The following is a 72089-nucleotide window of genomic DNA, read 5'->3' on the forward strand; positions in this document are numbered from 1 at the left end:
TTTAAGGCTACAATTAGTTCTAGTGTTTGAAAGAGAAGCTCTGTAATCGAGACAGGACATTTTAATAATCCTGGTTATAAACATTTAATACATCATCTTTAGGGACTCACAAACACATTGTAATTAACTTTTACAACTGAAATAAATCAGATTGCATTAGCATATTGCAAAGGAAAAAATCATTTGCATGATTGAAAACAGCTTCAGAAAATTATGTATAACTGGCTTTGTGCAAACATCAGTACAACTTTGTCCAGGTTTCTTGTATGGGGATTATTTTTAACAAGCACAGTTTAGGATTCTCCAACTAAGTATAACTTTTTCCATAAGAGGGAATATCCTGGTTCTGAAGAAGCAGCAAAAGTCATTCTGTGATCAGTAGGTCTATGTCCAATATTGGGGGAATATTCAAATAAAAATTAATGTGGATTTGGTCTATAGCTAATCTGCGCTCTGGGCAAATACTTCAGTCAAGAGAAAAAAATTACTCTATTGTCAAAATATTAACAAGGATGTAAAACAGTGGTTCTTGATTTAAAGAGTTAAATAATACAAGAATTTTAAATTGTGTATTACTCTTGTTTCAAGGGCTAAGGTCATTAGCACAGAGAGATGCTGCCATCGGATTCATAAATATTCCCGTGCTCAACCCCCAGACCCCTCATGAAAGCAGTCCTTCTTCAGTGGTTAATCTGTGATCAATAAAATGGCAGTTGGTATATTCCCTTTGGAAAAAAGAAAATGAAGTAAGTTCTTATTAAATATTGGCTATTATTTTTACCACAGAGATGTCAGGTCAAATGGTCAGTTGGATGCATTATTTAGATCCTTTGTCTCAGGGCGTTCATTCTGTCAACTGACGAGCTTCCAGGTTGTTAAAAATACAGATTCTATAACATGTTCTTGGGTTTTGATATATAGAAAATACTTGATTCTCTATCAGTAACTAAGTGACACTGTGTTTTATGTCTCAACTCTTCCATCTGTAACATGAGGATGAGAATGTACAAAAGGGTTATTCTGTGGATTCAATAAGATGATGCATAGCATTTCTCTTAGAGTAGCATGTGGGACATAGTAAGTGCTCAACAAATATTCATGATTAGCACTGCAATTATTTCTGTGGACTACCCTTAGTCAATGTCCAAAAGGAGAAAACTCAGTTCAGTATTGCCTGGGCATCAGTCACCTTCATACACAGAATTTTTCTATAACTCCTCCCAAAGACATGATTTGGCTCCCACCCCTCCATGCATTAATTCATTTTATATTGTACTTTTACTATGAATGAAACATCATCATGTCTGCAAGAGGGACAATTCTGAAACTTCAGCACAGAAGCCAGAGTAGACAAAGCAAAAACTAGGAATCAATCCAATTATCAGGAGCCTTGGAAAACTATGAAATTTGAGTGAGGGGTGCAGCCAAGTCCAGATTCCAGGAGCCCTGCAAAGCATTTCTCATTCCTGTATCCTGCCCCTGATTAGCCCTTTCCTCCAAAAATGAATGAATGAAGAAGGAAGGTAAATTCCTCCCAAATAAAACAAAATTCGTCACTTATGGGTCAACCTTTGGTAAAAAGAAAGAAAGACTAAGAGAGAGTGGGGACACTCTATACTTGGTTTGGATGAGGGTATTATCCCCTGGGCACTCTGAGAATGGAGCTTTAACCTGCTATATGAGATTAATAATAACACCTCAATAAGGGCCACATGTTATTTGAGGAATTTGGCTCCTACTGGAAATCTGGAGAACACTGAAAGGCAGGTTAAATCTGGTCATTGTGAAACCAAATGTTAAAGAGAACTATTGAGACTGAATTTTACAAAAGGGTTTTTGTGATTCCCCTTCAAAGTAGGTATTTCTAGTAAAATTCTATTTAGTCTTGATTCAAGAAATGTACAATGAGTGAGTTAAAATATGATTCACTCTTGAAAGTTTCTCTTCGTTTGGTTCTTTTTTTTTTTTTTGAAGGAACAAAAGGGGGTGCATATTCTGTCCAACTTGGGGTGGTGAGAAAGTACTCTGACTCTGTATGGGGGATTTCGAGTTTCTCCTAAGGCTATATTTATTGACTTAAATGAGCAGTATTTTAATTAACAGAAGACATGGAGCCTATTGCATAATTAACTAGACATTTAACTAAAATCAATAATCTAATTGCCACACCTACATAGGGGATAACGTTCATCCTATTGAAAACAGTTCACTTATAGCTACATGTTAACAAGATGATCAGTGGTTTGCTTTAGAGACTAATCCAATCTGTAAAGTGATAATTTATTGAACAATCAATTAATCTTTTAGTGCTGCAAATATAAACAAGCAATGAAAAGTCACTGTGTGTATGTTTATGAAAGGTCAGATTTAGCGCTGCCATGGAGAGAGTTCTTTTTCATCCACACTAAGATATTTAAGAAATGCACAAAATTTTATATTAACAAAATTCTGTTGGACATGGGGAGTGAGTAACATGCAAAGCATTGGTCAAGGCAGAAATCACCAAGTTAGATCTGTATTCTGTCTTTACAATGGATTTCTAATCTAAATTGTGTTTCCCTTTTAACAGCTGCATCAAACAGTGCCAAAATGATCTGGTAAGTCGAGCAATATATAGATTCTGGCCTTTTAACAAACAGTGGGAAGAATGTTTCAAATCTAGGAGAATGAATTATTACATTTGTCTAAAAATATGAGTCAAGCTAAAAGAGCTTTAAGGTTGAGGTTGAATTAAGTATCCCACAATCTGCACACTCATCCAGTTTATCTTAGTCATTTCACCCTGCACAATTAGATATGAGGTTTCCCAAGACTTAAGGCACTTCCTGTTTTATAAACATTCTTAGGGTATTTCGTTTCTTAAAGCAATCTCATAGTTTAGAATGAACTGAATTTACCTTCAGTTTTGAGTATCATTTAAATTCTCACATGACAAGGCAGTCCAACTCAGAAGAAGAGTCAACACTGTGATAACTAGGATATTGGCCTATAACTAGGTAGGAGAGAAACAATTTAAGTATCCACACACACAAACACACACACACACAAAAACATATTCTAAGACAGCCTCAGAAGATATTTACAAAGTTCCTAAGTTGGGCCAATGGATGGAAAAACCAGGTTGGCCAATCTGATTATCTGAACAGATGTTCTTGGTTTTAAGCCAGGTTCTTAACTGCAGGTTAAAGCCCAGTAGTTCTCCTGTGGTTCTAGAACAAGGGGTTCATGGAATTGGATGGACATGAGTTGCATCTTCAGTAGTTTCTAACTGAAATATCATATTCCTTTTCATTATGAACATGGGTTTTATTACTATATCACAACAGTGTTAGGGATACAGTATTATATCTATGATTTCTCACCAAAGATATTGTAGATATCTTATGTCATATGTCATGCCCATGTTATACTCTATGCCCATATCACATTGAGTGAATCACAGTTATGTCACAATATCATGTGTCCACAGCATATCTGATATGGTGGAGCATGACACCTGTCACTAGATCATGCTACTTACTATTTTAGTAAACCCATTTGTTGTGGCACCATGACTGGATTGTGATGATTGTGGTTTGACATTTATATTTATTTTATATTAATTCACTTAAAATCTTTTTTTTTCCCCTAAGACAGATTCATAGGCTTTTTCAGACCTCCAAAGAAACTCATGGATTTTTCTGGAAAGGCTCCTGCCTTGGAGCTTGGAGTACAAGGGATGCACATAGCACGCGGCTGCCTCTCCCACACAGGATAGACATTACCCGCAGGTTACAGAGCTTCTCCTGGTCACGGGCTTGGCATAGAAGCCTTCTTTTCAACACACCCATAAACTCTTAAGGCTACTATTACCAACCAGTGACTTCTCTGTTATTCACGCTTATGGGAACCTCCTGAAATTTTCTACTGATCGTGATGATAACATCTGTCATCTATTGAGTACCAGGTACTGGACATCTGTTTTCTCACTGAAACTCACTACAGCCCCATGACTTGGTGCCATTTTATAGAGGAGAAAAGTAGCTTGGAAGTTGGAAGACCATTTTTCCAAAACCTACTTCTAACATACACCAACAAATGCATTTTTTCAAGAAACAATAAGATCAAGTGTGCTCATGGGCCACTGTTGTAGCCAAGAGATGCTGATATAAAGCAAATTTCTTAGGTTTCTGTAGTTGATGTCCCTTAGCAGCCAAGCCCCCACAAAGTAACACACGTCTGAAAAAGGGATGAACATCACCCCTAAACCATGTTATAGTGTCATAAGCCAACACTACTTCAAAGAATACTATTAAACAAAAATAAAATTAAGAGGGAGAGCTAAGGCTGAGTTTGAGTGGAGGAATGTTCTCTTCAGGGTTGTTTCACTCAGCGCTATCCCCTTGAGTGGAAAAGGTGTCAGGATGTCTCAAGTCCCTCCTTTTAACTTGAATTCTGATGCCAGTGGTGAGGTGACAAGGAGGTAAGTCTTCAAGTGCCTCACCGTTGTGTATGGGAACCATAAAACTGCTACTTCACTTAAAGGTAAAGTCATAATTAGAATGAGTATCGCCATATGTCAAATGTTTTTCTAAGGAACTTACCTGCGTTAAGCCACTTCCTTCTCAAAATAGCTTTGAGAACTAAGCACTACTGTTATTTTCCCTGTGGTACTCCTGAGGAAACTAAGGCAGAGAGAGATGAGGTTCATTTTCCAAGACACAAAGCCTGTCGGGGCAGATTTATTATGCTGAGCACCTCCTACCAGCGAAAATAAGCCAAACATCTGGGTTTTAAAATTTCAGTAATGTCAGTCTTTGGAGAGCCTGCTGGAGATGACTATTCATTTTTCTCTCAGGTATCATAGGTCACCTATTTTTGACTGTATTGCTTCTATTAGCCAATTTATGATTATGGTGATGATGATGATGATAATTTTGTATCTTAAGATTATTCAATAGAATGTCTTAGTCAGGGGAAAACACTACTTTTTGAAGTCAGCAATGGTCAACAGTTCAGAAGGATCCTAGAAAGCCTAAAGTCAGGGTATATGTTAGACAAAGCAGCACCATATATTGTGTGTGTTGGAACAGAAAACTAATTCTAGACAAAAGTGGAGTGGGGCCCCTCCTCCTGAGCCCTCAGTGTTAACTTCATCGTGGATGGGTCAGGCACAGGCAGATAAGGACTGGCAGGATTTGCCAAACCAAGCCAGAGCAAATGCCAATTAACAGCAAATCTGAAGTAAGACTTTAGAAGAACCGATGCTTTGAAGCAGGACAAGGCAAACACATCTGCACGTGAGAGGTCTGAGCTAACAGTCCAGATGAGATTTTGGAATCAGGGAGCTTCACTTCATAAACCCATACACCTGCCCATGAGAGCTGAGCGCTTGACAGATCCTCAAATTTTTCTGTTAATGATACCCACTACCCCTACTTTCTTTACTTTGAATTTTCCTTAACACATACTCTTTAGAATCACCGCATCTTCTTTAGAGAGAGATTGCCCTATCTTCATGTTGTTAAAGAAGTTGCTTTAACAACATGAAGGGGACAGAGGTGGCTTCCTAATATCAGAACGAAGTGGGAAGGTTCCGGAAGGTAAGAACCATAAAGATGGCTTTTATTGTTTTTTCTCCTTTTATAGGGACTTTTTTTATGGTGACAAATGTCACTGATAGTTCTTTTAAGGTAGTTTTCATTTCATCCCTCAAGCTGCCCTGGGTAGTTTGTTTCTAATAGTTTGCTCATTATCAATTCTTTCTGGCCTTACCTTGTCCTGAAGACTATTCTCTTAATGTCTTTAACCCTTTCTACATTTGTTTTCTCTTCTCTGTGCCTTCCTTTCATTTCATTGGATTTTAACCAGCCATACACAAGCCTCCCAGCTAATCTTTCCAAATTAGCACAGCTCCTTCTCTGGAGGGTCTCATTAGATGTACAGCTGAGATTTATCAGATCTCATTTGCCTAATATGGAGCCTAACTTTGGGCACCTGGCCCTTCCAGTAGGGGGTAAGGGAGAACAGGAACAGGTCTTTTGTCACTGCTATGCAGACTCCCTAATTTGCTCCGCCTAATAAAATTACAAATGAATACAGCTTTATTCACATTGCCTTTATAGGTTATAATAACCTTGGCACCCTATAACCTCCTGCTAGCTGAATTAATCAGATCATATTAATATTTCTTCTTACTTTCTTTTAACTGGTTCTTCTCTTAATTAAAGGGGCCAAAGACGTAAACAGGGTAGGTGACTAGAAACATGGCGTCAGGTTATAAACAAGGCTCATTAAAAAGATGGATGTGCAGGCAGACTGCAAAAATTGCTTACTTCGCAAGTGTACATTTTGTAATTTCCTGAACTAATGCCACATCCCACCCCCTCCCTTTTTCACATGTATAAAAGATGATAATTTTTGAATGCTGGGGTGGGAATGGCAAACCGAGAAACCCATTCATCAACTCGAATAAGGTCTTTCGCATTAGAAGGCTCTGTGATCCTTTTCCACAAGCCCCCAAATGCAAATAGATTTTGAAAGTGAAGGGATTGAGAAAAAAAACAACAACAACAACAACAGGAACTGATTTTAAAAGGAAAAAAAAGGTAAAGAACTTTTAAGAGAAGCCATTCAACATATTAAACCACGGTTAAACTGAAAATGAGGGATTTGTTCAAGGACTACTAAATCTTTGTACTTACACCTGTTTGAAAAGCCAAAAGAGGGCACACGTGTTTGCCAGAACAGAGAGGGCATCAGAGAGCTTAATCTTTGTGGAGGAGGGTGATGATCCTCAAAGTGATCAATGGAGGCATCAAGCCTGCACGAAGTTAGGAAAACACAATAGTGACAGAAATGGTGTGATTTAGGAAATTTAACCGAGGTGACTTTTCTGTTGTTACAAATACTTTGCTTCACTTATAGAGTGATATGCGATGCTTCTACTCACTACTGATGAGGCAATATGCGTAGGGAGATGGGGCATATATTTATTTGTAGTATTTATACATGTGTTATATAAAATAAATGTTATACAGTGCAAATCTTTATAACACATTGCTTTCACTTGTAAACACACCACACAGATGTTACTTCCATTCTGCTTCTCCTTTTTAAGAGTTTCACTCATATTCATTTAAGCAAGTCTGAAGGTGCCTGCATCTTTCTACCTCCAGCAGTTAGTGGGAGAGCCCAGCCCCCGACTGCCCTGTCCTTCCTTCTCCCTTCTCAACAAGAGAGCACTTCACTGACAGGATGATGCACAGCACAAGCAGTGAGTCCTGGAGTCTTCATGAATAAATTAGAGGTGAAAGTTTAACTGATCCTCTTGCATCATTATGGAGGGACCTCATCCTAATTTACTTGCATGCTCAGAGTAGGAGAGAAAGTGTGAGGGGATGGTGGAAAAGGTCAAAATCTGTGTTCAGTGGAGGCTTTCTTCAACACATCCTAACCTAAGGCCAATTGTGACTGAGGACTCTTATTAACATCAAGAAACCAGAGAGGGAATTTTTGTTTTTTCCTTTACCATTGTTGCTTTTTAAAGGAACTGCTGCAGGTGTGGCCAGTAATTCTTAGTTCAAGAAAGTCCATGCAAGTTGTGTGTGTGTGTGTGTGTGTGTGTGTGTGTGCGCGCGCGTTAAAGGCAGGTAAAAATGGAGACTGAAAAATCTGTCGTTAAGATATTATTTTTCTCAATGGAGCTCAAACTGTGAAAATGGCTTTTTTCTCAAAGTACTTTTAGGATACGCCTCAATGAGTGACCTATTACTATGTTCTCCACGAATGCATTTTTAGTACCAGCCAGACATGCCATGAGATGGGGCCTGTGGTCGAAATATTAGATTTTCCCACATAGGATCCGACCAGTGGGCTAATGGTTTTGGAATCCTGCCTCTGGCACTGGCCATTACCTGATGCTTCAGAAGCCAGGAATGAATTTGCATGACCCCAGCCCCTGAGATATCCCCTGTGGAGAAATAGGAAATTGGCAACTGGGATCATTTCACAGATGCACTGAAACACTCTCATTCCTCGAAATCTTTGGCTCCAGCTCAGCGCCTGCTAAGTTCACCTGCAAATTCTATCGAAGCTGTTCCCATTTGCAAATTGCTCATTTTCTAAAGAAAGGAAGAGACCTTGTGCAGTCCTACTCTCACTTGCCTTTGGCAATTCAAAAGGTTGCCTGATAAGATTGGGGTTGAAGGCACAAACTTGTCAGGGCATGGCTGAAACAAGAAGGAATAACACTTTTAAAGGCGGGTCAATGAAGGAAATTAAATCATTTCGATCCACTGTATTTTTTTTTTCTTAAATGACAGTTTAATATTCAGTTGTAAAATAGCTGAGGAAAAATATAAATGAAAACAAGTTTGTTAGTTTTGTGATTCTGCTATTTTAAAATGTAAGGCTTTACACCGCAAAATGTCTTTTTTAATTGTTTTCATTATATAAAGCAATTTTATCATTTCATTATACCTTTTCCTAAAGAGGAAGACTCAAATCTAGTTCGTGACCCAAAACATCAACATTTTTATGTGGAGCTTTTTAATTTTGCTGAAGTTTTTCATAATTGTCATATCTGTTTCAAACATAAATAAAACTCAAGCATAATATACTATTTTCACACCAGTTCCATGTGATTCTGCTTTTTTTAGCCATTCTAATTTAGCATTAACTATACATCCTCTGGGTGATGGGGAATCCTTATTTTACATTATAATTTTTGCTATAATGACTACAGTTTTAAGCTATTTATCATGACCCACCATGAAAAATTTTGACAACTTCCTGACTAGCTTTTGGGTGCATTCTAGACTATTTTTAGTAAATGGAAGCACCGATTCTTCAGACTCCCTCGGTTAGCTGTGTATATTTGTTGAATGTTAATTTTTTTCCGCCTCTTTTGATCATTGTTTTGAAATAGCTTCTTCTCTCATTCCCTCTCACCATTTGTCATTAGAGTGTAATTTCATGACCCTTTCCTCTACTTGCAACTTCCTCTAAACAAAAGGACACAGTAAATAAACATAGGAGATAAGACAAGACCATGTCTTCCCTTACGCTCCCCTGGTATCTCTTGAGTGGCAGAACCACTTTAGTCCTTCAAATATGGCACTGAATTAGTGTCCATGCTGAGGCAGGGGTGTTGGGGTACATGATAATAAACCCCAAATGGAGGCCCAAGTTTAATATGTGTATAGATTTATATTTGTCTAGTACTTTGGCAGACCTATCTTACTGACTATCCTGATGAAGGTTGCAAGTAATTGTGTACGAGTTTCTGTGAAAGATAAATGACCTTTCTTCCCAAGGACATTTAGCCAGGCCTAAATCCTGAGAGAGAGAGAGAGAGAGAGAGAGTGAGAGAGTGTGTGTGTGTGTGTGTGTGTGTGTGTGTGTGTGTGTGACTGTTTGTTGAAGGCCTGACAAGGCATTTTGATCATTTCCTCATTTCGAGGCTTACCCTCAGCTTGCACATGGCCCCTCACTGAAATGTTATTATTCTGTCGTGAGGCCTCCTTCAACCAGGATGTTACTTCATTTCCACCTTTTGTCTCAGTCTGAATGTGAATGATGCTCTTTCAGCAATATACAGCCGCTTAAACTCCCTGCTGCTGCCTTACATAAATATACAACACCCGTCTCGCCCTATAACTCACTTTAGGCCTGGAAAAATAGTGACTTCCTTTATTGGTCAGATTCTCTCGCAATTCCCAACAGCTGTATGTTCTCACCTCTGAGGATCCTTATCTTCAAGTTTCCATTTGTGTCAGCACTATTCCAGTGGATTGCCAATAAAAATGATTCCCATTTTTATAACCCCTGAGAACATTGGAGCCAGCTTTCCCGAGAAACTGATCCACAATCCCTCCATAAACACACAAACAAAACCTCTGTACAACTTAACCCAAAATGGGTATTTTGTCTTTAGGAGAGAAGTCCTTAAAGCTGAGTCGAGGAGTCAGTAAAATGTGAAACTCTAAACAATTCATTACATCCAAGACAGACTGTGTTTATTTTTTTCCTTGAGAGAACAATTTGGAAGGCGTTGGAAGACGTGGTGTGCAACTAATAAAATACAGTGTGTCAGTGGATGCATTTAATACCCCTACAGGTAAAGTGTGTCTAAAAGGAAAACCACAGTCACATTATGTTACTTTATCGTCATTAATAAATGAGTTTGGGGCCTATGCAGGGTCTCCTTGGTGATGCAGGGGTTAAGTCTTGATACTATTAAGCTATCAGCAGCCACTGCAGCATGCGTTCAATCCCCAGACAGGGAGTGACCCACAGGGTACAGCAGACCTCTCCTCTCTGGTTACGCTCCCTCAGTAGTGGATTTTGATAGATTCGCCTGTCCTGCTTCCCAGTCTGTGATTCCTCTCATGCCCCTCCCCCTTCACAGTCAAATTCTTGGAAACATCAATAAATGTCATAAATCTTTAAAAAAAAAAAAAATGTGTTGCTGGATGGAAAGTAATTTTAGGATGGGCGGGGCCTTTTGATTGTATTTGTTATTGGAATTGACTCAGGGAAGAAACAAGAAAGTGAAACTTTCTCTGCCACTGGGAAGTGGCACATTAGTGAAAGGACTTATTTATAGATGGCAGTGAGTGGTGACTTGAACTGAGTCCCTGCTGCTGGGATTTGGAGTAACTGGCTTTATCCAGCTGCCGCATCTCTCAAGAAGGGGTCAAGGAGCTGCCCTTCAAGGGATGTTGAAGGGGGAAACCTAACTGGAGAAAGACCCCAGATGCTCTCCAAACGAGCGGTCTCAGCTAGTGTTCACACTGAAGGTATGGTTACCGCAGGCGATGTTTAAATGAGAATGTTCTGGGAGAGGAGGGGGCAGGACTTGAGGAAGTGCCGGGTGTGCACATGGGCATCCGCGCGCGTCAAGCCCACAGACAGAGCCGCACGTGAGGGTATGGGTGTGTCCAAGCGACACTTACATACACAAATCACCTCAGGGAAAGAATCTGTCTGCAGGATGTCAGTGACACTCTCCATTTTACAACCTCAGATGCCTGGTAGGAGGGAGGGAGATGGTGCTGACCTCTTCTGGGCAGGCGTCCAAGCTCGGTACCCAGCCCGAAGTAACCACTGATCCTTCTGAAAAACGGTTTCCTTTTTCTGCTCCCTCTGTTCAGCATCCCTACCCGCCCCTCCCCCGACACCCCCCAAAGCATGAATGGTTATTTGGGAACAGTCGCCTGACTTCGTTCACACCTTAATGAAACCTGCCCCAGAGACACCTTCCAGATGAACTCTTACCTTTCGGCCTTGCTCTGGGTGATGCCTGTGAAACAGGTGCGCGCGCTCTCCCCGCCAACTCTCTTGGCTACAAGTACAGGATGGCGTTTTCATAAATTCACCTGGACGCTCTCCTGTTGAGAACAAATCTCCCGAACTGTCCTCTGAGTGGACGGCATTGGAAGCCCCGCCCAAGGCACCGAGGGCGGCCCGGAACCTTCCGCAGCCTGTTACTTCCAACAATTCTGCTAGGTCGTACATCTTCTCAGGGGTCAAACGTTCCTTTGTCAGCGGGACATTGTTCTGCATTTCCCCACAAAGCTGTGCATCAGGAGCGGCTGAAGTTTCTGAGGACTATAAAACATGCCGGTTCACATTGTAACATAAGCTCTTTTTATAAGTGTGCCCTGAGCATTAGCAATTGTTATTAGGCCCAGCTGGGCCCTCGTGAGGTGTGAAGTGAAGCTCTGCTCCTTGGCTGGGGTACACAGGTCACAATTAGTGCCAGGGTCTCTTTGTTAAGTTTGTGGTAGGAGCTGGACTGAGAATAACCATTTGCTTTCTCTCCATGCCATCCCCCACAAAATGGTGACGAAGATCAAAATCTATTGTTTGTGGTGCTGAAGCTGTTCTGAGAAGACCCCATGGCCGGCTTGACTGAGATTACTGAGCCAGAGAGAACCGAACAGGAAAAATCAGACGAGGAAATGTAGCGAGAGCGACCCAACCCAGGACTGGGAAGGGAGGGATGCCTGGGGACTTCAAAGAGAAAACCGGGTCCTCACTAGCTTCAGACTGCAAGCCTGAGATCGTCCAAATCGTCTTCAAATTGTTCTTGTTTCATTTGTTTCTTCTCCATTCAATTGTTCCTCTTCTAGACCTTTAACTTTTAAAATGGATTCAAGAAGAAATATTTACAAATGATGTAACATTTTCTAATCCATGTTCCATCCCCTGGTTTGTTGTCAGATGTTATGAAGAAAATAGTCCTGATCTGATGCCACAGAGGCAGGGCCCGGGCCAAGCTGATCTGCATTCCTGAGAAAGGTGATCAGTCTATTAGTTTCAGGAAAAAAGAGCAAAACCAAACAGAAATAGGTGGGTGATTTACCCGATGCAGTACACATTGAGGAAGGCGGCCTAATTCCTTCCTGACCCTTGCAGGAAATCAGTTTATGCCCTGAAGCATGAAATTTGATTGTAATTATTTTAGCTTGCTCGGCTACATATGTTATTGATGATCTTTCCTAAAAATCACCAGCCTTTTAGAAATCCTGCCACAGTACTTGACTCGACGACCTGTAAGGTATACATAATAGAAAATAAACCATGCAGGGTTTCTCTATTGATTGTTCCCTAGAAACTCACTCTTCCTACAGAGCAAATCGCCAGTGTTATCCGGCAGTGGTATGTAAAACAAGGTTATATTTACAAATGTCTAAATATTTATAAAAGGTGCAGAGTCCGCATGAGTAAACTGCCTGGGACTGTCGAGCCCAGAGAAAACCTGAAAGTCAAGTAGACACTTTGTCCTCAACTTATGAATTGAAAGTTGGTTTTATTTACTTTTTTTTTTTTTTTGCAAATATAGTGAAGTGATGAGTTGGAACGATATTCAGGACAGATAGTTTTCCAAGCGTTGTGTGGAGAATAGGCCTTCTGAAGAAGAAGCTAAATAGTCATCGACATCTATCCAAGTCGTTGGATCACTTCTTGATTCCATACTTTGCTTTCCTGCTGAATGAAAGACTGCAAAGATGAAAGACAGCAATAATTAATGGATCAAATATACCAAGTCATACACGATTAGTTCTTCCAGAGACCCTGTCTCTTCCTGAATCCCAAATTTGAGATGCGGGGTACTTATGGCATTGCTTACCACATTAATCACCTTCTCCCACAACATCTTAAGAAGAGTAAAGACTTTGCCTGGACAGCAGAGAAAGTCCTTTTTCATAATACAAGAAATCCACATCAGAATATACACATATACACACACACACACACACACACACATATATATGTGTATGTATATATATATATATAATGTTATATCTGTTATATATAACAGATATTATATATCTGTTATTTTGCTCTTCAAAGACTGTCACCTTCCATTCTGAGCAAGAAAACCTAATTGAAATAGAATAAATCTTGACTAAAGCTTGAATCTCCACCCAAAGGTCTTGCTGAAACGACTTCGACTCAGAATGTGGCATGATTTCAGGTACCTATAATTTTTTCTCTTTAGTTTCTGTCTCCAAATATGCAGTGCGACTCATGTGGTGTGTGCCTGGCTACCCCTGTGTGAATGAGCATGAGCACTGTCCCCGGAGAGCTTCCCTTTAACATGTGTGAACACTGTTTTAACAGCTAGCAGAGTGAGGGGTCTGGCATATCCCTTAACAGGCAAGAAGAAGAAGTAGGGGAAGGAGAGTTTTGAGGGAGTGCTGAATGCCCACAGAAATGGGACCCCTGACTCCCGAATGTGAATGGGACAGAAGAGGTTCTCTAGGAGGAACGTCCAGAATGAGATTTGGAAGTCCATTAGAAACAAGGCAGCACGGAAGAGGGCTGGAAAAACCCATTTCACACAAAAAGAATCTCCTTTTCTCAGTGAAATGATTTGAGTTTGCTTGGAGGTCTCAGTTCTTCATTCAAAGGCAAAGTCTTCGTCAGTACATTCAGGGTACTGTGTAGGCCAGAAACCTGCTCAGTGGTTGCCACAGGGACACCTCTAATCTCAGGTTATCCCTGAGCTCTTTTTGATGCCATTGTGATTTTTCTCCAGATTTTACTCCAGGGCACTGATGTGGCTCTAATAAAGCATTTGAAAGGCCCCCAGGCAAGGACCATGCTACCCTAAAGGTACAACTCAAGCCAGACTAATTTCAGGGCAAAAGAGGTTAGCATACAAAGAGATATACCAAAGATTTTACAAGATATCACAACATACCGTGGGGAGGATGAAAGAGAAGTGGCAGATGACAGAGAAAGAGGGAATCTCTTCTAAAGGTCTTTCCTGTAAAGTTAATAAAAGAAAGAGACAGCAAGTGCTCAAAGGAATGACAGCAAGTAAATAATGGCTGGAAATCAGAGAAAGCACACATGCCTTTACCTGGGAAGATGCTCTACTTTCTTCCCTCCTCCACCATTCCTACCTGGTTAAATGTTGCAAGTTCTCACACCTCCTCTTAGGAGATAATTTCCCCGTGCAGTCTTAGTTCTGCAAAGTCAACATGGCTTATGAAAATCAAGTTGTATTCTGTATATTTAATACATCATCTCTAAGGATAATCATTCTGGAATCTGAACTTGTTTCTGTTATCTAGCTCGGCTTGACAATGATTTATGAACCAGAAAACAAGACAGCTTCATTTTCATAAAGCAAACGGAACCTTCTGGACCAGAAGGAGCTGTGAAACTTGTTTTGACTAGCAAACTGAAACAAACATGACATAAAAGTCAATACAACCATACCACTGGGCTCTCATTTTGCAGAATAACTTTTTCCCCCCAATCCAGCAGGATGACAGTTGAAATGTTGCATTATCCAATAGCAATTTTTATCTTCACTAATTACCAGCCTGGTATAATCATGAAGGATACTGAAAAATGGGGGAAAAACACATGACAATCATCTCCTAGACATGTCAGTCTCAGAGAGGGTGAGCTCAGAAAGTGTTTTAAAGGAAATATTTGACTGTTTCTATTAAAAACTCTTTCTTTGATGTTTTTAACTTAAGGAGATGACAGTATTATTTGCCTGATGTGGCTATAATTTACTTTAGTAAATGTTACTTATCGTGAGAATTTTCAGAATAATTTAATGTACACAAACTACACTAGGAAAAATATTTTGCCTCTATACAGAACATATATGTTGTTATGGTAATATAAGCTTTACCCACTCAGATGGGTGACAGGGAAGAGCATTTATCAGACTGTTTAGAGGACAAATGACAGCCACTCAAACCTGAGATCAGCCACTAAGTGAGGGCAAGTCTTATGTTCTCTGCGTATCAGTTTTTTCCTCTGTGAGAAGGCAATGATTTACAATAGCATGAGCCATACTGGGTTGTTGAGTGATTAAATGAGATGCTGTGTTTTGTTTGCCTTTCATTGTTCTCATTGAGTTGTTTGCCAAACATGGAAAGTCAGCCACATTCTATTATCTCCTTTTGTAAAATAGTCAAAGGTAAAAACTACTCAAATGCTATCCACTATTTTGCCACACAAGCATATAATTTCTTTAGTCTCCTAAAATTATTCAACAATGGCGACCTTAAAGTTACATCAAGAACACATCTGGGGGAAATGGAATGATAGTGGCTTAAGTGCCTGATTCAGTCTTTGAAAATTGTCTGAAAAGGAGACAGGGACATAAAACAGTTGGCATTTTAATGGAGTGCATTTGGCTAACTTCAACCTCTAAATAATTGACTTAAAATCATAATCTGCACACATATTGTTAACTACTAAGCATATATGAAAATTATTACTTAGAAGACACAAGATCTCATATAATAGTCATGTATATTAAATCATTGCTATCTCGTTTTGATTTAAATGTGATAGACTAAGCTCTTTTTCACAGAAAAGTAAGAGAATTTTTGACATATAAGGAGGACAGGAAAGCTCTCTGCACGAAGAGGGGTGCAAGGAAGTAACCCTACATTCTATTTCTATTCATGAAATTAAGTATAAAAATTTAGATGCTTATTTTTGCCCACATTTAAGACTACTCCATGGTTGTGTAGCGTTTTTGTTTGAGGTGAAACTAAAGGAAGGGATGGGGGTGTATCTGTGGAGTAGCCCTGCCCGGTCCTCTTGTTACGTACATTTTGTGTGTATGTGTGTGTGTGTATCTATCTATCTACATACATATATATATATATATATATGTGTGTGTGTGTGTGTGTGCATATATGTATACACACACATACATATGTTGCTATTTATATTCAAAAGGGGGATGCATTTTACAGGTGTATTTTAAATAAGTGATGTGTTTGAAAATTCCCTATACCTGCCTTCCAATGCTAGAAAATATCACATCACCAGGGCAATAAGCAAACTCACAAACACATTCCTTAGCCCTCCCATTCACCCTATATCATGCTCCTAAACATTGTGTTAGTCATGTTATCTTTCTTTCAAGTTCTTTACCTTCAGCAGAATCTATAATCAGTATGAGATTTAATATATATATATATATATATATTTTAATTTTTAAAGATTTATTTATTTCTGTATACAGAATTGGGGTACAGGCCAGAGGTGCAGGGGCAGTGACAGAGACAGAGTAGGGAGCAGAACAGGAAGATTAACAAAGTATGCTGCTGAGGGGAGCAGCGGGCGGGTCAGGAGAGGTCTGCCGTGCCATCTGAGTCACCACTGGGGCAGAGGGGGATCGAACTCATGCTGAAGTGGCCTTAGCTTCTTAGTGCTGTGCTTTAACCTGCTGCACCACCAGGGAGGGCCTGTTTTAAAAAACAAAAAGTGTATGTGGGATCATATATGTGTGTGTGTGTATGTGTGTGTGTGTGTGTACATATATATGTATATGTGTGTGTGTGTATATATATATTTCTTCTCTGATTTTTCTTCTTGTACTTGACATTTCATTTTTGAGACTCACGGATGGTCTTACACAGACCTCTTTATCCCATTTTTCTAGTACATGTACCTTTTGCTCGAACAGACCATTTGCTTTTTCATTCTAGAATATCTGGGTGGTTCTAGTTTTAGGCAGATATGTATCTATATCTAGAAGTCAAAGGACTGTTAGAAAGTACACACTGTTCTGAATTACTTATAATGTTATATTGTCCACAATGGTAACATCGATTTATTTTCCACTCAGCAGTGGATGAAGTGCTCTGTCATCCTTCATTTTTCCAAGTCAGAACAATGATCACATCATTGTAAAACTATTTAGACTAAGGACACCATATCATTGAGGTGATAGTGATTATATAACCAGTTGTCTTAGAATCTTTGAGTAATGTTTAACTGAAATGTTCTTAGGAAATTAACTCCACATTGGTGTTTTCTACAAAGCACTAAAAGCATTCAATATGTTTGTCCAGGGCTTGGTCTAGAACATTCTAAACAAATAAAATGGCATGCTGATTCTGGACCTCCTAAGCTGAAGATTGGGGAGATAAATTATAAATTGAGACGTGTGATAAGGGGCCACCATTTCTACCTGTGTGCCTCACTTGGACACAGGGAGGGACTATGACTCGGCTCTTGCAGGGGACAGTCAAGGTCAGGAGAGCTTAGACAGTGGCATTTTGATTTGCTGTTTCTTATTATAATGATTGAGGAAGGCCAGAGTGATGATGCTAACATTTCCTTGTATCTTTGAATGTGATACAATAGTGTAGAGAAGCTGTGTGTGTTTAGATATAAGCATGATTGTATCTCAATCCTTAGTCAATGATTTTGACTAATTAGTGTCTTATACATCTTTAGTCAAAAGATATTTTCTTGGATAAGATGAAATATTGTAAGCTCGGTATATTTACAGACTTAAAAAATTCTAATTCTTCTAGCAATAGATAGATTACCTGATTTTATGTGATTGGTGGGCAATAGTTACATATCAACAGATATTAAAAATGTACTATGATAACTAGGCTGTGAGAATAGAAGCATTTTAATAGAACAATTTCTCAGCAAACCGAATTAATGGTTTTCCTTTGGATGAAGAAGCATAAAATACTTTAAAAAGGTGAGATTAGGTCATCATGTGGTGACCAAATTCCACTGAAACATATGTGATATAATAATTACCTTTCTAAGAAATATCAGCTTTAGTTACAATATAATTCATCAGAGACAGTCATTATGTCAACTATAAAAATAGACAAAAATATGGGTTTGACCCTGCCTTATTTTCTTGTTCAGGTAAGTACAGGCATGGTTCAAAGTATGAATCATAATATTTTTACCTAAATTAGGCAAATACAATGGACATGTAGAATTTAGAAGAATATTTCTAAATAACCAAAAACAAAAACAAACCAAAAAAAACCTTGTTAAATTGACAAAATTGACCCAAACATTTCCACTGTCTAAAATATGCCTTAGGATAATTGAACAACCAAGGAAAATAAAGATTGAATATGGAGATGGAGTGATAAAGGCATAAATTATTTTGGGGTTGTATATTCTCAGAATCACTATTATAGGTGGTTAATGGTATTGTAGATTCCTTCAATTAACTTGATAGCAAATACTTTGGATTAGTAAGTGGTATTTTGAAATGGTCTGTGTGTGGCCTTGCTGTCAATGCACAAACATGTATGTAAGCTGCTGAAGGAAGGTGTGGACTAAAGTAATCACAGGTGTCATGATTCCTCTCATCCGGGGCTGTTGGATTCTTGTGAGTAGCCCATGTTGATGGTCATTGGCTATAAGAACAGAAATCTTAATATGAGATGGAGGAAATTACTGACTAATTTACTTACTCTTCCAACCAATATTTACTGACTCCCTCTGATGTGCTGGGCCCCAAACAAGATGCATGCTTTTAATTAGAAGAAAAGGGCTCCTCAGACATTTTGATTTATAATTTGAGATAGTAATGTTGGGACACATATCCATTCACCAACTGACTGCACAGATTGGGTAATGTAGAGTAATAACCTGATGTTCATACTTCCTGCATAAAAATTCTGCATTCTGTCCTCAGTTCTAGCACAGAACTGAATGGTGTATTGGTCTTCAACCTTCTCTTAAGTCATCTAGCAATCTGTGCTTTACTGGTGATAATAAAATTCTGACTCTGTGTGTGTCCATTCTTAATTTTGGTATAAATGTAATGGTATTGTTCACCATAATCAAAGTTTTATGATCAAGGTCATATACGAGTTAAGAATAAACACAGCCCCCATTAGGCTACATGTTCTGTTTCAACATGAGATCAAAATCAAGCTTATCATTTTATTACATCCACAAAGCAATGTATGTTTATTTTTGAAATTTAAAACACTTAAACAACTCTTGCTCTGTGGAATTCTGGGTTTACATTAGCTTTGTAGATAGCCATACGTAAGCCAATACACACATCACTGAAAGGAAGAGAAAGCCTTACGGGATTTCTGTCTTTCAAAATAAATGTGGGTGCCATTGAAATGCACCAAGAACTACAGAATGTATTGCAACTTATGCTCCTCTACAAAAAAAGGAGACATCTGATCCAGACCTTGCCTGCTTGGAACATGCTTTAATTTCTAGTTCTGGCTGCTGCCTCTCCCCCACCCTTTGCTATTTGCATGGGGACCCCACAGATCTTTGAGCAAGGAGAACAGAGTGGACAACCTCCTGGCACAAAACATAACTGAAGTGAACAGGCAGCAAGATTACCCAGAAAACCATTCATTATCTGTTTCCAATATCCTCTAAAAGGGTTGCCCACCCCTAACTACATATTTATACATATTTACTTGATAATCAATAAAGAAAAATGGCTGCATTATTTTGATTAAAATATCAACTCTATGTGTTACTATAAAATCACATTTAAGGAGCCCGAAAGGGGGAGATAGCAGTTCACGCTCTCCCTTCCAGTCTATGATATATGATATTTTCAGGCTGTGAGGAGAGCAGACACATTAAGAAAATAGTGCTAATGATATTAAAGTACTTTACAAGGCTTGTTACTAAGAGCTGACAAACCTGTCAAGTGTATAATGTAGGAGGCTATAGTAACGTTCTCAGAAAACCATACCTCCACCCCATTTCACTGCAATCTCCTAATAATGGAGCTGCTATAAATTCTAGCCAGCAATGGGAGAGAGCCATGGCTTCTCACCCCAATGTGAGGACATGATAAATATAAAAGAAAATGGCTGTCAGTTTTGGCGCCCGAACCTTATTACAAAGTCTTAATCTTACTGGCCTCAGCACCTTTTATCACCGCCTTGTTATGAGCTGATGGCTTTTTTATTTGCTGGGAGATGGAGGATGTGTCATTTGATATGTCCTTTTATGTAGCCACTGCTCTGTCCTCTCATGAAAAAAAAAAAAAACATTTTCTATGTTTATTACAGTAAGCGATTAAATGCAAGACGCTGGCTGTTGGCTCAGGTACTGTGCGCTTAGGATTTAAGGGGGTCTAGATTTAAATACATCATGAGCAATATTTATGGTGAATGAGACTCAAATAGGAAATTAATTTTTTTCCACACCGGAGATAGAGCACTTGCAATATTCATGATTGTTTGTCCTTGCTATTATTGTTATTGGAATTGGTCATTCTTGGTCCCAAGGTCAGCCGGAAATCCCAGCTCTCGCTTTTCTTCTCTCTCTAAACATCCAGCTCTGAGGAAAGAGGCCTTGTAAACACACTCTGGCTCCAACCCGGCTCAGCTTCAATCAGCTTGAACCTGAAGATGAGATAAATTGCAATTATCTAAATATTAGTCTGAAAATCTCACAGCTCACTTCCCATCTTCTTCATTGATGGCAAATGAGAGTCTACACTTCAGCAGTAAGCTGGACGCGTCCAGAACCCCAGTCGCCGAGAGCACAGCAGAGTCTCGGCATCAGGTCCTTAACGCAAGCTGCCATTGACGACTGGCTCCACGTTGTGGTAGGAGTTGCTATCACTGGGTCTTATCTTCCATCTGTGTCCATAAAACGAGTCCCTACCATCAGAGTTCTAGCCTGAGCACCAGCGAGGGACCAGACTCCAGAGGGATCCACCAATATCATGCACAGGGGGATGTGCGGTCACAGGCCTGTGCTCTTCTTCACTCAGGCTTTTGCTTTCCCAAGTCAAAGGTCAAGGGTCCGCAGAGATTTATCCCTTTATTTCTGGTCGGAAATTGTCAAGTTGGCTGCTTGAGCTCACCTCACTCCCATGTCCAGGCCAGTATCTATGGGAAGCTAGCAAAACGGGTATAGAAGATTCTGTTATCGGATCCAGATCCCCTGCACCGACAGCCTCCCCAGCAAATGATTGACTAAGTTCCTGACTTAAGGGATTGTTCACTGTCCTAAAGGGACAGAATTAGCCCCAGCATTGACTTGCTAGAGAAACAACATTCTTTCCTGATCTGTTAAATCATGAGATGTAACGGCCTCAGCCCATTTTGTGCTGGGACCTAGTACCTAGCCACAGAGATGGAAAATGCCATTTTTCTTTGAAAGAATGAAGGTATCTGAGGACTTTCCAAATATACCCGATGGAAGAGTCGAGGTCTTCTTGAGTCTCTTCAGCACTTTGATCTTTCCCTTGTAATTCTCTCTAGAAGGAGTAGTTATGCTGCAAATGCAGCTTTGACATGAGTGGGCCCTGAAACGCCCCTTCCCCTGATTATTGCTGAAATAAGCCATTCATGATTTGCCGCCCTAGAAGGAAAAAGCTGATGAAAAACCTAAGACATCGGAGAAGGCAAATTGCATGCCCAGAAATTTAATTAAAAAGGAAATGATCCTCCCTGTAGTAAAGGCTAGCAGTCCCCTTCACAGGCCTCCTCATCTTCTTTCCCTGCCCTCCTCACTCCAAAAGGTAAGTACAAAAAGCACCACATATGCATATGACCAGAAAGGACAAACAGTTGGAAGCAATCTGATGCTATGGGCAACTTGGAAGAGGCAAAAGTGGTAACTCACTGTCTCTTCTCGGCTGATCTCACTGTGGCCCCACCCCACTGTGGGCCATGACAGCTCCCGAGGCCACACCAGCAATGAGTGTGGGTCTCTGCTGTCTGAATCACACTGACAATTTATAAGATGATCACGTGTGCATTTTTTTCATGGCATCCTCATAAACACCCTGTAATATAAAACAGAGCAAACAAGAATATCCTCATATATTGAACACAGAGGTTGAGGCTAGTGTCAGATAAAATTCAGAATGCATGATTCAATTTCAATTTCAAATAAATGATGTTTTTTAGTGTCAAGTATATCCCAAATACCGCAGGAGACATTTTACATCCTAAAACAGTGATCTGTTGTTTATCTTAAATTAAAATTGCACTGGACAGCCTGGAATTTGTGTGGCTAAATAAATAAAGCCCGAGCTTCCACAAATAATTTTCCAGTTCATAAAAGTAATACATGACAGAGTTGCTATTGGACACTGTAAGAACCGCCAACTATACAATTCATATATATGTAATCATATGTGTGTGTGTGTGTATACACATATGTGTGAGTGTAATTTTATCTTGTCAACCTGAGAATGTTCTCTCCATTTCCAGACAAAGGAACTGAGGTGCCCGGAGAGTAACTCACATAAAGTCATACAGCTGAGGGCACAGGACACTACCAAGCCCAGCTCCAAGTCAGCCCACACTCTGTAGTCCCCACTATTCTCCCACATCTGGCACTTACAAAGTCCTATTTGCATGTTTTTAGCGACTGCTTTGTGACTCTGAGACCAGAAGTTGCAAAGTGCATAAAGGCGCTGGAAGAAAGTTACCCACAACTATCCAGTGGACTGGAGTGTCAGCTTCCCTCAGCCAGGTGGTTTACAGAACACACACTAAGGGCGTGTTCAGAAAGCTGCCTGTGCCCCATCCCCAGGAAGTCGACATCATCTTGTGAAGTCTCCTTACACCAAAGAACTAAAGCACCACCGAAGGGCTCCTTGGAGCATGTGGGTAGTTCTAACTCAGGGCAGGGCAGTTCTAACTCAGGGGAGCTGGCTGACTCTGCAGCAAAGCCAGAGAAGCCCAAAAGGGCTTCAGTGAGACACTGTCACATGAAAAATCAAACAAAGCCCCCGAATCGACGGAAATAGTTGTGTCAAAACTTCCAGCAATGGCTAGGGACTATAAGTCAGAAGAAAAAGAAGTGTCAGTATTTTTGCATCTGTTCAACATCAGCGTGCAGAGATGGATCTGGAAGCTTTTTTTTTTTTTTTTTTCCCTACTGAGCTTTATATTTTGTACCCCATAAATTGGAAACAAAACACTACAGGATCTTTGGCTACCCAGACATCAGACACATGAATCACACTGCTAAGTAGCTGTCAATGTCATTGAGTGTTGGACGCATTGGTTCTGAGTCCAAGCCTTGAAGGCTCCAACACACTTCCCAACACAGCACATTCATTCAACCATCAATACACTGTCTTGCTGGGCTCCCGATCCATTTTCCTTCTTTGAAAAATGTCACTGTCTTGATTAATTTTCTCTTCCTTTCCTGTTTAAATACAGTTGGGAAATAACTCTCCCCAAGAACCAACTGCCCATATTCTTGACCACTAGCAGGCCCCTCAGATGTTCTCCCAACCCCCCACCCCACCCCACCCAAGCATCAGATGCTTCGGTCACCTGCTGTTACTCTCTGGCCACCACGTGACTAGCCTGTGGTCCCTCATTAACAAAGGGAGGAGCATTGAGCACAGCACCATGTGGTCTGTGTCAGCTATTTCCATGAAGAAGGATCACTGCCTCCTCCCAACCCCAACGCCCACAGTATCTATGAACTCACACTAAATATCCACTGAGAACATGCCCATCTATAGAAACAGCTTTAAATTCCACGGTTCTCACTCAATAGGACACATCTCCCTCCCCCCCAACCCCTCCTGTGCTGACACTGTCCCTGTGAGGCTGGAAGCCAGATGCACCATCAGAAGGGGGGTCGAAACCACAGGCTCACACGCCAGAGCAAGGAAGAGAGCATAGGGCAGAGCTGTGGGAAGGGAGAGCAGGCACTGGTATCCTAAGTTTCCTCCTAGACTGTTAGCCAAAAGAGGAAGCTTATTTGATAAATTAAAGATGCTACTGAAGAGAGAGTTCCTAAGGCCAGCTCAATATCTGGGAACTGGGGTGCGATCCAGTCAGAGTCTGCACATATCATTGTCTCAGGGATACCACATGAATCTTGGGGTGGTGACAGTAAGAGAAAGGGGTCATCGTTTGCTTTCCAGTGCTACTTGTATAGACATATCTCTGTGCCTCTGGCAGGGGTGCACAAAGGTGACAGGTGGGACAGTCAGTGGCAGGGGAGGCACTGGGGGTAGGTGGCCATGTGACCCTAATGCAGAAGTCATTGGGGGCACAGCCTGGACCCAGGGCTGGAAAAGGAAGTCATGGTGAGTCAGAGGAGTGAGCTACTCCGTGAGAGATGACAGAAGGTTGATAGGGTGACTGGTGTCACTGAGAAGGCTGAATGAGGTGTACACAGGGTGTTCCCACAAAGGGTGGCCCTCTCATTGTGCCGCCAACAAGGGCAGCTACCCAGCTCTGCTTAGTCTTGCTTAATCTTCCTCACTGGCTCACCTCTGTCATGCCTTGAACCTTACTCGCTGGCTACTCCTTAGAAGTCCCAAGGAATTTGGTCTAGCCTTGTTTGCTTTATCATCTATGACTTCACTGTTGACCCTATAGCAAATGATGGCAACCCAAATGGGCGAAGCAATCCAAACTTGGTAGTGGATAGTTCCTGGAGCTCAGAAGTTCCAAAGTTTTCAAAAAATAAATTCAATGTGTTGGCAGAATTGATTCTGAACTGAGAGAGGAAAATCTGTTTCTTTGTCTTTTTAGTTTCTCGAGGCCCCAAGCATCCCTTTGCACATATTCCTTCCTCTCCAAGACAAAATGGTGGGTTGAATTCTCACAGCACCTTACTCTGACCTTTTATTTGTCTCGCTTCCATGAGGAATCACATTGGGTCTGCTCAAAAGTCCCAGGGTATTCAGTAGCGGTTAATACCACCTGGCATCTACACCCACGTCACCGATAGAAGTCCACACAGTAGGTTGTGAACATCCCTGGGGGCCATGGTTCTGCTCACCACAGGCCTCATGAGCTCAGAGTTCAGGCAAGAGAAGAGAGGTGCTCCTGTCCAACTTGGATGACAGGTTTTCCCCCCTTTGGTCTGGGGGGGCAGCAGTTTCTCTGACTGGCAACACCATCCACATCAAGTAAACATCCACATCTATGAAGAAGGTAGTTGTTTAACAGAAAGAGGAAGAAGTAGCGTTCACTCCACAGCTGTCCTGTTCCTATTGGTCCAGGTCCAGGACAACTGCCAGCCACGTCGTGAAGGAAGCCATGTTTTCAAAAACTAGTAAGGGGGCAAGCAACTGAAGATTTTTTCTAGAGGTCACAGGAACAAGATGACAGAATGAAAGGAATTTACCGTAACACCCTGGAGACGTGAATTGGTAAGTTCCTCGAGTATGTAGTCTCAGGTCTGTGCTACACTGCCATTTTTTTTTTTTATTAAAAAGTTTATTTTTACATCATTTTGCACATTTTTTTTTCATCTCAATTGTAATCCCCACGGGTTTCCCATCACCAAATCACCCCTGTGCCACCACCATAGTCCCGTGCATTTCCCTCCCTTCCCCCCCCCCCGTTTTTGGTCCCATTCCCCACTCCACCCCCACAGAATGTCTCTGGTCTATGGCTGTTCATTATTTTTGTTATTTTCTCACCTGGTCCATTATACTCCTGCTATGATTAACTGTTTGGAGGTTCCTCAAACTGCTAAACATGGAGCTTCCCTATGACCCAGCAATCCCACTCCTAGGTATCTACCCAAAAGACACAAAAACACTGATTGAAAAAGATACTTGTACCCCCATGTTTATTGCTGCTTTATTTACAATTGGAAAAACATGGAAGCAGCCCAAATGCCCAAAAGTAGATGACTGGATTAGAAAGATGTGGTACATATATACAATGGAACAATACTCAGCAACCAAAAAAGAGAAACACATGTCTTTTGCAGCAACTTGGATGGAGCTGGAAAAGATCATGCTTAGTGAGATAAGCCAGAAAGAGAAAGAAAAATACACTGCCATTTTTAAGCTGTCAAATAACAACTGTCATACCACGCCCTAAGTCTTACTGTCGGGAGAGATTTTGGGAAGGGAAGCAGAGAGAAGGGGATGTCCTTCGACGTGTTTGGGTGAGAAGAAAACTAGCAAAGGACACATCTCCTGAATTCTGAGAAGGGATGCCCGGGCCCCATGTGTGACATTTCTGTCACTGCTTCTGGTGGGGTCTGGGGTTTGCCTTGTGGTGTCACCAAAAAAACGAAGCACAATCTGGCCAGTACTGGTTTGGAAATTATTTGAGGAAATAGCCCTGTTGTGTTACGAATGGAATTATTTAGTATTTTATGGCAGAGAGGAGTATATCAGAGCTGGACATTCAATAGAGGAAGAACAATACAGGTGAAATGCTTAGTACAAATTTAGGATGAATTTCCAAATGGTATTTTAAAAGTATGTGACACAATTAGGGATGAAGCTGACATTGAGGATGGCAGTGTTCTTGATTGCATGTGGAAATCTAGGAGTTAGCACACCCACCTGACCTATTGTACTTAACCTTTCTGTACCGGTTTTCCAAATGCTTCCTCATACATTAATTCATTCATTTCTTATAACAATCTTTTGAAGTAAGCAGAGAAATTATTAGTGAACCTCAGTTACAGATATGTCACTTCTTCATTCTATGGGCAAATTGTCAGTGAGACTTTTTCTAATTCACTCTAACATAGACTCCTTCTCTCCCTTGACCCTCCCTCCCTCCTTTTCTTTCCTTCCTTTATCCTTTCTTCTTCCACCTTTCATTGTTTTCTTCCCTCTCTTTTTCTTCTTTCTCTTCTTACTTTCTTGATTATATTATTTCATTCTCCTTTTCTAAAGTCTACTTCTTCACTAAATTGTAAATAGAAAGGCATCTTCACTGCCTCCCATAATTCGTATTTCAGCACACCATAGTGAGAACTGAATTCATGGTCATTGCATTAATGTTCAACAGTCACTCGTGAGTGACTGGAAAAATGATGCAACATGAAATAGCAGGGACATTTTAATGCCTAGATGTAAGTACACTATGCAACAACTATCAGCAGCCTTAAATGAAATATAAAGAAAATAGAAGGGTTAGAAAGGTAGATAGATAGAGAGATAGATAGAAAGATAGATGAGTAATAACTAAAGCATACATTAGATTAAATTAAGAAATAAAAAAGATGACAATGCATATAAGCATTTGCCTCATCTCAGCAAACACCAAGAAAACAGACAAACATCCGGCATGTCCAGTCAAGGATAAAATAATAATACAGCAAAACAGTGCTAGACTTAAGGAATAAAAGCCTGTATAGAACAAGTAAAAATCTGTAAATTCGGTAGTACAGAAATTATAAAAATATTAGTTTCCTAGGCTAGGCAATTAGAAAATAGCATGTTTTAGCAAGAAAAAGAAACCTCAACCATAGCAATGGTCCATAAGAAAGTATCAAGCTGATTAGCTATCATCCCCTAAAAGTGAATCTAGGACTTCGATGATGAATTCTATAAAAACTTTATGTAATGTATAAATATATAACTATAATAAACATGTCATTTAATAGCACTTCACAAGATGGCTCTAAGAGAACATACACAAAGATAAAAAATTTAAAAAATTAGAACATTAATGAAAACTTACTCTCTGTATAAATTATACATAATATAAGATTATAGCTACAAAAATATAAATATAAACACAAGGATATTTTTATATTACAGATTCCAAAGAACAAAAATATGTGGACATCTTTCTAACTCTTGATCTGATGCTACTATAATCTTGACAACAAAACTGTATGAATATCATGCATATGCTTCTTCATTAAAAAATAATCTGTAACAAAATATCTATTATGTACTGATGCAACCCCAGAAATGAGTTAAATAAATCATGACCAAATAGCATATCTCAGAAATGCAAAGATGGTGCAACATCAATTAAAGTATTCATGTAAATCATTACAATAAGCAAAAGTAGAAATCAAATGAACATTTATATTTTGTAAAAACAATAACCATAATAAATAATAACTTTTATTGAGTGTCCTGCCCCAAGCACTATTTGAAGCTCTTTAACACCCACAAACTCAATTCATCTTTAAAATTATCTAATGTAACAAATTATATTACTTCTACCTCTTTTCACATGAGAAATAGAGGCACAGGATAGTCAAGTGTCAGAGCAGGGTGAGATGCACACAACTCTGATTCCACATTGCTGGCTGAAACAGAGCACGAAGAAGCCTCTATAAGAGGACATTTGTGATGTGAGTGACAAATTAGCTAATGATGACAACAGCACTGCATAACCTCAAATTTAAAAACAAGTCTCAATCTGAAATATGTTCTTCTGGAAATGTTTGGTTCCTATCATCCTTAATGCTGGAATAATAGAATAATACCTACTGAAACTTATAAAAAAGACAGGGAAACTGATGGTCATGGCTGTGGTTTTGCACTATATTATTGATCCTAGCTAATGTAATAAAATGAGGAAACATGACAGAAATAAATGCTAACATGGAAGGGACAAAAGAACTATAATTTAGAGACACTACATCTATCTGGAAATTTTAAGGTTAGAATAGAAAGAATTAGTAATAAGAATAACGCAATTTGCAAGATGCCAGATATAACATCTTGCTTTTTTTTAGCAAGAATAATAGTTAGAAAATATGATAGAAATAAAATATACCATTCGTGAAAGTAATAAAGCCAGAATATACCTACTAATTATACTAGCTAAAAATAAAAAAACAATGTGAAAAAAATAATACAAAAAAATCCCACTAATATAAAATATCTAATTAAATGTCAAATAGAAAAATTCAATATTTTAAATGTATATCTATGTCCCTAATTATATTTTATATATACAAAATCCAGCACCATATTTAAAAGCAGTTGATGAAATGAGTCTCAGAAAATATATACAAAGATAGTCAAGAAAATTTTGAAAACAAGAAAGTTAATGGAAACGTGTCCTATTAGATTACAAGACACACTACAACTTATAATAATAATTAACTTTAACTCCTGTAGTATTCTCAAAGCAATAGAGATATATATCAATGGAAGAGAACATGCAGATACAAACTTATATGTATATGATAATATATATGTGATAAAATTTGCATTTTAAATAAATGGGAAAACATGCACTGAATAAGTTTCAAATTGATTAGCCATTTCAGAAAAAACCATCAAGGAAATACTCTTCTTCACAGCAGAAAAAAAAAAAAAACAACAAAGTATTATATACATTTGAAACTATAAATATATTAATATGAAATGCTGACATTTAAATAATCTTCAAGTGTACATAATCAGAAACCTTAGCTGATAAGCATATTGACAACATAAATATAACACATTTGGGAGTTAAAAAAAAAAATCCCATAAACAAAGAGCAAGTTTCAGCCTGGGACAAAAGCCATTCTTAAGAGGGAAGTTAATAGCAGTAAATACATACTGCTGTAACAAAAAAGAAATATAGTAAATAAACAACATAACTTTATGTTTCAAGAAATTAGAACAAAAGTAAAACTAGTGAAAATAAAAGTTCAGTTTTACTAAAAAATAAACAAAATTAATATACCTTTAACTGGATTAAGCAAGAAAAAGGAATGCACAGACACAATTATAAGTGAAAGAGGAGATATTACAAGAAGGTCCCACAAAAATACAAAGGATCATGCAAGTATGCTTAGAGCAATTATATGCTAAGAAATCAGATAACAAGAACAAAATGAAAATTTCCTAGAATTATACATGCTACTAGATTGAACCATTAAGAATCATGATAAAATATAAAATCTTAACAGACCTATAATGATTATGGAGACAAAAGCTGTAATCAAAAATCTCCTATCAGTTTTCTACCTCCTTTGAGGTAGGGAAGTTCAAGATCAGCAAGTTTCAAGGATGAATTCTACCAAAAATTTAAAGAAGGAAGGTCAACCCTTAATCACTTCCAAAAAATTGAAGAGGAGGGAACACTTTCAAATTCATCTTATGAGACAAGCACTAATCCTATTCTAAAATGAGATAAGGGCATTATAAGAAAATGAAGTATAGGCCAATATCTTTAATGAATATAGATGAGAAAATGCTCAATAACATTGTAGCAAACAGAAATCAACAGTGGATTACAAGGATAATATACCATGACTGCAGGATTTCTCCCCCCAGGATCAAGCCAGGAGTGTTCAAAGTATGCAAATTAATATACCACATTAATAAAATAAAGATAAAAATCCTATAGTCCTCCCAATTAAGGGAGACAGAGGGATTTGACAAAATTTAACACCCTCTCATAAGAATAGCTCTTAAAAATTAATTTTGATGGAAAATACTTTAGCATAAAAAATGGCATATATGACTAACCCATGGCTAACATCATACTCAATGAGAAAAGCTTTTAGCTGTTCTGTTTGGACACCTTGAAGCACTGGATCTCTGTCAGCAGCATTCCTATTCAAGGAACACTGGAAGTCCAAGCCAGAACAGCTAATAAAAAGAAATACAAGGAATCCAAATTGCAAACAAAGTAGTATAATTGACTCTCTTTGCAGGTGACATGATCTTATGTGTAAATGTCTCTAAGGACTCCATAAAAAAATAATTAACAAACATGTTGAATAAGGCTGAAAGACATAAAGTCAACATATAAAAATTAGTTGCATTTTTGTACAATAACAATGAAATATCTAAACACAACTTTTGCAAAACCTCATATATAATAGCATCAAAAACAATTAATTACATAGAAGTAATTTTAATCAAGGAGGTGAAAAGTATATTTACTGAGAACTATATGATACTGGTGAAATAAATTGAAAAAGACACAAAATGAAATGAAAATGAAAAGATAATCCACAATCATAGATTGAAGACATTATTACTGTTAAATAAACAGTATTCACAGCCAACCGTACTTAATGCAATCCCTATCAAAATGCCAATGGTATCTTTCACAAAAATAGAACAAAAAATCCTAAAATTCATATATCAACATGAAATACAATAGTCAAAGTAATTTTTTAAATGTAGAGCCAAGCCAGAGTTATCCTGATTTCAAACTATATTACAAAGCAACAGTAATCAAAACAGCATTCTACTGATGCGAAAAATAAATCAAAAATGTCAATATAATGCAAAACAGACAAGTTGAATAGAACAGAAAGCCAAGTATATGGCACTAATATTTGCCACAGGAATCAAAAACTATAAGGAAAAGATTAACTTCTCAACAAATGGTGCTATGAAAACTGGATATTCACTTTTTCATATATTTTGATCTGTGCAAAATAATGACATTCACTCACAATGACATTTTTACATATTTCACAAACATTAACTTGAAGTTGATTACAGATTTAAATGCAATACTTAAACTGTAAAATTTATAGAAAAAAAATAGGGAAAAATTCCTTGGCATTTGTTTTGACATATAAACAACAAAGGCAAAAATAAACAAGTGGGGTTATGTCAAACCAAAAAAATAAAAAAAAAAAAAACAACTATAAAAGGACAAGCAACCTACAGAATGGAAACAAATATTTACAAACCATATTATCATATCATTAAAAGGTTAAAATCCAATATGTATAAGGAACACATACAACTTAATAACAAGAAAGTCAGCTAATGCAATTTAAATATAAATGAAAAGATATTTAACATCATGAATCATCATAGGATTGCAAATCAAAAACTACAAAGAAATAAAAATACAAGAGATAACAAATTTTAGAAAGAATATGATAAAAAGGGACCCTGGTACACTCTTGGTGGAGAGTAAATTGGAACAACCACGATGCACAATAGTGTGGAAGATTCTCAAAAAATGGAAATAGAATTGCCATATACAGCCAGTCAGAAGAAGTGGTTGAAATAGGCAGGGCTGATGGAGCCACTCGGTAGCATCCGGATTCCTGAAATCACAGGATAGATGACAAGACCCTGACAATACCCATATCATCTTAGGAAGTCATAGTGGCCAGGCAGCTATGCACCAAGTAACTTTTCCTTGGAGCAATGATGGTGTATCTTAAAAAGGGAAGGAAGGACAAGGGTAAAACAAGTATATAAGACAGGAACACACTGAAAATCAAATCTTCCCAGTGAAAGTTCATAGGAGAGAGATTTGTAGACTTTGGATGTGTCCACCACCTGATGACAAGGTCCGAGAATGGGCAACGCACCAGACACCATACAAAGAACTAGTTTGATTCATTTTAAGAAAATCCATCATTTCAGGATGTTTACTGCTAATATTACTCACATACAAAAGCAAGAACATTAAAAAGATGACAATGGTGTGTAGAAGAGTTAACATTCAAAAAGTAGGAGTAATAATAGAAACATGAGATCAAGAGTAAAACTTTTCACAGGGATGATGATCCCTGGATGTTATGTGGGATCCCTCTGAGACAGGGTCTGTGCTTCTGGCCCGGGGAAACTCCCACAGATGACTGGCCTGCTCATTGCACCAGAGAGGTAACCAGAGTCACAGGGGTGTTTATCCGTGAGCGACAGTCGTGGGATTTAAAGCCAACTGTGTCTGGATCACATTGTAGGTTCACAAACACTAGGACATACCCCCTCTATCAATTATGACTCAGGGAGAAGTTGCAAATGATGAGAAATACCCTTGGCATTTTATTTCCAATGATAAAAAATCATTTCTTCAAGGAACAGGGCCAGCACTTAATCAGTATTTGCAACATGCTATCAAGCTCATTTTCACATTGGTATTATCTATTTGACAACCAGGGATAAAAGTGATATTCTCTGAAAACGAGGCCACCATCCAGTTAAAATAAAAATGTCTGATGTAAGGAATGCTTTAATTTAATTTAAGTCTCAGAAAACAGCTTGCCCAAAAATGACTTTTGCAAGTCACGTACAGTATTTCAATCTGTCATTTTGTATTGACCTTCACCGGCCAGAAATATATTGCGCTGGACCTGTGAAGCTTATGAGAATGATATTAAAGTTGGTAACATTTTTTAAATCTTATTTTATATCTATTCTGATTTTTATTTCACTGTGCACAATTCCTAGAAGAAACAGTATCCTAGAGCATATTTCCATATCTGCTGATTTTTTTGTTAATTAGAATTTAGAGAGGTTAATTCAATAAATCACTGTAAAAGCAGAATGTTTATTTAAATAAAATGCAGAGAATGATATTCAGAAGAATAATTCCCTCAACAGTTCAAGCTGAGAATATTTTATTTTAAGGTTTCATGAAACTGTGAGGCCTAGCATTCAGTTTATTAGAATTTGCATGTGAATGTAGAATTTGGGACAACTTGCTTTAATTAAATCTTACATTGTTGAATATAATTCTCTATAATTTTTTTTTCTATTTTAATTTTCAACCTGCAATAATCTCATAATAGAAGTTCATCTTTAATAGATGGAACCTTTTGCTTTCTGGTCAACACAGAACTCGATTTAGTCTCAAGAGTTCTACCTGCTTCACTCCATAGTCTGCTGTTCTCAATTGATATTGGAAACAATCCATTGCTAAAATAAGAAATAACATGATAATTTCAGACATAGCAATTAGACAATATAAATATTGAAGTGATCTTTAAAAAGCATGAGGATATGTGTTTGCATCATTAGCATCTTTCTAGAAAGGTGAAAAACTATCAATTATAGCACTTTAATTGCTAACTAAGAATTTCAAAAACCACAAAGTGCTTTCTAGTAATAAATACAATAGTCAAACTCTTCCTGAGCTATTCTCTTCCCTCCCCTTTTAATAGTGTATCCTAACTGCATTATCATTAATTAATTAAAACAAAACAAACAAACAAAAAAACCAGCCATCTGGCTTCCTGTAAAATTCAAAAGGAATATTGTTCTAGACCAAAGGTTTCTAGTCTAAGTCAAACTATCAATAAAGGACGTGTGAAAAGCAAGAACATTTAGATTATATCCCCCCCACAAGACACAATTTTATAGCATTCAAGGGAGAATAGTTTCTACAAAGCTGAAACTCAGCTAGCTAAGAGAAAGGAGAGAGTGAAAGTATCTTAAAAACAGGTGTGGGGCCCTCCCTGGTGGCGCAGCGGGTTAAAGCACAGCACTGAGAATCTAAAGCCGCTTCCAAATGAGTTCGATTCCCGCCTGCCCCGGAGGTGACCACATGGCGCCGCAGACCTCTCCTGACCCGCCCGCTGCTCCCCTCAGCAGTGGACTTCGTCAATCTGCCTGTTCTGCTCCCCACTCTGTCTCTGGTGAAGCCTCTCACCGCCCCTGAGCCTCTGGCCTGTACCCCAGTTCTGTATGCAAAAATAAATAAATCTTTAAAAAAAAAAAAAAAAAAAAACAGGTGTGAAAGAGAAGACCAGAATGATAGCTATGCCCCACAAAAAGGGGAAGTTGACCAGAAATTTCTGGAAAGAATTTTCAAAAAAAGTGCAGCTAGAACTATTGAAATATCTGAATGTCTTGAAAAAAGATTCAGTGACTGACAGAGAATTGACTGATGACTTGATGGCAACTATCTCCAAAGCCAAGTTAAAGAGAAGAAAAAAAAAAAGAAAAAAAAACAAACAATAAAGCCAAGGAAAAAAATAAGTTGAGCAAAGGGACTGTAGCATGCGCTTTATTATACTTGATTAGGATAATACACACTGATTTTTTTAAATTACAATATAACGATATTTAGAAAATATGTGGGTGTAGTTTAGGGCAGGGTAATTAAAAGAAACGATCTTTTATTATCTTTAGCAGAAAGTCAATTCCCAAAACTAAAGTAATATTAGGAAGAAGAGGAAAAAGTTAAGGAATTGTAGTACCAGCTTGTTACTTATAAATGCGGAAGGGGATTATGAGGGAACATAATAGAAATACTGAAAATAGTTGTCTTTAGGAGAAAGGAAATTCAATAAAATATAGAATCTAGATTGCCATTCTTCTCAGTATTTCAGAATGTTTGCAACTGTGGATGTTATAACCATACTATGTAGAATCTCCATTGCATATGAATAAATTTTATTTAGGAGAGAAAGTTAAAAGAAGTCCAAAGCTTTGTCTGTGGTGAATCATCATGTTCAAAACACTCCAAGTTTTTAGTAATCTGTGCTCTTATCCTATAGAGCACAGATTAATCTGTGCTCTTATAATAATAATAATCTGTGCTCTTATCTTATCTCTACCTAACACACAATTTCCTTCACAATTATATAAAATACACTTTAGGTAGGATGTGCATTTTGGCATCAGTTAACCTTGACAGTGAAAAAGACCATATGAGCCAGGCTTCAAACTTTGTTTTGCTAGCACAACAGAAAACGTGATTATCTACATATATGATACGTGTAGAAATAACTGTGTATGTGTGTATAAAGAAACACTTTGGGTGTTTAGGAACTGGAAATTATTACATAAGAACTATTTTAGTGGAAATCATTTAATGTGGAAAAACTCATAACTAGAAAATTTCATGGATAAAGAAATTGGCACAAATTATTGGATAAGTCTGAGAATGATATATAATAAAGGGGATAAGTGGAATAATATTAAATTGAAATATATTACACATTCATAAAATGACTCGGCTATTCTTAATTAAAGGTAAAAAAAAAGTTTCCTTAATTTTGGTACAGTTGATTGAGAGAGAGCAGGAGGAAAACGAGCAACTTCATCTTCATGAAGACAGTTTTCCAAAGTATACTAAAGAAAACTAACATGGAATCTAGGATTCGATTTCTCGTGAAACTAATACCCAGATGGGAGCAGCTAATAATGTAAATGTATTTGGTGTTCTTTGGAATCTAATGCTTATTTATTTTCATTTGGCAAGAGCCACATGTGTCTTTTTGTACATTCAAATGTAGTCAACTCACATTTTGTATCTAAAAATAATAGTGTGTTATTTGGAGCAGTTAGAGGTGTTTCTTTTTGTTACCTCTTTCTAAGAACACACAGAGAGTAATGAGGATACACCATTATGTCCAGAGGTTTCACCACATTTATGTGCCTGCATGAAATCCAGTATTTGATGTTCTATTATTTATGCATAGTCTCAGATTTGGTGGAGGTGTACAAATTAAAATCATTGCTGTGGACAATTTGTTTCAAGGTACAGTGCTCCCAGAAGGATCCCAGCAGTCTAGACATTTCACTGTGAAATCTATTAAAATAAAGATTCAAAATGAATCTATTAAAATAAAAAGTTTTCAGAAAAACTTTTTAAGACATTATTTTGAAACATACATTTTGAAATCGGTTCACATAGAAAATCTCTTTCTTAGCCATATTTCCACATATGTATGACTTTGTCATTTCAAAAGAAAGGACTTTTCCTAACTGTCCTTTTCTAAAATGTAGGAGAACAATTTCCATCCAAAGTAGTTTTCCTACAGTCTCTGTGATAGTACCTGAATTATTAATTGGGTTAATCCGTGCATCCCTTACAAAGTTATAGTACAGAGGGATTGGTCCATTCCCTGTCCAACATTTCACATAATATCAATTAACATTTTTTTTTCTAGTTTAAACACTGGCAATAACATGAAACTCAGCCAATGTCCATTTGTTTATATAAGATAGAGGGTGCAAATTACTCCAACCCCCCAAAGCAGTAAATATCATTACAATTTAAGCACAGGAATTTGATCTATAGTCCCACTACTTCTATAGTCTATATTTTGTGACTAATCAAAAATGCTTCCCTCTCCTAGAAACCCATGATACGTAATATTTTGAGATGTATAATTAGGTCACCTGCCTCAAATCCTTCGCTGAATTTGTAGTTAAATTCTTAGGGGAAGTGTCCTGGCGGTTTCTTTTTTAATCAAAGCTACTTTGCTAAATTGCTTTTCCAACAGACCTCAGAATAGTAGCCAAGTCTGGCTCTGGCCTTGTCGCAATTTGAATATTAACAGTAGAGGTTTTACAGCCCCTCCATTTGGAGCAAGGCTCTGCGACTCCCTCCCACAATTCAGCCTTCCTTCCCCCTTCCTCGCTGGCCCTGGCCTCTGGAATGTTCGCGTGGTGTCACCGTGAATGGGCTCGGGGCAGAGTTATATGGCATCATTTGGAGAAACATTGCGTTAATAACCAGAGTTCAAGGGCAAAGGATATAAACGGAGCAAATTACAAGTCTGAACAGATATATAGCTTTTGCTAAGAGGGACAAGGGCCGCTACTTTATTTACTGGGCACCGCTGCTCCTGCAGAAGGTGCTGAAACGCACGAAGGCATTTTTAAACGACCACATCGCAGCTTAAGAAAACAACACACATTGTCAGTCTAAAATGCAAGCCAGCGCAGGGATCGCACAGTCTGAGTTTCCTAATGAGAGGATACGATTTTCTATAAAGTACCTTAAGTTTCCAGGGTGATTTCACAGATGACCATATCATTTTATCCACCGCCATGGAGGGAATGCAGAAGCTTGCTGAAAATCTAAATTCAATAGATCATTTCAAACTGCGGCTTAGCCTAGTTTGGTAGAGCATTTCGCTGTTTACTGTAACCATTTTAACCAGGGGCATCACTATAGTTCAAGATTAACACAGTCAGAGAGTGACGTGTAAAATGTTATATGTTTCTGTGTTAACTTCAGAGCTACTCAATAATAACAGAACTGGGCACTAGAAATTTGAAAGGGATGAAAACCGTTTTCTAAAAGGATTATTTCATTAATCATAACAATCAAAATAAAAGAATAATTTCCACCTGCTATGTTGTCAAATTTCTGCTATGAATATTCTCAATAACAATGGATATATTTGAAAATTTTGTAATCCAACATTTTCCTATAAATGGAAGGAATGCATCAATCTTTTTTTTTCTTTTAGAGTAACTGGGAAAATATTGTAAAAAATAATAAAAATAAAATGTTCATAAAGCATGGCCCATGCATTTCTTTAAAAATATATATCTGTCATTTAAAACATGGAAATCAAACCCATCAAGCCCTCCCTGGTGGCGCAACCAGTTGGGACTCAGCACCACAGCCACTTCAGTGCGAGTTTGATCTCCACCCCGGAGGTGACCACATGGCGCAGCAGACCTCTCCTGACCCGCCCGCTGCTCTCCTCAGCAGTGTACTTCGTCGATCTGCCTGTTCTGCCCCCCCCTCTGTCTCTGGTGAAGCCTCTCACCACCCCTGTCCCTCTAGCCTGTACCCCAGTTCTGTATGCATAAATAAATAAATCTTAAAAAAAAAAAAAGGAAATCTTGCTTTTAGATGTCCCTCACTGTATTACTTATTAAAATCTAGATTCAACCCAAATAGCCACAATCATTAAATGGCTTAAATAAATTAAATATACATTCAGTGAAATATGCTATTTTTAAGATGATTCCTGTGACTGTTCTCTGCCAATATTTAAAAAATTTCTTCTGACATGAAAATAGAATTCTAATATGCTCTTTTTATAAGCATTTAAGAATGCCCAATACTTAAATTTCAAAATAAACAATTTGAGAAATAAACATGTATGAACTTATTCATGCATATTCAAAAGTATGCAAACCTTTTTTGAAATTTCTTACTGTATTAACCTGATGGGATTATTATGTTTCTTTTCAATGTTTTCCTTTTGTATAAGCTTTTTATGTTATTAAAATATAGCATTTAAAAGAGAAATTATATATATATAGTTAAATTCATTGTACTTCTGCTCATTTTTCAATGAGAAAGAGATAAGATACACCTTTGTGACAAATTCCAACCTCACTCCTGTTTTAAACAAGATTTTCATTTTCTGGGGATGGTACTGGCAAAGAGTGTGGGCGTTCTGAAGAGCAATTAGGCAGAATTAACACTTTCCTCATATGAAAAATAAAACCCCACTGCTTCTCTAGGCTCCTTTGCTGTCAGAGGTAAGTGAATCAGCACAGACACAGGACGGACGCATTGGTTGATGTGAGATATATTGCCTGCATCCAGGTGGCTTGAGTTAAAAGGAGCAAATAGTCACAGGGAATAGCCTGTCCTTCGGTTGCCAGTGAAGAGCAGGGATGATACAATAACCTCTACAGCCCCATTTCTGTGTGGTGGTCAGGACATATTTTGTTCTGTTGTCCATCTGTCAGCCCAGTCGCTACTTTAAACCTAATGAGTGTTAAGAAGGAAAAAAAGACACTTCTTCAACCCAATTGCCAAAAACCATGCTCTGTTACCTTTGTGCAGGAGGAACAAAAACATATTCGAATTCCTCATGCCTTTTAAGTACATCAAATCTTTATCAGTTGTCAAAATGCGCACATTTTAATGTGTGAAATACATACCCAGAACACATCTGTTTGTTTTGTCCTGTTTGAACAAGGTATTTTTTTTCCCCAGCATTGACTTTCTTATATACTTTTTGTGCAGTATAAACAATCTAAATTGCATTCCTTAGCATTTTTAAAACCTTTTTTCAGTGATTTTAATATATCCCGAGATCAGGGGATGCAACCGCTCAGATCTGACTTCATACTGTTCCTCAGATATTGTTAGGGGATCGCTCCCCTACATGACAAATAGGAGTTCTAAGCTGTTTGCAATTTGGGTTGGGGAGGCTCAGATTGTTCTGGCCGTGAAAGGATTGGATTTGTAAAGCATCCGTCCTAAATTATGCCAGATTCTGAGCCCTGCACTTTACCATAGTGCACTTTCCTTTCTCCCACAGAGATAAAAAAGAAACTAATCTTCAAAACCTAAACATTCCAAGCCCGACCCTTTTGTGCCGGCATCTGGGTGTCTGCGCCCGGTGCCTGATGGCAGAGCTCACTGTCCTCAGGCTCGCGCGCCCCCGCGGCTCAGCCCCTGGTGGCTGCGACAGGCCATCCATCACGGGCCCTCCTGCTCCAGCCCAGCGCATCGCCAGCCCGTGGCAGGTGGCCGCACCTGCGGGGGACGGCCACCACTTCGCTGGTCTGCGCGCGCATCCCAGGGCTTGAGGTGCCCTGGCTCACCCCATGCTCTACAAAGGCCAGAACTGGTCAGGCAGGCTGGGGTGACCTGGACCTGCGACCCGAGGGGCTGCTGACCTGCGGCAGCGAAGCCCCTGGCAGCCTGAAGGTGGAGGGGTAAGAACCCCTTCTTCATTACACACCCCTATTTGTGATTGGCTGACCAGCCACACGTGGACACCGAGTCCAGCAGGACTCAGTCTCCAGAAAGTGGAAGGAGGGCGATGATTCCCTTTGGAAGGGAGAAGTAAGTGACTGATGAGACGACGTTTGAGGGGAAGCATGCAGAGCCTCTAGCCTGTTTAAGCAGGAACCTCTGATGGACCTTCGGGGTTCCCGCGGGGGCCACGAGGACATGCCCAGGCAGTGCTGTCCCAGAACTAGGTGGGTAAATGAACACAGCGCTGTTTAAGTGGTTCCCGAGGATGCAAAAATAAATAACCTCAAACAGAAACCTAACTAGATCGCAATCTCAAGGTCCAGCAAAAAAGAGTGTAACAAGTCTAACAATTCTAAAAAGGAAAAAAAAAAAAAATCAAAAAGAGGAGGAAAGAAGAGAGAAATGAAAGAGCTGGCTCTCCAATCTCCTGGAAGCCTTCACTTTCCAGGTAGGCCAAGGAAGCTGGCCTTGACAGGGTGCCAGTCTGCTTAAGTCCTGCTAACATGTTATGGATTTTATATAACAGAACTCCAGCTCCCTGGGGTTTAAAGGATCCAGCACATCTACTTTATCATGTCATTTGAGAACTGAGGACAAACAGAATCCCCTCCTCCCCCCCCCCCATACCTTTCAAGAGTGTATCTATGTAGATGTCAGTTAGATCCAGGCAGGGTCTTGGAGAAAAAACAGCCCTGCTGGTGACTTTGAGGCTTCAAGGTTTCTCGGTTTCTCAGAAACACATATTTCTTAAAAAAAAAAAAAAAAAAAATTAAAATAACAGCAACCACAGCAGCAAGCGTCCTCCTCAACCCTCCACCTCTTCCTGGCTTCTGAATCATAAATCATGAAAAAGAGAGAGAACAGCACTTCAGTTTCCCTGCCTTTAACAACTGGAACTGATAATGTCAAATAGGAAGAGAAACAAACATGGCCACTGCAGAAGGCTGGTGCTCTCGGGAAGCGCCCTCAGAGCAGAAGGCCACCCCTCAACTCAGTGGCTCTCCAACCTGCCTTCCATGAGCCTCACCTATCTGTTGTTTCTTCCTTTAACTTTAAAAATTGAATTAACAGTGTATGATAACACTGTGCACATTTTGAGTATTCATCACTGGAAATGCATATACTGCATAAAACCCACTGTGAAAAGGCAGTGCCTAGCGTCAGATGCTGATCTGGGATCTGGGATGCAGTGTAGAACTGAGAACTTTGGAAAATCATCTAGTTATTGGAATGCACAACTCTCCCTTCCAGCTGCACATTCTGATTCTGTTGCTTCATGGGATACAATTGCACCCCTCTCTGTCACCTCTCCCTCATTCCCCTGAAACACATACACACACACACACACACACACACACACACCACATAGAGAAAAAAAAACTCTCCCCTTCTCTCTCTCTCTCTCTCTTTGATTCTCATCCATCACTTTCTTCTATTAGCATTCTGGTCTATTCATGCTAAGTGCTAAAGACTCATCACTCTTCGTTTTAATACCTAGATAGCCATTAATTCTTTTGGCTATTGAAGCATTTACATTTTTATTATTATCTACAATCCTGGTTTGGAGCAGGGTGGATGACAAGTGATAGACACGCTGAAGAACTGGCAGCTTAAGACACTCTTCTCAGAAGGAATCATTCCTCCCTCAGCCTGTGGCTTTCATTCACCTGCTTTGGGCTCACCCGGGCTGGCTCTGCACCTGTGTGAGAAGAACATTCTTCTTGTTCACAGAGTGAAACTGGAGTTTCTCTCTCGTAGGTTTTTCTCCCTCTCCGTGGCTAGTAGAGCCACATTCTGGATTATGTTGTACACTTTTCCTTGCGAGATAGATGATCTGTGCTTTGATTAGACACCCTGACCTTTTACGGGTGTTGATCATTGATCTTGATGGGGGCTGGAGAGAAAGCTCTTGACTCTGAAAAGTCTCACTGAGCTGCCAGTACCACAGGGAAATTCAATTTCTGCAGCCACGTGCCACGGCAGCGGGAGTCCTCCTCAATTAGGACGTCTCTCGTTATTATTTTACTTTTATTAAGCAAGCTGCAGTCTCTGCTCTCCAGCTCTAGCTTTTAGTTACAGGAATCAATTTCGCAGGGTAACTGGCTGTAATTGTTGGCTTGGATATTGAGCTTTCGTGGGGCTTATCCAGTGTGTTCCCATGAAGGGTCTTCTCCATACCTCGCAGACAGATGGGTAATAATACCATACATTAATACCTCCACATTGGCTTATGTGTGTTTGACCACAGTGCAAGCATAATTATTTTTGCCCAGTAAAAGCTATTAGAGATCTATTTGGTAGGTTTTACGATCAATAGCTCCTGTGATATTTGTGTAGCAGCCACAGGATAATCAATTGAAGGTCATATAAAGTAAATTACCATCCCCCTATAATGATTCTTTTTTCTAGATGAGAATTGGGTTTTATTATTTCATCAGCAGCCTCACACAGCGCATGCTCTGTGGGTCTGAGAAAGAGAGATAGAAAAGTTGGGAGCGTGTTTTGAACCTAGTATTAATATCCATTACAGGAATTTATGTTATCGGATTATTGGAGGAGTGGATTCACACTGGAATTCCTTCAAAAGCCTTTCTTATGGACTCAGTGACACAGTTAATAACAGTCGGGAGCAAACAGACATCTTTGGCTGCATGGTGGAGTGAGTCACTTTGCAAAAGTCAATCTTTGTAGCTGTCTCTTTAAAGCAAATTTAGAGTTGGTTAAATGTGTTATATCGACAGTGTGACCAGCTTCTCCCTTTTGGAGAGCAGCGGGTGCCCTAAGCAGGAGATGGAGTCAGGGATACCCAGGACTGTTCGCAGCCGGTCCACCAGTAGCTCAAGGTGGGAGTGGGGCTGGGCTCCGGGTCTTGGCCCTGCCTTTTCGGGGCTGGAGACCTCTCCCCCCCCAGCCCCGCCCACTCCAGATGCCTAACCTGGATTTCAGACTTGCAGGGTGAGCCAGCGAGGGCTGTGCCTCTATAAAAGATTGCAATTTGCGGACAGAGGCATGCAATCCCCCGGCTGTCTTAAAGGGACCCATTTTCAGAGCTTAGTCTTTCTTTTTGTGGGTGCAATCAGTTGTGCCCTGAAAAACTGAAGCCACAGTTGGCTAACTGCGGGCACAACAGGCCGCGAGAGGCCTCTTTGCTCCCAATTTTGTGCCTGCGACTAATTGCACTTACAGAAAATGGGAGTGTGGTAGGAGCTTTTTTAAAAATTTGGGCCAGGAAATTCTCCATGGAGGAAATAGGCAAGGAGAGAGACAATTACTCACTTTCTTAAGGACAAAAGCAAATCGAGACGTGCTTTCCTTCCCACAATGCACCTAGTGTGTGCAGCCAGATCCCAGGCGCTGCAAGGGCCCCAGCCATTCGGGACATTCCCTGGGAGTCTGTGGCAAGGAATAATCTGTGCAAAGTACAGAGGGAACGATACTAGTACGTTTGAGACTGCAGCTCCAGTGATAAATTAATGAAGTGCTTTAGAATCAATGGCCAAAGATAGCTCTTTTTTTCCTTTAAAGAAATAGTTATACTGTTACTTCTCATTTGCTTTGGGGACAAATTGAGGCAGATGTTAAGATAGCTGTGCCTCAAGATGTCAATCAAATGGTAACTCAGGGAGCATCTTCAATGTGTTTGGACATAATCTTTACTTATTTGTTTATAAGTTATTATATATAATTTATTATCTATAAATAAATTATAGATTTCTAAATACATACATACACATTGCAAGTGTGTGTATCTATATGCCCTCATAGATATTCCACAAACACACACAACATAGACATCGATATGCACACATATTTTATATATTCAAGACATTGCGTTTACTCTTTTTTGGGGGTGGGGTTTGAGCCCAAGGACAGTGGTAACCTGACTCATTTCCAAGGCCAGAGGCAGATTTCCTCCTGGAGGACCTGGTAGAGCTGTGTCAGGGCTCACTTCCTCGTTCAACACCTAGTTTGTGGCCAGTGGTGCCCAGCATATTGAGCTAAAAGCCAAGCCTTTGTTTCTATTTGTACAGAGAGATACAAACAACCCCAAATTCTGGAAATCAGGTGTGAAATACAAATTAACTTTGGCAATTGGAGCTAATGTTCTTACAGAAATGGTTTAACATATCATTGTATCCCAACGACAGTTTTGTTTTCCAAGAAAATATCTTGGTACGTCTTACAGTTCCCCAGACATTGATGAGGGACAGCCGAGAGGTGATAAAGAACACCCAACGTGCCATAGCAAAGTCTCTTGAGACAAGGAGCAGGAATCAGAAGGGAAGGACAGATGGGGAGCCACCTCTTCTCCCTGCCAGCTTCCCTACTGCCTCCACCCCAATGTGGCTGTGAATCGCATGGAAAGGCTTGGAGGGAGTGTTCCCATAGAGTGACACTAAGAGTTCTTAGACTTTCCTACAACCATTCATGTACATACACAGTTCAGCAAGGCAAAACTGAATGTGCGTTGGTTTTCCTCAAGAAACAATAACCTGGGAATCTGATTTCCTAGAGAATCAGAATCCGTGAAATTGCAGGCAAGCTCCAATCAGCTGGGCACTGAGGGCCCGGATGGAAAACAGCCACCTCACCCTTCCCCATATTGTAAATTTCTGTCCCTGCCCTTTAGAAAGAGGAACATCTTCATCTACCTTGGGTCCCTATGTCAAGAGGGAGTGAGCTAGAAGAAGGTACCAAGAAGAGGAATGCGAATGGAACAAGCAATGAAAGGCTGAGATGTGTGTGGACTTATTTGCTCCACAGAGGAGAAGGTTAATGATGACACCAATATGAAATCACTTCTGAGGAAACTGCAGAAATGTTTTTCTACTGAGGTGAAAGTAGAAAACCTTGGAAAAATAGGTGTGAAAGAGGAACAGTTATTTATGTACAGAAAAAACAAATCTATTCGTCATGAAAGTTTTAAAAAGTTGTCTTATGGAACCACAAAGAAAAGCTACAAAATATCAGGCCCTCTAATTAAAATGTGCTCTATGCCAATGGGGCATTAAATGAACCAAATGCTGATACTGGAACTAGTTAAACATGACAACGGTGAAGAGCATCAGGATGAGTCGTTTGTCAGATTTCTGTAACATGTTTGTGTTCTTCACCCTCTCTTGCAAACCCCAGCCAGCCTTGGATGAACTCAGCCAATTGCCTTCTCCTCACCTGGGCCAGTATCTCTCTCGGTTTAGCTGGTCCTGAGGCTGGCAAATTTTGATTCCACTTTGAAATTAACTCCCAAGCCCAATGGACCATGGTGAGAAACTAGGGCATCTGGGCGAGAGTGGGGCGTGGTAACATCCATGTGAAGAGTTGTGACACCATCCTGCCTAGCCACATACCGTGGCATAAACCAATGTCATCTCAATTAAAAAAATAATAATGCAAGAAAAAAATGGGCCTCCCTAGTGGCACAACAGCACTGCAAACTAATCACAGCTGCTTCAGTACGTGTTCGATCCCCAGATCCAGAGCTGACCCACATGGCACAGCAGCTCTCTCCTGACCCACCCGCTGCTCCCCTCAGCAGTGTACTTTGGCATCCGCCTGTTCTGCTCCCCGCTCTGTCTCTGGTGAAGCCTTGCACAGCCTACACCTCTAGCCTGCACCCCAGTTCTGTATGCATAAATAAATGAAATATTTCAAAAAATACAAAAAAAAATTAAAGAATAAAGGCCTTCAAGGTGCCCTTCTGGGGCTTCCACAGTTCCACTGAACTTGTTATGCTCCAAGACATGAAAAATTCCACAGCTTCTTTTTCCTGAACTTCCAGGTTACTCTTTGCTGACCTTGCTTCAAGTCATCTGGAAAATGGATGCCACCCATGGATAATCTTTCTGCTTCTACATCATGTTTAGTATGAAAACATGCCTACGTGCGACTGTCTCATCTTTCCTTCCAAATCGTAGCTACTGAAAGGGGATCTTCTGTTTCAAAGTTCAGTCCTTTACTTAGACAGACCTCTACCTTATCCTCTTCATAGGTTTGTGGACTTGGTCTGTTGCTCTTCTGCATCCAGTGTGCCTTCTTCATTGGATAAGTTTACAAAAAGAGACAGGATAAACCTCCCTCCCCGTCATCCCCCTAAAGCAGGCAAACAAATGTCAAACCCCCAATTTGGCAAAGAATGCTGGCTTGTCTCTCCAATTTATTGTACCACTTTTCCTTGGTTAAAGGACCTGTCTATGCTTTCAACTGAGTCCACAGACATTTGACACAGACATGAGTTCCTAACTTCTCTTGTACTGAAGTGTGGCCACGTGACTGAGGAAACAGACACAGTATTTCAACCTCTTGGAAGCCTCCTCAGCATGGGAGGGTCTGAGCTTTTCACCATTTCCCCCTCTATGGAAGGTGAACTAGCTGAACTGTACAAGTATCTGGGCAACTGGTGTTTGGGGAACCCCCACGGCCACCATGGACTCCTCATCACCCCACTTAACATAAATCCCTTACATTATAACCCAATGGAGAAGAAAACCTTTCTGATTTAAGCTGTTGGTAGGTTTCTTGTCATTTGGAGGCAAAACTAATAGAACTCACTGATATAACTACATGCCTTGGATTCCCCATTTTCCCTAAAACTACTAGCACATCCTCAGCTTCTCTTCTGAGCTAAATATTTTCAGTCATTTGGATAGACAGTCTCACTCCCTTGATGTCTCAACACAACCAGTACGGCTTTATTATCAGTCTTACAGAAACTGCTTTTGTCAGGCTCCATTTTGTCTGTCTTCATCACACCTGCCATCTTAGCAACATTCAGTCACATTCAACACTCTCTTTTTCAAAAGTCTCTTTCTAAGGTCTGTTGTATCACATTCTTCTGAATGTTCTTTGTCTATTTTTGTCATCACTCCTCAGTTTTCTTTGCCGACCCACATTTCAATTTCCTTCTCCATCACTTCTCTTTCATTTTCAACGTTATGAGTTAAAAGTAGAACTCTTGATTCTCCTGCCATCCCAACCTGTTCCTATCCCAGTTCTTTTTATAGCATAATATCATCTTCAAAAATTCTCTAGCTAGAGCACGGAAGCCCTTCTGGATCCTGCTTGGTGCCTCACTCTTCAAAACCCAAATCGCAAAGCAGGTGGACTTGGACCTATCAAATATGACATACATCTATTTCTGTTCAGCTTTTGTTCTGGCATCTTCTTCCAAGGCACCATTATCTTGTTCTTGGGCTAAGGAAAAGCTTCTTGTCTGTTTCTCCCATTTACTGTCTTGCCCTCAGCACCCTCAGGTTAATCTAAGGAAATAAAGCACACCGCCCTTCTATCCCAAGCTCCATAGTGGGTTGATGCTATTATGTAGAGGGCAGAATCCAGATCCTCACCATGGATCATATGCCAATACACATCCATCACACAGCCTTCCTTTCAACTCTTCAGCTAGGGTGAAACTTTTCCCATCCCTGTAGAAATAAGTCCTTATTCCTCGTAATCTCTCCCATCAGCTGTTCTTGTGGTTGGCTATTTCTCACCTTTCTACTCTTTCATTACCTCTTATTGTATCAACAAACCCTTCACTGACCACCTTATTTAAGGAGACACACATCTATACACATTAATCCTCATTACTCTCACCTCTCTTACTCCTTTGGAAAAATAATTACTACTTTTCAAGTCATACCTGGAGTTTAGTGGTCCTTCACCTGTTTTAACAGTTAGTGCTTTATGTTTCAAGTTCACACACAGAATCCTACAATCATCGCCACAATTCTAGGTTAGAACATTACCCCCTTATACCTAATTGGAGTATGTCTCATTCCCACCTATATCCAAACCACTACAAATCTAATTTCTGTCTCGTAGACCTGGCTTTTGTGGGCATTTCACATAAATCGATCTATGTAGAATATGATCTGCTGGAATTTTCTTCTTTCACTTAGCATAGTGTTTTCAAGGTCTACCCATATGTTTTAAGGCTCACATCAGTGCTTAATTCCTTTGTGCTTATTTGTTGTATGGGCATACCACAGTTTGTTTTATATTCACTAGTCAATTGTTATTTAGATTGTTTCCATATAGGAATGCAAATGGCTTTTGTAGATTGATTTTATAATTTGTCACTTTACTATACAGATTTATTGTTTCTAATAGCTTTAAGTGAAGACCTCAAGATGTTCTATGTATATTATATTGGCTCATCAACTAATGATAGTTTTATTTCATCTTGTCTAATTTGGTTTCCTTTTCTCTTTTTTTACATGATTCCTCCAGTTAAAATTTCAAATACCATATTGAATTTTAGTTATTGACACTGTATAGTACTAATTATCTTTAACGGTATATTGAAAAATCACGTTTTAAGACTTAAGAGCTGTGTGTTATTCAGCCCAGTCTTAGCAAATGTCCCTTATAGAGTAGATATTCAAGATGCAATTTTTAAATGAATAAGTTATAAATACTCCATGCTATGTCTTAAAGTCTTTTCTTAAAGATTAAAGTCAACTCAGGTTATTATAAAGAGTAGAAGAAGGTTGATTCTCCAATTTGCAGATAATCTTCATGCTGGGTTATAAAATCTTCTAACTCTGGCCCCACTTCTCTTTGTATATGAAGAAAATGTTAGTGGATTCTCCCAACCCCTGAAAGGTTGTTTGAAGTATTCCCAACTCTAACTCTCTGGAGAGTCTTGGTGCCTTGCAAAAATATGTGATGTTATTGCACATTTATTTACAGTTCTGAAAGAAAATCTTTGAAATGTATCAGGAAGTACCTTTAGCACAGTGAAATCACAGTGCGCGGCCATGGTCCTGCAGCTGCACGAGAAATTTGAATAGTGTTTCTAGATAGGAGCATGTCTGATCCGGCCAGACCTGGAATCCCTTTGTGGACTTCAGTTTACTTCAACTTCTAGCATGCAGGTATAGGTGGACTTTATTCCCACAGCCAGAACTAGAAAAACTGATGTCTGTGCTAACATGTAGAGTGCAATCAGCTCTCTGACACCTGAGGGGAGGGGGGTGGAACTTGTAGCTATTATGAAGATGTCATGACCCTGCTTCATGGACACAAGGATGTTTTAAACATATCACAAGCATGCCCTGGGTGTTCACTTTTGCACAGAACCACAGTTCCCACTGTTTCTTTATGAGAGCATTAAATAAAACTAGAGAAACTGTGAACTTGCTTTTGGAAGCAACATGTCCACTGAGAGCTGTGATGATTATATCCTCTGCCTCAAAGGAAGACAAAGTCCAAGCAGAAAGAGAAGCTGAGGCAAGCAGGCTCAGTACCTGGGGTACATGAGCCCAGTCTATCGGGAGCTATTAAGGGCCAGGGGCTCAATAGCCAAGAGGCTCTGAGAGGGAGGGTTGGATAATTTTCTTCCCATGTAGACAGGGCCCACTCAGATTTACTGGATAATTTAAGCAAAATCTTAATAAGAATGTGCCAAATAAATAAACAATCCTCCCACAAACATTCTACATTTATTGGAAGAAAGTAAAACAAAGCAGCCCCCAAATAATGCAAATGAACTGGGTTTTGAAAGCGTAATTGAAGATCTTTTGATACATCAGTCCCCTAACAAGGTCTTGGCTGGGAACCTGCCTGTTTAAACAGGGCGGTAACAAAAGTGAACATCAAAAGAGAAGCTTTTACGAGAACTCTGAGTGGCAGCAGGGTGCTTTTCTTCTGTCGGCTCCAAGACTTTTGGGGGTAAGAGAACATTACTTGTCCAGAGATGAGCCAGCTAGAAATTGCTGAGCTGCAGGAAGCAACTAACCACTTAATGTTTGTCAATGTAAAAGAAAGAATGTTCAACTGGAAGAATCCAGTTGAAAGGGAGGATAGGATTCCCACAAACAGCTGTGTTTAACTGTGGAAATAGAGATTCTGAGCTGGAAAGGAAGGTGGACTGATGACATGAAGGACCGAGGAAATGCAAAGGTTGTAACTAAATGATGTTACTAAACTTTGCAAGGAAAATGGGAAGTAAACCTGCTGGCTCAGTCAGACTGAGATTGTCCCTGTAGTTTACACAGTAAAATTTGGGACCTGCAACCCATTTCTGCAAGTATACTGGCCACTGGCCAATTCCTCTGTCCACATCATCTCTGCTCTTTGCTTGTCTTCTACAAGAGAAAGACGGCTCATAGATGCTGATTCAACAGGTCAGCTGAATAGTGGCTCTCATCTTTATGAAGTCGTGGAGGAAGATCAACTAGTATCACTACCGTGGATTGATAATCTGTAGTGAAACTGAGGAAATTTCCACTAACTGGGAAGCTGGTACAGAATAAGAGAGCTTCGCCTGTGCTATGCTAGCAAGATGTGCACTGAAAGGGCCTGTTCTTCACCTTTCCCTCCTCTGCATCAAGTACGCACAATGGGAGAACAGTGGAACAGTGGAAGCAGTAAGTGAGGAGTGTTCTGGTGAATTCCATTGGGAGATTTACAGCACCTACAATAAAAGCCTGTAGGAACAGCAAGAGTATTCTATGTGGTATGATGTATATACCTACAAGTATTATATATGTAATATGTGTGACATAGCATATATCACATACTAGGCAGTAACTTTAGGATAAAATCAAGCTTCACTAGAAGAGCCACTGTATTAAACACTGGGAATTGGGGTTAGGAAAGGGCAATTTGCTTGCTAGTGACACCAGCTGCAACTCTTAAAGGACATTTTTAACCTGTGCCCAAGTATAGAGTGAGTGGTGTTCTTAACGCAAGTTCTGGAAAGAGTGCGTTTTGGTTAAACATGCATAACATGAGGAACCACCAACAACAGAAACTTGGAAGACTAGGAAAATTCTACTGCCAGAGGGATAAGTGGTGTGGAGTCTATCGTCAGACTGGGGGTGGGGGTGGGGAGTGGGGGATATGAGCAGAAAATCTAAAGGAACAATTTGATTTGATCGATGAAACACAAGAAGAGCTGGTACTTATGAAATTAAAGCAATAGGTAAGTCTGGGTGAAAGGACAAGTGATAAAGAGACTGATGAAAGGAAAAGGAATTTCCTGAGCAGCAACGTGAGGGGATGGCACTGTAGAATCTATCCCTTGCACGGCCCAATGACTTCCTCCCCTTCAGAGTGCATAGAAATTTAACTGGGCATATGGAAAATAAGCATTTTTTTTTAAATGACATAAGTTTAGAAACTTACCTTGTCAGGGAGAAAGCAGCCGATTGTAAGACCAAACAGACACACCTGAGAAGTGGACATGCTTCAGCTAACCTGTTGATTTGACCTGATAGAAACCACATGCCAGCAGTCCCAGAGGTGGGGAAACAGGAAAAACCTGTCTCTTGAGCCTCTGGAAGGGCTAAGGCCTGTCAACCTGCAGCGCCCCCTTCAGTCCTTCCTGGAACCTCAAAAGGAGTCCCTTGTGGGATAACGGCTCCTGCAGGTTCAACTTTTGATACAGATGATGTCACTATTTTCATTTCTAGGTCACTGTGCTGAATTCTTTTCTTTTTTTCCTCTGCTTCCTGGAACTAGAGACACACAAAACAGCAAAATGATAAACATTCAAGTCCGCAGGAAACTGACAAGGGATTTTTTTGCATCATTCAGATTCATGTTGAATGACCCGAGTCAGTGATTTTTGTTTTGAACTGAGCCAAGTATTGTCGTAATCTGGAGAGTGGCAGCTAGGGTCTCTCATCAGTGGTCATTTTTCTCCCCAGTTTTTTTTTTTTTTAATCATATACAAATACTGTTTTGGTTTTATCTTTCAATATCAATTTTTATTGTAAACCCACCTTTGGGGAAAAAATATATTTTTAGTGTCTTAACTTTTACCTTTTCTTTTCAGCCTGTAGACTCCTGTCCCTCCTCTCACATCAGCATGCTTCTCCACAGGGAAATAATACGAATTACCTGGTGATAATCTATCCATATGTTTTCAAGTACATATATGCTTATAAAAATATAAGCCTATGATTCTCTGCGGGTAGATATAGAGAATGTGTGTAGTGTGACTGCTTGTTTTCCAAAAAGGACTATACTTCCTCCAGAAGGCATTTCCTCTTCAGTAATTCTTCATGCAATTCCCTTGAGTCATCTTATATAAGTTTCTTTTAATGGCTACATTATACACTCCATGGCAGGAATGTAGTAAGTGTGGTAGATTTTTTTTTTTTTTGCCATTATGAAATGTGCTAAGGCAAAAGTCTCTTTCTCTCACTCCCTCTCCATCTACCATCTACAATCTGTATGTAGCTGTGATTTACCTACCTACCGATGATACATTCACCCGTCACTATCTCTCTATGTCCTGCATGAAGCCTAATAGAAGGTTTTATTTCCTGGGGTGAGTTCCCCAAAATACGAGTGCTGAGAAGAAGGTATATGCGCTTTAATTTTATATTATCAATTAGTTTTGCCAAACTTCAAAATGTCTTCACATTTTTACAAGCAGTATGAACATACTATTACCCATGACTTGTTGTTATGACTCGGTGATATAGCATTTTTTTTTTTAATTTTACAACCTGATGACTATAACGTGAAACGTCACTATTTTGTTATTTCCCTTTTCCTGCTGCCCAGTATCTTTTCCTGTGGCTTGTTAGAGGTATATTTCCTTCTTCTTAGAGCCCAGACTCATTCTTGAGTCTGAACTTGTTGTCTCCATCTTGACAGGCTCTTAAAGAGCTCTTGGTATAGATTAGCTATTAGCCCCAATTCTCTATTATGTATATAATAAAAAGATGCTTTGTTTTAGAAAAAGAAGCAGAAGATACAAGGATCTGCAATTCACTCCAACACACAAAAAAATGCTTAAAACCTTCTCTCTTGGAAAGATTTTCGTTCCAATTGGTCTCAGACCTGAAAAGAATGTAGGTACTAAGATCTAGTATCCCCTAGTAATTTAGGAAATAAATCCTATAAATCAAGCCTCTCTGGTGGCTTGATTTGCACTTTTCCTACAGATATTTAATCTGCATGTACTTGGTACCTGGATACCAGTGATGCTGAAAACCTGAGTGTTTTGCTTGGGTTCAAGTGGGGAAGGACAATAGCAAGGTATCAAGGGAAGTGGTTAATGGCCCCAGAGCTTGCACGGATTAGGTGGCAACAGTGGGCATTTTGTTGTGTTGTATTATCATTCATAAATTAAAATATACGTAACATAAAATATTCACATATTTGGTTCATCTGGGTGATATCAAATAGATCCATAATGTTGCACAATCATCACCTCCACTAGTTTCCAGAACGTCTACATTATCCCATAATAAAACCACCCATAATAAAGCAACTCTCACCTCTTTCTTCCTCCAGGCCCTGGCGAGCACCATCTTTTTTTCTGTCCCTATGAATTTGCTTGCTCTAGTTACCGCCTGTGAGTGGAACCCTACAGTATCTGTCTTCTTGTGATTGGCTTTTTCTTTCATACTTAGCAGAAATTCTTCAAGGGTCGGTCATCTTTGTGGGGATAAAGGTTAAGATGTCCTTGTTCATCAAGGCTGAGCATTATTTCATTGTGCATATATACCATTTCTGTCATTGTCCCTGGTTACTTCCACATCTTACGTAATGTCAGTATTTCTGCCATGCACTGGCATATCTCTTCAGGACTCTAGTGTTAACTTTTGGAGTCTCTTCCCAGACTGGAATGGCTGATCATACTGTGATTCTGTTTCTCATATTCTGAGGAACTTGCATAATGTTTCCACAGTGATGATGCCAGTTTACATCCCTACCAACAGAGCACAAGGTCCCAATTTCTGCACATCCTTGCCAACATTGTCATTTTCTGTTGCTGTTGTCTTATAAATTTAATTATTCTAGTGGGTGGAAGGTAGTAGGCTATTGCAGTTTTGACTTGCATTTCCCTAATTATTAAGGATGTTGGCCCTCTTTTTGCATGCTTATTGGTCATTTATATATTGTCTTTGGAAAGTTCTTTTATTTTGAGATTGCCATAGGCTTAGGCCCACAAAAGGAAAGGGTATTCAGTTCTTCTAAGCTCATTAAAAGACAATTCTCCAGTATTTTCAGACTGACTACAAAAATATTGCTGATGTTTGCTTGTGTGATCTAGAAACAACAGAGGCAGCCTGTTCACCTTCCCAGCCACAGGTGAAAAGGATAATGACATCAGTAAAGGTCCCTGGCATCAATCTCTGTATCACTTTGCCGTGGATCCTTGATGGCGTCCCATTCTAGACTTAACCCTTTTCTTGAATAGACTTGAAAACATTTTAGATAAAGTAGTCACCTAAAGGATACACCTTGTCATACTTTTCTGTGTAATGAAGAAATTATCTCCAGGAGCTATTCAGAAGGCCAAGCACTGAATGCCTATAAACTAGCTTTGACATGTATATAAAACACAATAGACACATTACTGTTTTGGCAACTCATTAGTGACAAAGGCTAATTGCCTTCTGTGAGCTGGTCAACCCTAAACAGGCATCCTTAAACCCCTTTTGTTGAATGTGAATGATGATGACTTCAGTTAAATTCCTGAGAACTTGGCTAAAACCTCCTCTTCAAGTGCAGATGCCAGAGGGGAAAGGACAGGCCTGGTGAGTCTCCTACTCAAAGTTATGATCAGTACCTTTTACTTTAATGTTATCCGTTAGTTTTGGTGTGATACATTATGAAGTCATGGCATGAAGTTATGGATGCTGCTTTCTACTTCCCTACACAAAACTGAACATTGGACAGAGGAGCATTAGCTAGGGAGGGCCCTCTACATACACAAGGGTCAGACTTTGGTGCGAAAGAATTTACATGGGGGTGTGGGTGAGCTGAGTCTAGGTCAGAATGATGAAATATGGCCCACGGTGCTCTATCTCCTCCCTGGAAACCAGGCACTTTCAACACAGAAACATCATTTCTGCCATTTACATGCTATTTTTTAAAGATTGGAAAACATAAGTAATAGAAATAAAATCTGTTGGTCAGCAAAGTGTGTTATGAATCATGGAAATTCTCTAAGAATTTGAGCCAAGAGAATATTTTGGTTTGAACAAGAAATATAATTCAGGTTAAAATGGCTTCCAGATTTGAACTTGTGGCAAATGGTGACAGTTCTCTACATCATTTGGCCGACGGCGAGAGGTTGAGCCCGACTCCGAGGGTGAAGTGAAATTTCTAGAAGAAATCAAAAACAGGCAGTACATTTTACTTCTGGAAGGCAGGAGAGGAAGAGAGACAAAATAGAGATTGTTACAGCATTGTAATCTGTTAGTTATCAAAAAAACATTTCTCTCTGTTCTATAAATTCTACCCCAGCTGCGTAAACTACGCTAGACCCCAGCACCGTCTCTGTGAGAAAACAGGCACACACACTTGCACACAATACGATCGAACTGGGAAGCACTTTGAACAGCAAAGTGGTCATCAGCCAGTGTGTTGGAATTTCATCAATATGACCTCATTCCCAGTGTGATATGGGAGTGCGGGCACCCTCCGTTTCCCCTCCCCCTCCCCCTCACACACGCCCCCTTCCCTCTTCAAGAGATGATGAAGTTGCCCGTGCAGCACAGAAGGACAATAAAAACCTGTATCCCTTAAGCTGAATTCAGCCCATTGAACTGCACAAACAGCAATAACCAAAACAAAGCTAGCAGGAAACGTTTGCACACAGCATCTGTTATGATCGCATAACCGCGAGACAGCTGTTTAATCCCAACTGTTAACATAAGATCATTTGTGTGTTTGAAGAGCAATCCCATTTGGATTTTCCCCTTTATTTATTTATTTTCTAGCTTTTCCAAGAGAGAGGCGTTCTCAGCTGTAGGATGTAATTTGCGTCTCTGCCTTTCTCTACTTTCACCCTCAGCGTCTGAACCAGAGAGAGGGGTGGCTGGTTTTCTCTCTGTGAGGACTCAGAGGGGAGGGAGGGTGGCTGGGTGGTCTCCTCACCCAGCCTGGCGCGGCCCCTCTCCGCCTCTGGGGCCTGCTTTTTGCTCCCCAGCACGTCCGTAAACCCTTCTGGCCAGGTTGTGGGAAAGGCCACCGAGGAAACACGTGTGGTGGTCCCAGCAATTCTAGGGAGACTGGAGCGTTCTCAGCACCACCCAGGATGGGAACCAATCCACGGAAAGCTTAGTTCCCAAACCCAGAAACAAAGTAAGTAGACTCGTGATTGTTGTGAAGGGTCAACGAGGGTGCGGCTGTCTGGGTGGCCTGCCGGAGCGCCCAGTTCCGAAGCCCGAGCGCTGCAACCAGAGGGCCGCTTCTCACGGTGTTTTAATGCCTCGTGTTGTTTTTCCGTTTGTATCATACCTCATGCCGGCGGGCTCCCCAGATGCTCAGTGGACAACGTGAATGCTTCTCTGTTGAACTGTTGCCAACCGGTCACAGCAGAGGCGGATGCCAGGAGCCCACATGCTGGCCGACCACGTGGATCCCGGGCGTGGGGCTGGTCTGGCCCAGGCGAATTAGCGTTAACCTTGCAAGCTGCCTGGAACTGGCATGACATAAATCTCTCTTCACCTCCTTCTTTAAATATCCCATCCCAGCGTCTCCTCCATTTTGATCCCAACATGATAATAACATGTGTGCTATTCAGTTTATCTTTCAGGGACTGTGGAAAGCTGGAGTCCTTCTGGAACGCTGAAGTAAATGTCTCCAACCTGATTCTGAGGACAAGTTCATGTCTAGGTCATAGAGGCCTTGAGCTTGTAAGGAACTCATCAGGCCTCACTCATGCGCATTTCTTGCTCTCTCCTTCTTTCATGACTGATACTTCATTTTGTTTCACATTTAACGTTGGGAGGTTTAACTGACAAATTAGAATCATTCATATCAAAGGTGTGTGACTTGATGATTTGTTATATATATGCATTGTGAGATAATCCCCACAGACAAGTTAATTAACATTTTCAATTTAAATTTTTGAAAATTATAAGTTGTGTAAGGGTAATTTACATCCCTTTGAAATGAAAACTCGCATGGACCCAATGTTGGAAAGCCCTCTGCATTGCCCCTGAATAAAACAACTCCCAGTCCTACTCCTCCCAATTATTTGTCTGTCCTCCTTACCTGTAGTCTCACCACAAAGTTGTGAGAAACTCTTTCCCATGTCAGTTTCCTGAGTGTTAGTGAGAAAAACAGAAGTAGTCAGTAATGAAAGCCATCAGAAGATATGACCTCTCCAAGAAGGGAAAGTAAATAAATAACTAAAGATTTAAGATGGCGCATGGCATGATTTATTATCACACGTAGACAAAAAAGCACTGCTACCTTTTTTTTTCTGGTCATTCTTTATCACACACAAAAAATTTTGCATGCCATTGTGGAGGTGGAGAGAGAGGCCAGGCAGGAGCTCCTGGGGTCTCCACAGATGATGAACATCCATCTTAATGCTCGACTTCCCTTCCAGGGGACGAAATCACCAACATCTTTAATGGGAGAAAATCCTTTATCGACTGATTCATTTCCATGTTTTGTTTCTGCAGCTAGACGGGATATCCTGTAAGGTGGCGAAAAGGGAGGGAAATTTAGTACTATCCGCTTCTGATTTGCCATTATTATCATTGTTGTTATTTCTACTCTTGGGATGATATTATATTTATTTACTGATTTCAAAGGTAACTTCTATTTTGGTGATTTTTTTTTTCTCCTTCTCCACTTTCCCAATCACAGCCTGTTTGGAAAAGAACTGGAGGCAGGACTTGAGAGAAAGTTTATCTTTGCTGCCTAAACAAGTCATATCATTCAATAATTGCTACTTTTCTTAAAATGAAGCATGACGTAGTTATTAGTTTTCCTAATTTATGGACTAAAATCCGGGATTCATTCTATTTGTTTTATTTAAGCATGGAGCTAGTGGGGAGATGGCTCTGGTTGATTTGAGAAAGGCACTCCCCAAGTGGAGAGAGAAATAGCCCTGTCTGAGCAAGCGCACGTAAAGCACAAGTCCCTCTTCATGCTCATTAGTCAGCTACAAGCAGGAAATAAATATCCTACTGTTTTTTTGATCACCTCCAGTTACTGTGGTAACAGGAAACATAAGTGAGAGGGAGATGATCTGAGGAAAACCGGATCCCAATTGGACACCAGCTAATTCACACACCACCCCTCACTAGGACACCGAAGCCGAGTGGAAACAGCCAGATGCGTCTGTGCTTACCCGAGGAGCGAGTGAAACGGGTCCCATTTATTTCTGAAACTTCAGTCAAGTGCTCAAAGTTTAAGGGAAGCAGTTGTCTGGATCATCAGGCTTTGTTGGCATTTCTGTCGTGTCCAACAGACTCCATTCCAAGGCACTCTATGTCTTTGAAATGAAGCTTAAGGATTTTCCCAATCGATACCCTTCAGTGTTTTACAAAACATGAAGCAGATCTTGCAAACAACTCTTCATCAAGAAACTGTGATTTTCAACACAGGTGCATTTGAAATGGGGACTGGTAGAAGAGAGATTGTTTCACCTCAAGGGGAGGGATTCTCTGAGAAGTGATCTAATTCTAAAAAAATGAAAGACTTCCTTTTTATTTTTTTTTCTTTAAAGATATACCTATCTATGTATACAAGAGTTGGGGTGCAGGCCAGAGGTGCCGGGGTGAGAGGACTCACCAGAGACAGAGCGTGGAGCAGAACAGGCAGATTGACAAGTACACTGCTGAGGGGAGCAGCAGGAGGGTCAGGAGAGGTCTGCCGCCCATGTGGGTCACTCCCTGGTGGGGAATCGAACTCATGCTGCAGTGGCTGCCGACAGCTTCATGTGCTGAGACTAACCCCTGCCCCACCAGGGAGGCCCCTTCTCTATATTTGATTGATGAAACAATGGTGCGCAGCGATGCGCGTGATCCAAAGTCCTGGGTCGTGGCTCCTCTTCCTTTATGGCTAATGGGATTCAGGAGCACAGCTCTTCACAAACTGCTCACCTCCACCTAAGAGACAAGCAAGACTTCAGTCAGTGGCGTGCTCAGAACAGCGTCCTGCGCCTGCAGGAAGGTCACTGCCCCGGCCCTGCCGTTCCTCCTCTGCCTCCCTCCCAGCGGCAGCTCCCGCCTTCCGCTCCTCTGCTCCTCTTGGGGCTTCTTGTCCTGGTCTTCATGGCTGTACCTGGCGGGGCTCCACCTTGGTCTCGTTCTCATCCACATCTCCCTTCCAGCTTAGCCCACAGACCAAATGGAGGCTGTGCTAACTTCTTTGATTACTTCGTGTTATATTAATTTTCCTCGGAACTCTTAATAATGATGTTATCATTGTTATTGAGGCCATATTCCACATCCCTTACTATAAGAAATGGGATAAAGTCAGAAGTACCCCGAACTAACCTTCCACACATCCACTCGAAGGCTGATGTCACAGTTGGGCTTGTAAAATCATGGTTACAATGATTTTCTCGTCTAAATTTTCCCAGTAGCTCCTCCAACATCCCAGCCCCCTCCCAACCACAGGTCAGTAGAGTGGAAGCAAAGGTGATTCTGTCAAGAATGGCCCTTTCTTTTAGGCCCTGAGACTAAAGCACACACCGTGAGGGCTAAGCTTCATCGTTTTTATTGTAAGTATCCAGGGAACATTCTCTATCTTGGGATATATGTTTTATATTTGCTAAGTGACATGGTTCCTTTCTGATTTTTTTTAACTAAATTGATAGAGTTGATGGTTAATTTCAATGCAAAAAACATGAAGAATCTTTTGAAGGTTGAGTCAAAACATGTTTAGTATTACAAAAAAAAAAAAACAACAAAAAACAAAAACAAGCAAACAAACAAAAAACAAGGTTGTCCATGGAGCAAAGAATACTTGGAGAAAAACAGGCTGATGGAGCATTTTACATATCAGAAAAGAAAATTTCAACCAGCCAATTCCTGATACTTCATTCCCTCCAAAAACTGATGTGGTGAATTGAGGCAATTATCCCAAACACCTTTGCTTAATTACAGGGTTTCTAGATAAGCAAGTTGTGGGCCTAAATTTTTGCAATAATTAGTTTAATTTGCACTTTGTTTTGCATGTGAAGACACAGCTCTAGTACCATGGTCACTTATAATTTTGTATCTGAACTCTGCTGCTAAATGCATTTGAAGACAGAAATTTATCCAAAAGAGATTCAAATGCCACTGCTGACTTGATTTTTTTCTTAAATCTTCCATCTATTTTTTTTTGTATTTTTCAAATTTCCTGTAATGAGCATGCATGAAACATTTATAATTTGAAACAAATGAGCATATCAAAATGTGTATTAAAATAAAACAACTTGGATGAATTTACAGAATTTCTCGATGTGTGGTCGTTCTCAGAGTCTTTCCTGGGATGTACAATGCCTGACCACTTCCTCTCTTTGCAAACCACACACCGGATATTAGGAGGGTTTTCTAGCTCAGTGCACTGGGGGATTGTATTCTGTGTGTGGGGCTGAGTCTAGGAACTGGATCTTCACCGGAAGGAGAGCTGCCTCCCTGGGCTGCCCCGTGGGTCTTGTTCCCACTACCGGGAGGTCACCCTGGTCTCTTCCCATTGACATACTTCAGCTTTGTAGTGACACAAGGGAAAAATGAACAAACAAGTGCAACAACAGCTACTTCAAGCTCCTGCCACTGAGGTGGGATCTCAGGACAGTCAGCTCACAGTTTGACCTTTTTTGTCTTCTTTATGGTCCAAAGGTAAATCTGAAACGGAAGTGGTGTGTAGTTTGCCAAGAACTAAAGTCAAGATGTGAACAGGGTAACCTGTGCCCAAGAAAGCCAAACTAAACTTTAAAGCTACGCTAGTTTCTCCCACACCCCACCCCCAATTTACATGTTGCTTAATTTTTTCAGATGAAATCCAAAACAATTAAAGAATCAACTGCAGGACACCAATGGGAATTAAGAACTTTTCTCCAATCTCTCAAACCAAAGACTCATTCTGTTCTGTTCAACAAACCCTATCCGGGACTTGTATTTAAAAGCATTGATAAAACCTTGAGGTATTATCAGGCCGGTGAAAAATAGAAACACTTCAAGGAAATGTTTTTCTTCCAGAACTTACTTTGAGGTGGAGATTTATTATTACCTTTTGGTATTAGGTCAAAGGAAGGGAGGGAAACTTACTTATTGAACTTTTGGCCAATGATTTCTATATCCTTCTTCACGTAAACTCACCCGAAACCTGTGAGGCCATTTCCCACTTCAGAAACAAGGGTAGGAAGGGGTGGTGACCTACAGCCGCAGCCTAGGGATGCCAGAGTCCGCCACTGTCCTCACCTCCACGTGTTCCTGTATATGTTGGGTGTCGGGGTTCTCTGTGTGTAGGAGAAGGGAGAGACTGTCTGTACATTCTAGCTGCTGAACAGCTTTCATGCTGCCACTCACCAGATGTTATTAGCACCCGCCCTCCCCCCCAAATATGACAACTAAAAATGACTAGAAATGTCTCCAGACACTGAAAATGTCCCTGGCGGGCAAACATCGCCTCAATTGGGGAGTTCTGCTCTAACATTCACATGCTTCCAAGGTGGTCCAGGAAGAGAGCTCCTGGCAAGTGAGGGTCACTCCTCCATGTAGATGACACTGCAGGCTGATTTTCTGATACCCTTCTTGTTGGACTGAGTGATAGGATCTAAACAATAAAATCCTGAATCTTAAACAAATGCAATAGTCTCCTCAATGTGCACTACACCTTACTGTCTCCTTCGTAGAAGGAGAAAGAAGAACGGTAGTGAAAGGTATGATGTTAGTTAGGTTAAATCAGACAGGATAACCTGACAATTCAAATTCCATTTTGTTTATTTTTTTCACTAGTTTTCTACCCAGTCCAAATGAAGGCATTTTTGTTTTGTTTTGTTTTCAAATGTGAACAACTAGATATCAAAGCACAGAATTAAGGCACTCCTAGTGAAAGGCACGCGTAGTGATTCTGGAATATACCTCCCACCCCGGGCTTCAGAAGTGCACACACTTCATTGGAAAAGTCACTGCAGCTGAGCCCACAGAAATATCACAGTTGCTCAGCCTGAGGAACTAGCGGGTATTCAGGAAGACATCTACCTCATGGTGCAGTCATGGGTGGGCGAACTCCTACTGTAAGTGGAGGGTTTTAAGGAAAGAAATGCTGGCCCAGAGTGCGGATGAAAGAAAAGACATGCACATAAAATATCTTCAATAGTCTCTTCACAAACGAACACCTGCCCTCCCAAGTTGCAGATAGGTAACCTGGTGCTCCTGCCCCTCCATACACATCAGCCCCAGTCAACCAGAGCAGCCATCTTTATCTTGGCAAAGACTGGACCGTCCCTGCTCTGTCCATGTGACCTTAAAGTATCGCCTATCTCTCTGTGGCTGGACATCATGTCCTACCATGCAGACTTTCCCAATAAAGAGCCATTTAAGCCACCTCTCTCCCCACCCATGACCTGATCCCAACAACAGCGGGCTACAGGAAAGATCCATAAATATTATTCACTCACTTTGCGGCATGGAATTAAAAGTCTCTCCAGGAAGTTATTATCAATGGTCTGGAAAGAAAGGGGTCAAAGCTTTGCTTCCTTCCCCAGCCCTAAGAGTCTCCCCTGCTAGGCTGGAGACAGGTGAAGGGACTGTGCAAGGAGGAAGCCTTCCCCAGACAGGGACCCCTCCCAGAAGTCAGCACCCTTGTAAGGAAAGCAGCTTGGCCAGGACCCCAGGAAAGAGACCTAGCAGAGCAGGAAATGTGATGTGTACCTGCAGACAAATGTCACATTGAGCCCTTCACAAGCTGAGGGCTGGAAATCCTTACCCCTTCCATACAGCTTCCGCTCCCCACTGAGTGTCCAAACTGCCCCCACCCCCACCCCCAGTGCCCAGCCTGAGCACCAAGACTCTCCTGGAAACTTGCTAGCTGAAGAAAAGTTAACTTGGCAGTCTTCTTAAGTATTGACTATCTGTCTTGAGGGTGAGGGCTGTAAATTCTCTCTCCTAAGATCCAAGTCGATTTGTTATCAAATCAGGCATTGAGAAGCTGATTCATTGCTATTCAGCGCTATGCTGATTTATATGCAGAATGTAAAACAGATGCCTTATGTGATACATATTTATGGTGAGTGCTGTTCTAGGAAGATTTATTACGGATTCCTTTGTCGGGGTTTGCATGAGCAAAGCCATGATGGCTTGTATTTCCTCTCAGCTGCCAATGCCAAACTCATTAAAAAGAGGTGTGACTATTAATATACATTGTAATACTGACAGGCTCTAATTTATAACACCCTGGCTGGTTGGAGTGTTCTCCTGACTTGAGAGGTGGTTTCTGCATTTCCTTCTCAGTAGCTAAATGGTACAAATAGAGATGTATATTCTCTCTCCCCCTTCTCTCTCTCTCTCTCTCTATGTCCCTCTCCCTCTTCTCTCTCTCTTTGTCTTTTGCACTTACTTAAGTCAAAAAAAAAGCCAAAAGCCCTATCTTCTGAAGCCCATGGTGATCTCTCTTTTTTTTTTTTTTTTGGGTCGAAGATGCCAAGGGTTTCTAGCCAATTAGAACTGTACTTCGTGCCCTGTGGTGCACGCTTTTCTTCTCCAGGGCAAGCATCTCTCCAGACTGAGGCAGCCAGGAGCAAGCTCAGCAGCCGCATGGAGCAGCCTTGGTCTTGTCAGCAGCCGCATCTGACTTGAGGCTCCAGAGTTGAAGGACAAATGTCACTGGGAGCCTAGGAATCAGAAATCCACAGCCCAAGGTCAGCGTCAGGGAGAGACAGAGACATATGACCTGGGGCAGGTGCGGGGGTAGGGAAGTGTCAAAGGGGAAGGCCGGTTACCTGGAGGAAATGCCCAGGGGCCAAGCCCCATGAGAAGCTTCTCCAGGAGGAGAGCTCGCCTCTGATCTGAACTCAGAGAATCTGCCCCAGACAGAGGACATCTGGTAGAAAGCATCTCCACCCCCCAGAGTGAGGTGAACTGGGTCCCGCCAAAAAGAGAACCTATAGTAGCAGTGCTTGTTCCAGGCCCCGGACACCCAGAAACTCCTGGAAAGGTGATCGGACAGTTACAGTGCACATACTTCCTAATGAGTTCGGGAAAGGATGTTTGACTAAAATCGATTTCTATTGAATCTTAAAAAGCTAACCTGACAGAAGCAAGATGTCTTTCCCTGCTCTGGAAACAGGCCTGGGAATACAGAGTACCAGCGTGATGCTCTGAAAACTCAGTGATCGAGATAAATAACATTCAAATGCAGTCTACTAAAAAATCAGAATGAATGCGGGCACCCAGAGCAAATACTCAAATTATAATGAAGACAAGCTGGTTCTGACTGAGCCTTCCTCTGCCTTCAGCCCCAGGTGGCGGGCAGGGAGCACTTCCTACTCATCCCACCCTTATTTAAAATGTCAGTAGGCCTCACGGGCTTGGCACTATCCCAAGGTGAGAGGGACATGCTTACCTTTCGGTGCTCTTCCTCAGTTGAGCACAGGATCATTTAATCATTCACATAGGAAAACCACTCAATAGTGGATGAAGATGAGGGTGCTGTCTGGAAAATCTGCATATAACTTCAGAATGAGCCAGCTTTCACGTCTTTTAAAATCAATATAGTTCCCTGTCGCCAAAGCATTTCTAAATTACAGTTGATTTTCTTCGGTAACAAATTCCTGTTGATTCAAAAAGATTATGATTTCTTTAAGTCTAAAGTGTCTGTCTAGACAAATCTCACTTCAGAAATCGCTCCATTCCATCTGTATGTTTAACCACATATTTCTAGAAAGAACCCTTGTGGAAACGACTGAGACATGTTGAATGACTTAATGAAACACACATACCATCTACTCTGTATTAAATCTGAGAGTTGGGAGCTGGGCAAGGTGCCACTTGCCAGGCTTGTCCAGATGATGGGACCAGCCACGTCACACCAGGAAAGCAAGGACATTTTGAGTTGTTTGCAGGGATGAGATTCTACGATGAGGAGAAGGAAAGGCTGTGTTTCTACCACACCCTACAAAATGTTCTAGACTTCCCATTATTAAAAAAAAAAAAAAAAGAAAGAAATTGGCATCTGAGACCTCTTAGATAGGAATAATTTTGTCTGTGTGAACAGGGATGACATTTTCTTTCTCTAATTGATCTCCCATGAGACTTAAGATGCTTTGGAGTTGGGCTTACCCTGGATTGCTTCCCTGCTCTCCTCCTCTTCCTACAACCCTTCCAGTTTGTAGAGAGTTTCCCAGAACCCCACTCCAAATCTCAGAAATGTCAACAGCCTCTTTCAAACCGCAGATTGAGGGTGGGGAGCTAGACAGCAAGACAGCCAGATAAGAAGTGAGCATCTCTCCAGCCCTGTGTGGTGATGTGGTTTCCTACAGCAGTTTTGAAAGGAAGGAATTAAATGGATATGGTCACACCCCGGTTGACACGCTTTGCAATAACAGAAGCCACCCAGTGCATTAATTTTTGTTTGGGGCTGATCTTTTTGAGTAAAGTGTTTGCTTTTTCCACTAAATAAACAAAACCATGAAAAGCACATCCCTCTTAAAGGGCTATTGATTATTTGCTATCACTACAGACCTAGCATTCCTCTGGAATAAACAGACGTCCTGGCCTTTGAGTTAGACCATGCACCTTTACAACCAGGAACTAAACCTGCAGAACCTGCCAAGAAGAGAAGAGAATCCAAAGGCTGCCACGGACAGCCACAGCCGGGTGGCAGAAAGGATTGTGACTAGAAATCAAATCCGGGTAAGGATGAAACCTCTCTCTTTGTCTAAAGGAGCAGTCACATGTTGACAGCTGGAATTTACATGGCTCCTTATTCGATCAAGTCGCACCTTCCCTGCATTCCAACCTCAGCCGCACAATAGTGGCACAGAAGCAAATTGACATGTTCCACACCATCCAGGGTCCCGGCCACTCTCCAAGGGCCCCTCCGTCCTCTTCAAACCTCCTCCACCTCCCCTTCCTCCCCCTCACCTCTCTCCTCCTCCTTCTCCTCCTTCTCCTCCTCCTCCTTCGCCTTTCTGCCTCCCCCCACCTTCCCCTCCTTCTCCTTCCCTGCTCCCTTGACCTCCCTCTCTCTTCCCCTCCTCCTCTCCTCTTGTCCTCCTCCCCCTCCTCTTCTTCAGCAACCTCCAAGCTTAGCTCAAGGGATAGAGGATAGCCTGGGTACTTGATTTCCCGCTCCTTCGTGTGCTTGCTTGTCTGCTCCATAGGAACTCTACATTCAAGATGAAAAACAAATACACAAATATCACAAAACCTTTCTACTTTGCTGTCATTCAAAAATAAATAAAAAGCCACAGAGTTCCGGCATCTCCCTTATCAAAACTCACGTGGCCACTCCAGGCCCTCTATTCACCTGGGATATGTGTGTGGCTCTCTGTAGACTGAACGTGAAGGAAAGTGGTGCTATAATTAGTGAGCATTGTTGTTACCGCCTCTTGGACAATGTGCACTTCCATGACATCTGATGATAATGCTTCCTTTGAATGGCCATGATTCTGGCCACACCACACACTCTGGTGAAGAGCTTTCATTAAAAAAGTTCCAGAACTGACCCTCCCTGGTGGCACAGCGGGTTAAAGCACAACACTGAGCAGCTAAAGCTGCTTCCGCATGAGTTCGACTCCCGCCTGCCCCGGAGGTGACCACATAGCGTGGCAGACCTCTCCTGACCCGCCCGCTGCTCCCCTCAGCAGTGTACTTCCTCGATCTGCCTGTTCTGCTCCCCACTCTGTCTCTGGTGAAGCCTCTCACTGCCCCTGAGCCTCTGGCCTGTACCCCAGTTCTGTATGCACAAATAAATAAATCTTAAAAAAAAAAAGTTCCAGAATTTTTGCGGGAGCTTTAAGGGGAACAATGTCTACTGATAGCAACAGTACATGAGCCCAGTGGATATATATACGGTGTGGTCCTATGTTTTGTAAAACACGTTCTTCGATATTGAAATTGTTTTTTCCTTTTTTTTTTTTCTGTTAAAGTACATTTTACTGTTTATGAAGGTATTCGTTAGTCCTTCCTGCACTGCAATACATGTGGGAAGGAGGGAGGGAAGGAGGGAGGGAGCGGAGGAGAGGAAAGCTTTATGTATTATCAAGTCGTCTTTAAACTTTAATCTCCACCACTAGGGGGCAGAACGAAGTTCTTTTCTAAGCTGACGCTAGGCAATCAACCATCACATCATTGTAACATTCAAGGCACTTCAAAAAGACTCAGATGTTTAACTATTGTGTTAGTGATCATACATTCATATTGGGCTGCAGGCCAAAAGAGAGAAGAAGAAAAAAAAAAAAGCAGAGATTTGCAGCTGAAAAGCGATAAAGTGGTGAATTCTACCTTAGAGCAAAACCATCTTCAGTGACAAATTTCAAAGGCCATATGTATGTGATTTTCATGAAAAGCAGACGACCCTAAATTTCTTTGTGTAACTGGGAGCGATCATCCTCACAGAAGAAGCAGGTTCTTTTCTACAGTTCCCCTTGTTTAGTGTTCTGTTACAAATTCCGTTTTCCTTTCTAGTAGCACCACCAGGACTCTAGAAATGCTGTTTAATGCCAACGGGTGTTTCATTAACACTGCCACCTCAACACCTTCAAGGCTATCACCTCAGGCACAACAATGTTGATGGAGAATGTTTAGAATGTTTAAGATGCATTTTTCCTTTCCTTTCAAATTCCAACTCCAATCCAACCATTATTCTATGGAAAGAGTTTTGACGTTCCAATCAAGTTTTGCCAACACAGGGCATTAGGATATTTTCCCCCCATGTGGTTAGGATGCTACAAACGAAGAACCAGGAGATTACAGGCATTAGGTGTTACAAAATAGAGCCTCTGTGCAGAGGTCTGGCTCAGGGTCCCAGCTTTTAACCCTGAGTGCCAGGTATTTGGAGAAACTAAAACAGTTTCATCACCCACGTGTGGTAGATTTTCTAAGTCAACAGACTTCAGGAAGAGTCTTGGGGGTCCAGGCAGGGTCTACCTGTCCACTGGACGTGGAAAGACCTTGTGAATGCCAATCCCTATAACACCTCTTGTTATAAAAAGAGTCTGATTTTCTGATTGAAGTCTGATTTCTGTTTTCACGTCATGCGATCCCAGGCCATCTGGAAGCATCCCAAGTGAAGTGTTGGGTCTGGCATGGCCCCTGCCCCCACTTTGTTTTCAAAGCACAAGAAAGATGGTTTGGTAAATAAAGTAGTGCTGAAAAGAGTCTTGCCTTTCACTCGAAAGGGTTACTGGATACCTGTCAGTATTTCCTGTCAACTCCAACAAAGCAAAAATCTTGGGCCTTCTGGTATCTCTCCATGGCTACTTGTCGCCTGCTTAAGTCAGTGTGATGTAGACCTTTTATTCAGCCTGACAGCTGATTGGGCGAAGGCCGCTAACTTTCTTAAAGCAAGCAGCCATCCGTTTGGCGGCCTGCTCAGGGTTCCACATGAAATCCTCTTTAGATAAATTCATACTTGCTCAGGGTGATTAGTCTTACAGCTTGGCTGGTGCACTTGTCTTGAAAAGCAGGCCATTTGTGAGCATGTGGGCTGAGCTGTTCTTCTATTAACTGCCTCTGCTGAAGTAGCCAGAGCTGGGGGAGGAAGATGCAACCAGAAAAAAAAAAAAAAAAAAAAAAGAAACTTTTTCTCCCCCAAAGATGACAGGCTGAAGTTGACAACCTAATCCTCCAAGCTTGCCTTCCTCACTGAAAGGCTCCAGCGATGTCAAAGAGAGCAAGTCTGCAGTCTTCATGCCAAACCTAACAGCTTTATTGCAAAAAGAAACCTCCCAGTTCAATCAATGGCCATGTTTTCACTGCCCATCACCCTCCCCCAGTTTTTCTTCCAAAGAGAGATAAGTCTCTCCTGCTTCTGAAACCAACTAGAAAGGGCTACAGAGGCCCAGTTGGAATGAAGTGAAATTAGTGGATTATTATTACCTCGGGGACATTGGAAAGCAGGTTTGTTATCGGCAGTTCCTGTTTTACCGAGAGCTGTTAATGGGGACCATTTAAAGGGTGTTGGTCAGTAGACAGAAGGTGATTTTCTGAAGTGTGTGACTGCTGTTTTATCATTTTTACTCTGCTGCTACTGCTACCTGCCACCGCATTTACCTCTAATTTTAAACCTCTGCTATTTAGAAATAAAGGCTGTTTTCAAGAAACATAAGGAACATTTTTCTTTGACTCTAGACTGGGAGGACTAGAGAGCAGTAAGCTGCGAGTCTCAATCTGACTGAGAAATCTTTTAGGAAATAGTGTCGAATGGTGACACGTACTTGAAAATATGATAAACACAGACATTGTAATCTAAACGAGGGCTGCTCACTCTCTGTGTAACCCGTGGATGTTTCGGAGAGAGCGCTTTCAGTAAAACAACACAGACCCTCTTGCTCACACTTTGTGACACGCTGGCCAGGACAGCTTTACACACACACGTTGAGGAATTCATGGAAGAACCTTAAAGTTCCTGTTTCGTGGCTTTTGCTTCAGCCGAGGATGCTTTTACTTCTCAGGTTCTGAGAACAATTGCAGCAGAAAACAAAAATAAACAAGCCCGGCAAAAATCTCACAAGCAACTCGGAGTCCATAACCCGCTGTTTTCTGCTCAGTAAACTCTTTCCCAAAGGGAAGACTTTTCCCGGGAATCACCAACCTGCTGCCTAGCAGGGCATTTTCTGCTGGTCTGATGAAGGCTGAGGAAGAAACAGATTCTTGAAAATGAGCCTATTGTGTAATTATGTGTCTGATGGCAACATCAAAGTGGCTTAAGTCAAAAATCTTTTTTAAAAAGATTTTACCATTTTCTTCCAAACATTTGCTAATTGAATTGTGGCACCACTCCTGGGACATTCTTGCTGTTCAGGTATCTGGATTGAAGGACTGGAGGGGATACTGATTTCCACCTAAAGAAACCCTTAACTGGAGGTTAGTCCGCTGGTAACCCCAGAAACAAACACAGCCACAGAAGTTGGTATTTTTCAATAGGATTCTCACAGTGGAGTTACAGGCTATTTTTGAAAACTGGATCCACAAGACACATCACATTGCTAATGAACTCTGCATTGTAGCTGCAAAGCCTTCCCAAGACTCTGCCTGCTTGGTTGTATTTTCCACATTTCTATATTTAAAACAAACTCTCTCCCCACCCACCCCCTCACTGAATTCAGGGAAACACAAGTAACTTATAAGCGTTGCACTGAATTTAGTTTGTTTTGCTTTCATGCCTAGTATTGCTTTTGAAATTGTTTAGCAGGAAAGAAAAGAAAAGGCTGCTGGCATTAGCTTAAAACACCAGCTCCAAACTTAGCCTCTCCCTGTTTATTCTAAATTTCATGTCACCCAAATCAAGACACCATGCATTTCTTTATAATGAGTTTCTGTCCTATGGGATATGTCATCTATGAAATAAACTCCTGTCAGTGATGGAAACCCGGAGGGATGCTATGAACTCAGCATGCCCATTAGGGAAAGAACTAAAGCTATGGGAAAGCTAAAACTTATGACTATGGTGCTATTTATTTCATGTCCATTTTGCAGATGGAAAATTGAGATGCAAGCCTGCCTGATGAACCTCACCCTTGTAGACCAATAGAGAAGTCAGCTGGAACCCTGGGAGCTTTTAAACCAGCGAACTTGCCCCCACTGCCGTAATTCTCAGAAAAGTGTCCAGATGATTTATCAAAGGTGTGTGTGTGTGGTGTGTGGTGTGTGTGTGTGGTGGGGGGGTGGGTTCAGGCTTGGGAGAGAAAAGGGCAAAGTTTCTCTGAGGGCCACTTCTTCTGGAGCGCCAGTGTGAAGGGGCAATAGCTATGCCCAGGGATGTTCTTTCTCGAACAGAAAATCCCGTGAGCAGCACAGAACTTGTCTGCAGCTCTGCAGAACTTGTCAGCGGGCCCTTGCAGCTCTCTGGCCTGGCTAGTGTGTTTGCAAGAGCATCCTCAGAGCTGCAGTAATAAACATCTCCAGCTGCCTGAGCTTTGCTAAACAAGCCCGGGCAAAACAGCCCGAATTCCTTTCCTTTGACCATTTTCGCTTTCCCCTGGAAGAGGGGAGGAAGAGAGTGGGCCGAGGACCTGTCCCCCATCCCTGCTGCCTCTGGCTTCCCCAGGAACACAAGCCCTCCCCCAGCCAGCCTCTCCACTTTTGTTTTATTTACGAATATGTTGCCAGAATTCCAATGAGTTATCTATTCTGTGGCCCCGTCATTTTCCCACCAAGGCCTGGTCGCTGGCTGACTCAAGGGTCCAGTGGTAACACTGAGAAGAAAAGAAGAGAGCAAAAGAATTCTTTTCAACTTTTTTTTTTTATGTTTCACTCATTTCTCTCTCTGTCTCCCCCAGCCCCCTCCCTTGTTCACCCCCCCTCCAGCCTCCTCAGTCTCCTTTACCCCTTTATGTTACACGATCACTCAAATTGAAGCTCAGGAGGGTCCTATACGGAATGCATAGGATCCCTGGGAGAAAAAAGCCCCCAACAAGCTATACACCAGATGTATAACGTTATATGGTCAACCTGGCAAACACAAAAGCTGGAAAACAAAAGGCATGAATTAGGGAGAGGCATTCAAAGGCGTGTTTTCAAAACAGCCCAGCCAAGAGCCTGGGTCTCCCTCCTGAGACTAAATGCTTGAAAGAAAAGGTGCTAAAGAAAGAAAGGAAAAGAAAAAAAGCCCATTTTTTCTAATTAGCTGAGGCCTAACAGGCCCTGAATTTCGCAACTAGTTTTCATCCAGGGGCTTGTGGCTTGTGAAACCGAAAATATGCTTTCGAGAACTGGGGTGCCAGCTTTTCGCGACCAGGGTGGGACTCAGTCCTGGGGGTGCTTGCTGTCTGCCCCTCGAATCTGGGTTCTGCCTGTTTGTCTCCCAATCCTTTTTGCACACTCTTTCCTGAATGTGCAAATATTATTTAGGCTTAAAAAAGAGAGTAGGAGGGAATCCAAGCCCGCCCCGCCCGCTTCTCCCTCCCCACTCTCCTGCTTACTCTCCATTCCAGGCAGGGGGGCACGGGTTCTTTAGGCCAGCCTGGTCCTGAGTTGATATGAATCTCATTTCCCCAAAGAGGAGGGGGCAGAGGTGTTACCCAGAGGAGAGGGTGTATGTTTTCAGTAACTGCCAGAATTAAGATGAAAATCTCTCCACCACTGTGAATTTAGATATCTGGAG

This window comes from Condylura cristata, unplaced genomic scaffold, assembly GCF_000260355.1.
Source record: "Condylura cristata isolate star-nosed mole 26May11 unplaced genomic scaffold, ConCri1.0 scaffold00035, whole genome shotgun sequence".
Taxonomy (NCBI): Eukaryota; Metazoa; Chordata; class Mammalia; order Eulipotyphla; family Talpidae; genus Condylura; species Condylura cristata.